Here is a 72,089-nt window from a genome sequence, read left to right on the forward strand (position 1 = left end):
ACTAATATTTGTTGACATACATAATGAAGTTACAGTGGCAGCAATTCAGTGCAGCACAGAAAGCTTGTGCGAGCTTCTTTGGCAGCACTGAGCAGGAGAGAGGTGTACAGTGAAGGCAGAGGGGGATCTGTCCGTTACCTGTCAAGGAAGCACCAGATTTGGAGAGTAGAGAGGATCTTCAATTGTTATGCCAGATGAGGAAAAGAAATATGCATAAGAAAAGCTGAATGCCACCCTGAAAGCTGCTCTCCATTTCTTCTGCCAAGTCTTGGCCTCTGCATAGGACCTGTGACATGTTTCACTTTGATATTTCCAATCCATTCTTTCTTTCTTTCCTTCCTTTTTTTTTTTTTTTTTTTTTTTTTTTTTTTTTTTTTTTACAGCTCTTTAGGCTATCCAAGTATTCCATACCATTTAAAGGCCCTTTCTTATCCTTTTCTTAGAATAGCAGCACCGCTAGCTGTGCATGTCCATACATAATCTCCAGTAACCTTTGCCAGCACAGAGCTGGAACACCTCCTGATTGTGTTGTCTTTTAAGTGAATTATTTTACAGTTTCTGGTTGTGGTACCTGAAACATTTGGTCATAAATATATTGGAAAGACAGATGTTCCTTACGGAGTGACTGCGTCAGTTTGAATTTGACAGGACAAGCCGATGTAAGCTATTTGCTCTTCTGAACTGGAAAAAAAAATAAATCCTCGGTAAGCTATCAAACATAGCACAGCATCTACACATCTGAACACAACAGCCTATAATTTCTCAGTGAATGCCAGATGTGGAACAGTGTAGGCAGTGCTAAAATCTACCTGTGACTTTCTAATGAAGCTCTCATTACTGCAGCCTCAAGTTTTTGATTAGCCAACAGTTTCTAAAATTTACTGTCATGTGAAGGGAATGTGATCTGGTGTAACACCATCTAATCAGATATTTCACAGGCTGATTTAGAAAGCCATGGTAGAAGATTTTGAAGTAAACTTGGTTTGGTGGCCTACTTGGAACATGGATTTTGAAATTAATGATGACAAAGCAAAAGCTGATATTTTGAAATACTTACTTTGTGGTCCATGTAGCACCAGCCACCATGTTTGCTATAACCCTTGTTCAGGTTTCAGGAGTAGGCTGGCCATGCTGCACTGGGCTGAGAGGAGTTTCTGGCACCCCTCCTGCTGCACAGTTGGCATTCCGTTCAGCTCTCTGCCACACAATGCAGTCACAGTCCCCTCATTGGACATTCCACCCAATTTAAGCCTGAACTGCACCTGCCCTTTGCCATAGGCACACTACTTTGGCTTGCAGAAAAATTACTTTGAGTCCTGTGGTAACAGAAGTGGGAATATGCACGGGAAAAAAAAAATCATGTTTCTTACACATAGAAAGCAAATGACCCCGGTACCTGTGAGGGATATCAGCAGGACAGTGTGATAAGCAGACGTCGCTATTTATTTGCAAAGCAGATTCATCAGGAAGCCAGGCTGCCCTCATGCTGCCCAGTAATATGCCTGAGCTTCACCTTCCTGATAACCCAGCAGTGAGAGAGAGATTTCAGCTTCATGCTCGCACGCTCCTTTTCAACCTCTGCTTCTTTGCAGCAATTGCCAAGAAAAGGACCTATCTGGTAGCACTTAGCAGGATTTCCTGTCAACTTTTCATATCCATTAGATACCAGAAGGAGACCAAAACCTGCCTGAGAGTCGTCACATGCAAAAGACTGGTCAGCCGTAAAGGACCTGCATCAGATTTTCACCAGTGACCCAGGACCAAAAACCCTTCAGCTATGTAGCACCCTCTCTGGGGCTTACAGAGGGTGGATGAAAGTCATTTTGCAGTTGTTTTTAGCAGTGGCCTAAGAACCTCCAGCAACTTCAGTGAGGGCAAGGCCAAGAGCAAGGGCTTCTGAGGACCCTACTTGAAATGCACACAAATTGAGTTGCATTCCCCTCACAGCACACAGGATTTATCATAGCTTCCCCACAAAGCTACTGTCATGTGCTTACAGGCTTTTTGGCTAGGTATGCAGCTGACCCAAATTGTTTATCGTTATTTTGAGATTAGGGGAAAAAATGCTGCTTAGACTATCCTATTAGCAAGCTAATCAAAAAAGAGCACAGACTATAAGCATGCTGGTGTTCAGCAAGGAGGAGCACTTTGCCATACCTAATGCCTCATTTTGGGGGGCAGGGTATATAAACACAGTACTACATCAATAGCAGGTGAATCAATTGATACAGAAATTAGATGTCATGTACAGCAACTTGGCCTCTATTGCTTTTCCAATATAGCTCATCTTATGCTCTCTTCATTACCATTAAATAATACTTGGGAAGTAGGGCTATTTTGCAGTCTCTCTATTTAAAAGGTGGACTTTTATTGCACAGATTTTATTAATTTTATTTTTTTGTTCTTGACGAGAGCCAAGAACATCTATCTGTGTTTGTTACATTAGGTAGTAAAACATTTAGGGAAACAAATGCAGAAGATACTGCTTTTTTATCAAAACTGATAGCACTGAAATCCTGAGACAACACTAGCAGGATGCTGACAGAGCTTCTCTGAATCCTTCAGCAGCTCTGCATCCAGACCAAGTGGCAATGACTGCGGATAATAACGAGGTGTTTCTGAAAGGTTCCTGATGGAACTGTCAATGCCTACGTGCCTCGTCTTTACTGAGGTAGCTGTTCCCCAATTTCAAATGGAGCATGTGTGCTCATGTGTGCCAAGGGACAGGGGGGACCTTTTCATCGCTTCCAGGCAGACAGGAAATGGTGTCCTTTTCTGTGAGATGAGGATAACAGCTGTAGTGAGCCCAGCCACTGTGCCTTGCCATTCTCTCCAGTATGTAGGCAGGTGTCCTGTAGGTGTGAGTTTTCTGCCCTAAACACACCTCTTTATCACATAGTTGGTCTTCTCTGGTACAGAGTAGGCCTAGACAGTCCAGATATGTCAGACATGCAACACATTGTCTGCTTTTTACCTCAGAAGCTCTGTTGCACAATTATATATAACATCCTCAGGATCCCTAAGTCAACCCAAGCGGATTTCTGTGATGGCCCATAAGGAGGCTGTGGCAGAAACACACGACTTTGGCACTGTGTGCAGAACCAGAGAGTGCTACAGCACAAAGTGCTGAGAGATTAGGATAATCTTGAAAAGAGTCTCATTGCTTCTAAGCAGCATTACTGAAAGCAAAGACGCACTCCCCCTGGGGACCTACAGACCCTGTGCAATGCTGCGGTGGAGGGAGAAAGGCTTGACACAGGCCGGGCACTGAACTCAGCTGACGTGACTCCAGGGCCACAATACGGACTTAGAGCATCACTTCTGGGGTACCTGGGCGAGCCAGAAGAGCTTGGAAAAGCATCCAGCTCTTCAGTTCCTCTGCCCAGTTGTTTTAGTGACTAAACGTGTTGTTTTTTTTTTTTTTTTTTTTTTTTTTTTTTTTTTTTTTCTTCCTCGTGTGTGTGAGTTTCAGGCAAGGATCTTTTCACTGCAGAACTGAAGAATGCTAAAAGAAGCAGCACAGCAAGCCAAACGCTGGACACTGTCTCTGCACATTTCTGTTCATCACCCACCCACATTTAGGTGAGGTCAAACTAGTCCAGTAGCAGCAGAAGGACCCCCAGTTGGCTCTGCAAACCGCTCACCATTTTCTTACCAAAGTAAGAACTAAAAGAAATGGATGCTTAATAATTCTCATTAACACAAATCACTAATTTTAATCATTAATTTCTTGAACGGATACCTTCTAGCTATGTAAAACTGACTGACACCACAATTCTCTGAAAATTTTCCTTCCTGGAAGAATTTGAGTAAGAACAGCTAGCAGGCATCAGCTGAAAGTCATTACACCCTCAAGATCTTTTATGTGGATTCACAGGAATAGGGTGCTCTGCCCTAATCTAAAGCACTATGACAATTATTAAAGCTGTGACAAGGCTCGCAGCATACCTGTGGAGGGATCTGACACTAGTCCAGCTATTGGGTCTCGTAGAACAGTGTAACTCTTTAAATCTTTGTAATCCCATTATGGAAATGACAAAGGGGGAAAAAAACCCTGCCTCTGCCGAAGTCAATGACAATTTGTAGTGACAGCTTTTCAGCAAAACCATCTTGTCTAGGCCTGGCAAGCAGAGAAGAACTATAGGGCAAGGATACATCCTCCAAAAAGGAGGCTACACAGACTGTGAAAGTACTGTACTGATTTTGCCACTTACAGGGAAATATGAGCAGTAACCAAAACATTTTCAAGGGCTAAAGATACATAAATACTCACAGCTGAAAGCCTCAGTGTAAGAGGCAATTTGTGAAACTTGCTGAAACACAAATCATGTAATTTGCACAGGATCTAATCATTTCCCCTTTTCACGTGGATTTATCCTACGGCTGCTAATTCACCTACAAGGCCATAGGAAGAACAGGGTAACGTGCTGTACAGTGCAGACCGAAAAGACATGGATAAAAGTGTACTTAAATGTATTAGATCTCATCTGAAACCTCTTGAATGCTTAACATATGCTTAAACCCATCTGTAAAACAATATTAATTTCTCCCTATTTTTCAGGGAAAGACTTATGAGCACACTGAACTATAAAAGACAGGGGAACCTGTGGATTGTATTCTAAGACTTTCAGACATAAAACCCATTAAAAAAATAAATAAAAGAAACAAACAAAAAACACCTCTCCTTTAAAAGAAATATAGCATCAGGTAAAGACAATAAACCAAACACTTGCTGAAAATACCAAGAACCATTTGTTCTGAATCTTTTGACTAACTTGCATGCACCAAAGTGAATCAGAAGGATGTCCCACCTGTGACAACAAAAGAGGACATTTTTGAACTGTATAAGCAGCTCAAATGAGTTTCAAAGCGGTGAGGGAAAAGCGTGCTTAAAATCTTATTAGAAAATGATGGGATTTGTGTGCCTACTGTACTTCAAAAGAGGAAAGCTCCTGTACTTCATTTCTTTACCAGTCATTTTATCTTACGCAATCTCTGAACCCTTTCTGATGCTCTGAGGGGTGGGCTGATCTCATTTAGCCATATTAGCTGTCAGAGCACTGACTGCTGGCAGCTCAGACTTTGCACACTCCCTCTGCATACTTGAAAATCTTCTCCCTTTCTCTCTTCCTAAAGCTGTAAAAATCATTTATTTCAGCTCAAGTTCATTATCTCCTTTCTCTTCAAAAGCTGCGCAGCCTAGTGAGATTCATTTCTCCCTCCCCACATCCACAAAAGATCATTGCCTTTTTGTTTTTATTTGATCCAGAGAAAATCTGCAAGTTCACACAAGCCAAGGGCTGCACCCTCAGCACCAGCTATATAAGTACATTATGCCTAATGCTATAGCTATGTGCCACACATACCCTATATGATGTCAAAAGTCAAAGGCAGACAGCTTTGTAACTCATCAAAAAATGGCATTGATCTTAATTAGGATTAGTATATTAAGCCATGACCTGGCCTGCTCTCTGATCTAATGAACGCATTGACGTTATCGTTCCTCAGACTGCTCTCTCACCATAGCGGCTCTTCTAAGAATATTGTCCTGACATCAGCAAGCAATTGTGCTTCTGCTATCTCAGCGCCAATTGCAGAAGCACCACTTTGAAATGAAAACAGCGAGAAGTAAATCTAAGACTGCTCTCCTAACTCTACGGGCACTGGTACCTACCTTACCTTAAGATGGTATTTGTCGACAGCAGACTTTTTGCAGACAGGTCTGGCATAGACAATGCTTAACAGACCTATGAGAAACTGTAATTTCTTATCGTTCTCAGCAATAATCTCCTGGTCAGTATCAGTGCTAAAGGGTATGCTTGTACATACAGTATCCACAAAAGAAATGTGGCAACAGTCATAAAGTTACCCAGAACAGAAGAGGAAACAATCTACCTTGTAACAAATGAAATTTCACCACAGTTCATTTCTCATAGATATTCCATTTCCTTAGCTTCAACATTAGAAAGACATCAGGATCAACAGCATCTATCACCTGTGGTAAGACACTTCCATAGGAATGACACCCTGGTAATGACACAGCTGTGTGTGGAATCTATTAGCACCGGCAGTACAGAAACAAAACCAAGGGGAATTAACCCTAAACTGGGAATGGCTCTATGCTTCCCATCGTAATATGAAGGTAATTTGTAACACAGGAAAACCAAATCACTGTGCTCTGCTAATGAACAGCTATACACGCACACCTATGCCAGTAGGGTCTGTCATGTCTAGGAGCGTATCACCCAGTAGTCTACTTTTCCACTGCCATTACTGACACGTAGTATCTGTCACCTTAATTATGCTTCACACATATACCTACTGCAAAGCCTAGTCTGAGACTTACAATTTGTTTCTTCACAGGCTACAGATGGAGACTGTACAAAGCATATTCTACAAAAAGATTGTGGCTGGTGTGCAGGGGAGAGAAAAAAATTACATTTTGCTTCCTGTTACAGTCTGTGTCAGGAGGAACTATCTGGAGGAAGGGATGACAGTAAAACTCACTGAAGTGCAATTAAGAATACCTTCCTTTGGAGATCCTTCTGGAATAGAGGCCAAGCTAGGCTGTACAAGGAAAATCAGTATGCAAGAAACCTGGAACATAAGAGACAGACTACAAACACTCCCGAGAAATGCAAAGGCTACTGCAGGACACCACCCCAAAAGTGCCCCGAAAAGTAATTGCAAGAGCACAACTTCCCTAGGGATCAAAAGTTCTGCAAACATCTAGCCAAGGAGATGGGGGAACTCTTGCAACCCAGAAACAAAATGAAAGCTGATAAGACTGAAAAACAGAGCTGGAGGAATTGGGTTATCCTTTCGTCCTAAGCAAGGACAAGGCAGACTAAGGGTAAATTTTATTTGCCCACAAGCCTTTTATTGAATCTTTCTCATTGAGCACATCTGAGTTTTCTCTGTTGAAGAATTCGCCTGTTGCCATGTATCACTTTGGTGTTCTAATAAAATGTAGTTTTAAATGCTGAGAACCCTTTTGGACATTCTCACTTCCAAGAAACAGTCGGGTAGCACCACCTCTGTGCTCTGGCTGTCCTGGGTCCTGTCAGAACTGGCATGGTCTGTTCTGAGCCCTGCACAAGCCGCGATGCAGTGAAGGAGACTCAGACTGAGACCATGGGGCTGGGGCTGTGCCTTGGCTCACTCCAAAGCACTCTCATTTTGAACACCTCAGCTCCCATGCTCTGGTACTAATGGAAATTTGCTTGAATGGCACTATGTTGCTTCAACCCTTTTGAAGCATAATCCAGCGCCCACTGAGATGAGATAATTCCCATTGATTTCAATGGACTGTGAATTACATCCTTTATTTCCTTTTTAAAGCTCTTTTTATGTTCTTCCTTTTCTTTATGTCAAGGCTTAAATCTGCATTTTCCCCCAAATCACAAATCCTGCTGCCCATGCACATCCCTCAATTGGATCATGCTTGTTCCAAAAGCAGCGCCTGCAGCCAGCCTCTCAGGACGCACAGCCAGCCTTCAGACCTCCTCCTGCACTGTCTGTGTCATTACTAAAAACTAACATTTCATATTTCAGCTGTAACATACCTAACCAGCTATTTATTATACGTACAGAATAACAAATGTAGCATTCTCTGACTTCTGGTCTACAGCGTGGGCTTTCCTAACAGTAGGACATTTTATTATTCTTTCCAAATGTGAACGCGCCAAAGCTTTTTTCGGATCCTCTCAAGCATGCTAATAGCAAGTGGGCTCAGGATTGAATTCTCAGGAAACATAAGCAGATGTCATGATCGGTAATGTGGGATCAATGCTTGACCCCTTGCCCTTGATTTGATTAAGTAGTATATAGCTGAACAAAAAGAACAGTTTGGTTAAAAAAAAAAATACACACACACACCAATAATACACGTAACAATAAAGGGGCATTTCTCTGTTCCAGGGCATGTTTGGTGGTTCTCATGCTCTGCACTGCCATACCCACGTTGCTTTGATTTCCAGGTTCCTGGGAACATAGGCCCAACAAAAAATGCAATTACATGTCCAGACTTCTGTTCTTTTATCACTAAGTAAAATGTGCACAGAATAAACAGTCTGAAAAAAATGCATCGAAACTGCAAAAATTGACCTTTCCTGAAGTTTGCTCAAAGCCACGCTCAAAGCCAGCACCAACCTCCGCCCATCCCACGTCCTTCTCAGTCTGCTGAGGGCATAGTTCAGTGGCTGCTGACTGGGGGCTCCACGTGGATGAACAGGAGGGAGGTCCGAGCCATTCAGTTCCTCCAGCAGTGCAGTGAGTTACAGAAGTGCTGGAAGTACTTCAGAGGCTGCTCCAACTTGGCCAGGGTTGATGCGGCCCCTTCCTTGCAGGCTGGCTGCTGACACGGGGCAGTTGCTGAGGCACAGACAGCAAAGCTCCCAACAGGCCTGAATGCTCTGGCCACGGAAACAGGCAGGGGAAAACGTGGAATTATGGCAAGTCATGCTCTTCCTTTAGCAAAACACAGCTTTTCACAGGGATCAGCATGGCCTCACAATGGGAAGTACAGCTCAATGTGTATTTTTCTGAGCGCCAGAGTTACCGCACTGTAAAACCTTAAGTTTGGCATATTTCCAACCCAAACCAAAGACTGACATACTTTGGCTCACCCAAACCAATAAATGAACTCAGGTTCAATCAAAATTTGGCTGAAAGCTGTTTTTCATTTTTATTTTTTAAACACAGGTACCACACCACTCCAGGTGTCAGTCCCTAATTGCAAGTGGCCTAATCACTTCAAATCACTCTATGGGCCTGAGCTGCCAAAGAAAACCCTTTCTGAGCAACACTCTCATCTTTCAGCACAAGTAGCATGTATTTGCAACATCCCAGGGTCCCTAAAGTCCACAATACTGTAAAAATCCAAAAATGTTAGCAAAGCTTACAGGCAAAGAAAAAACAGTTTTCAAAATGGAATGCATGACCCCAAATGAATTCAATGCCATTTAAAGAAAGAAAAGAAAACAAACCTATACTTCTATTTTTCAACTGCAATAAAAAGAACTAAGACTGTTACAAGACTTGCACTTAACCTCCAGAGTTACACAAATCTCATTGCATGTCTGCTCACCTACAGGAGAGCACGAGTTCAGAACTGCCACCATCATTTGCTTTCCTCCTGTCAAATTGATGCAAGCCTCTTTCATCTGCCTTTCAAGTGCCATCATCTGAGTGCATTGAATCAATTTCAACTAGTAAACTGCATTATGTGTTCAGACCCAGCCATACTCTGGTTTTGTTTTCTGCATTCTTCTAAACCCACACACCGTATTTAAGCAATAAGCTACAACAGGCAGCGGTAAATGAGTGATTACTGCACTCCTCAGGCGTTGTTATGCAGTATGAAGCTGGAGGCCAAGGTACTCTACCAATCCTGTAGAAATGTACAGCGGGATGTCTTCTACTGAAACAGAATTTATAATCATAAACATAGGAAGCAAGAGAAATTTGATAACGTCACTGTCAGCTAGTCTGAAATGCTATATAGAAATAACCCCAAAATACAAAATGACACAATTATGAGATTTGGATCATCATACAAAATTTGTCAGAACTTGAACCACTTTATTAATATATGGTGATGCAGTCACCCATTACCCCCATTGACAGAAAGATCACCAAACCATTCTGCGAAGGAGAAACAGGTCACAGGTGAGGGGAAAAAAAAAAAAAAAAAGAGACCATCTTCTAGAATAAGACATTGACCACCAGGATATATTAGACTCCTTCCTCCTTTAGACTTCTCCTCTACTCATCACAGTTCTCTATCAACAATAGACATACAAAACCATCAGTCTTCAGCCAGGATTCTGTCTGGCTTGTCGTCACCGGTGACAGCACTGCTGCTTTCAGAGAACCCCGGCCTCTTAGCACACAACTCAGGCCTCTTGGCAGGAAGCTGCTTGCAACAGCTTTAATGGTCTTCTGCATCACATGAAGTAGACTAACCAAAACAGTTCTTCCCATTTGCCTTCCAATTCTAAAGATGGCCCCCTTGTGCAACTTATATTATTAATGCAATGGAAGTCAAATTAATAAACGTTTTACAGTGTTAGCTAAGACTAGCCGAACCAGGATGACAGTTAAAGCATCCTACATACATATGAATAACTCACTAATCCGAGTACCTTCTAATCAAACAGAATTCAGTGAAAGAATGACTAATTTTCTCAGTTGATTGTCCAACCATTGTATTTGTAGCTATCGCTACTGACAGCCCTGTTCCAGGGTGAGAATCTTCTGCAGCGGTGCTGAAGGCACAGCCCCAACCTACAGGTGGTCCCACGAAGCCAGGATGCACCTGACGTACCATCAGGGCCCCTGGTCTACCTGATCTGGAGATGTGCCCAAACAATGCTGTTGATTGTTTTGGCAGCTCAGGAGAGAGAGATTCTGTTTAATTTAATGGAGCTCAACAACAAAGTGGACTTCACCCCAGTAAATAATTTTCAAAGTTGAGGCACATTTTATCATTGTTATTTCTTTTAATGGTCTTCTGGTGGAAGATAAAGATTCTGTATCTCTTCTTATACTAAGCTACCAATCTGTTTCCCAGCTTAGCTTTAGCTCCTGCCAATAAGTAAAGGTTGAACAGATGTTAATTTTCCTAAGTCCAAATTAGAACAGACAGTAATACAAGCACCTTGTCCTCATTCCCCTTCTCCCCCAAGATTACTAATAAAGAGTCAATTTTTTGGCTACTGATTGTACCATGTGCTCTAATTACTTATTTAAATGATGGCAAAAACATTAAACAAGTATTAAACAGTATTTCAATCAGTGCTCTTTGAAGAGGGAAAGACAAGCATTGGAGACATTTATTAATCACTAAATTAGTCTTAAAATTAGCATGACTTTTGAGAATTTTCATTTTGCAAAAACATCATCCTGGGTTAAAATAAAAGCTCAGAACAGCTTTCAGAGCAGAGAGCTCTGAACAGGTCAGTTTGCATCGCCTACAGCCCAGAGGACTTCTAAGGGGAATGCTAATGTGAGAAGCTTTGCCTATAATGAACCAACAAAACCACCGATCTGCCTGCCCCATGGGCTTACATGTAAGTACACATTCAAGCATCCAAAATAAACTGTTATATTTCTGTTTGAAAAGTTGTAGTGAAATACATGAGTGTCACACCGCTTGCCTACATCAAACACATGGATGTCACAGGATGAAAGGCTCAGCCCAAACAGCCACAGTAACGCAGCCCAGCTGCACAGGTGGGTGTTTGCAGGACCTTGCCAGGGGGACCTCCATCTCGTGCGCATACCGACTGCTTGGGTCTGCTCCTTCTGCAAGTTGCCCTCCACAGAGGACACACATAGATGTGTTATCATGTGCTAATAACCGTGCTGACAACCCATGAATTACTCCTGAAACTGTACTCATCAGAACACCAGCAAATGAAAACACCCTCCCTTTGCTTGGTGCCCTGCGGAGTCCTACCCTTACTGTCACTGCTGCTCCCCAAGTCACAGGGAGAAAGTCAGCTGCCAGTCAGCACAGGGCAAGGCTAGTGTGGGCGAGTTTCTGCCACGCACGTTCCCATGTGGAGTGCTGAGCCTGGCCCAGAGGGTTTTGGCTTTAACTTAATGCTAAATCCATATTAGAGAATGATTGATTTGTAACATCTTGAGATCTGGCACCTTTGCTTTAAATAATGTATACCTCAGGAGAATACAACATATGCAATAATATGTGCTTTCTAATCTTGTTATCAATTTCCAACACAACAAAGCACACACACTAAGGTGTGTTAGAAACTTCACAGCACATGTACTAATTACTAAACAGCGTCAGTCATTTGTCAGCTAGCAGGTTTTGTTTTCTTATGGGAAGGAAATCTCTGGAATACAGTGAAACACACGTGCTCCCTCCCATTGTTCTCAGCTGACAAAGGTAGATTTGGGTGATTGCTTTTTCCTGTTGCTTCTTAACATTGCAAATCAAACTGCAGTCAGAATAATGAGGTGTCACTGGTTGAAACCATAGCTGGTACTACATATTGTCAAAGATCGTTCACACTAATCAACTAATAATGTCATTGCTTCCCCCACCGTGCTAAATAAGATTCCCCTGGTTGTGCAACACAATTACTATTAATAACCGTAGAAACCTTAGTGTGTTTAAGGGGGCTGTTTCAGAGATTATCTGGAGACTTATTTTAGGATGAACTGGGGAAGACATATCTATCAGATAGAGATTATTCTTTAGTAATTAACCAGACACTGCTCCATGAGTGTAAAGTATTTCACAGCACCATGAAGTATTTTTCTTGTAATGATGCACTTGCATTAAAATGGTACTTTTTAAGCTCACAAGGAATAGCTTAAATGTTTAAAAACTTCAATAAATCACTACATTAACAGTTATTCTTTAGTCTCAGAAAGAAAACATATGAAATAATACTCAAGAAACAATCTGATTAAAAGATTAAGGATTAAAAGAAGGATAATGAATAGAAATTTATTTTATGACAAAAATGCATTGACTGCTCAAGAGAGACATACCTCATGACTATTAATACAGTTGTTTATAAACTATGCCAGCACAAATGCTGAAAATATTCTGTGCTCTCTAAGCCCGGAACTAAGTCACTTTGAAGGTTTTAGAAATTACTTGCTTATTGAGCTGAATTTCACCTAGATGCAGCAACATTTTTACACTGAGATGACAAGTGCGAAGACATAATTGTTGCGACACAAATGTTGCATGGCTTATTTTTGAAAACATTAATCAGAAGGAGAAAAAAAAAGAGCAAGATCTGAAAGAGTAAGGCAAAGTCTCAAGGTTAAATAAAGCTACCCAATATTATATGCATAAGAGAGATGGAAAATTCAAATCTCTGTTACAGACAAAAATATATCCCAATGATTTGACTGACAACTTTATTTCTGAGTTTTGAAATGCAGGATATCTAGGGGCACAATTTTGTCACCCTGTCAAATATATTTGAACTACTGTTACCACCAGATTCCTTTAAAAGACTGACGATAACAACAAAAAAAGGAAACTCACACAAGCCCAGTTCATTATAGTGTACCTCTGTCGCACCCTGATTTATTAGAATAAAACTGCATCACATGACATATATTTGAGAGGATATGGATGACACACTTCAATACAAATAAGACCCATAGCCAACCAAGAAGACATTGGCCCAGATCCTCCAACCAAATGATATTTGATGGGTCCCTTACCAAACTGCAGAGCACCATCATTGCACACGTTACGTTCAAAATTCAACCCTAAACACATGTTTTTCCTCAAAATAAAATGAACAAAATCCATGTACTTTATTCAATCGCATTTCTGTCCTGATACATGAAGGGGAAACAGCTATTTCAGACTGCATTGCAGAGTAACATGGAGAAAAACTCTTCAACACCTGATGAAGCCTATTCCTTTTCAGCAAAATAATTAAAAACTGTGCTTAACTTGAAGCACTTTGCTGAACACAGGGTTTTGCTGAATCAGGCCTTTCACAGATGCAAACTTTTTAACAGCACCAACTGCAATCCTCCAGACTTTTGCAGGCTTATCTGAACTGAAACTGCACTGAATGCCTTCCAAGTTTTGCCCATTACTATTTCCTAATGTTTTGTGTATTGTGCCTCTGACTCCTGGGATCCAGATTTGGAATGCATTTTGAATATTTTAAATCACAAATTTCCCCTTAAAGAAAACAGATGTATGCACATATTCACTTGAGTTCTTTGTAATTTGAAACAGTATCATTTTAAACCAATCTTATTAGATACAGATGAACAAGTTTGTTTTTATCCTGGAGAACTGCTGTTTCTATTATTCTTGTCCTTTGTTTCCAGAAATATTCTTGCATAGCATTTGTTTTCCTGAAGTGAGTAATTACTCTTACTCTGCCATCTTGAGACAGACCCCGAAAACAGGCCTATTGCTGCATCTAAATGAACCTTTTAAACATAAGGCACGCACCGTAAACAATAGACTCCTGAAGGCTGACACTCATTTATGTGTTCTCTGTTTAGATGCGACTACAGCTATCTAATTCCATGATCCCCAACATTTTATGGAATTGCTCCCTTTATTTTTCTTACTCATATTGCCTCCATTGCCAAATTCAGGATGAGCAAAGTCCTTACAAAATGTAGGATGGTTTGAGGTGCTTTGTGCAGTATCCAGCCAGGCCATTTTAACTATAATTTATTTCCACATCTGGAAGACTGGTTGGAAGCATTTTCAGACACTGATGTATTCTCCTTGCATTATCAGGAATCAAGTAAAACATTGGACTAGAATCAGTGATCACCACCAATGCACAGATGAATGCCTATAGCAAACTAAGCCTTCAAACTGCAGAACAATTCTTGCTCATTTTCTTTGGTATCTGTCTGCAGCTAACATCTGTTTCCAGTTATGGCACTAACAAAGGCTTCTCCTCTGACTATTATTAACAGACAAGCTCACAGTGCCACTGGGGTGTACTTCTGTGGAACGGCTGGCAAGGGAAGTCTGACAGGGTTGCTCACAGAAAAGGCAGTTTAAATCGCATCTGCCTGCTTACCCAGCCTGATACCTCTCACAGCTTCTCTTGTTGAATTGAAAGGAAGAGAAGTACACACACTATTGTAGAAAAGTTGGAAAACAGGATCTTCCCACAAAAAGAAAAACTTTATCCTGAGAAAAACAACGCCCCAAAATACTTATAGAACTCATCTATCACAGGATCAAGATTTTGGTTATTCAGACAGCTAGTTCCCAAGGATTTCAACAGTTTCTAAATCCTTGGAGACTTCTGAGACCCTGTGTCCCAGTACTGTCTCAACATCACTAGTCACACGTGCTGTCTGTCTCTTGATATCTAACCACTTGGATCTGCTTTCAGTTAGTTTATTAGCAACCTTCCCTAGAACGCCCTTCCTCAGTAGCTGGCAGTTTAAACACTGGCAAAACCACCAGATATTTTAGTTTCCAATAACTGGCTAATGCAACTAAAGATTTATCTTAGGAGAGACAGGATAACAACACTGCATTTTATTATTATTATTACTTAATCTCCCCATATTATTCAGAGCTAATTATCTACTTCACTGGTATTTTGGGAATGTGGTTTCTCTTATGATCCAAACTGAAAATGGTCTCAAAGCTGAGGAGAAGACAGAGCTCTACATATTCCCCAGGAAGCACGTGCTTCTTTCAGATGCACAGCAACTAACCCACCATGACATGGGATCAAACACAAAGCTTGTGGGAACAAGACTAGATCTGTCTCCTAGTTCTGCTTTAGCTCTGAGAAGATCTAATTCAGTCCTTTTCTTATTAGTGGTGTATACTGAGGAAATAACGCCAGTAACAAGTGTTACCATGATCATAGTAGTAAATTACCTGTGTTTTTGATTGAGAGCTGGGCCAAAGACACGTGCCTGTAAAAAGGCAGCAGGAATCTGCGATCTGAAAAGCACATAACATACCATTTGTTTCCTAATCTTTTGCCCTTTTTCTTAGGTTGATACAGTAAGTTGTCAGCAACACCAATAATGTAGTTTTGTCAACCAAATCGGCTGAATGACTTTTCCTTGTTGTCTGGTTTCCAACATCATTGCAATGCTTGAAAAAATGAATTCTAATGAGGTATCACAATGACAGGACATTAATAGAGGTCTACACCAACAGATTTAGAAAGTGGAGAAGCATGACAAACAGCATACCCTAAAGTTTAGAAAACAAGTGAACCGGGAGTTTTATTTTCATTCTTCAGAGAACATGCATTAGTTGGGCAGCAGATGACATTGGTGAAGTAAAATAAGCACATCTCTATGTACATGGCTGAGTTTTGAGATCATTTTCATGAAAGCACAGCACAGAAGTGTATTTGTATAACAAAACCTTGCAGAAACTAAAAGACATTTAAAGCAATGACATAGACTAATTCTGTGTAATAGTAGGAAAGTTAACAATGCACAAACAAGGCATCTGAGCGGAAGGAGATGCAATTTCCACACAAGGGAATAAAAAGGATGAGAAGAATGGGAAGTGGAAATAGGGTGGCATTAAGCAGAATCTATGTAATTAAAAATGCTAATAGCCTCTTGGAGGCTGTTTCCAAAACAAGCTATTTCCTTTAGACAATCAAAACATCATCAAGTTAACTATGTGCAAAGCCCGATCTCTCCTTATTGCAGAGAACAGATCAGAATGCTTTTGCCTCCGGGATGGGTGGTGGGTTGTTTGTCTCTGCTATTGGTATCACAGTCAATGGTAATCAATTTAGACTTTGACATTGTATCAAATAAATATCTCCCCAGGCTCTTCCTTATTCAGTTTGGTTCAGTGACAATTTTAGGGAAGACCCAATCTTAACTCGCATAAATTAATGTCACAGTTATATACTGGGACTCGATACGGACCTCTCTATACCAATGTAAAATTGATGCCACGTGTCATGGCTTTAATGTCAACATACACTTTTGTTGCTGAGTACAGACACTGGTGTTTGTTTTCTTTCTTTTTTTTTTTTTTAAATCTTATTTTACATGGGTTTTTGTTTCTTTTCTCATGGTGTACAAGTGAATTTTAATTTAGAATAGTCCTGTAGACCCATCAGTCTTTATCGAGGATAAAGCATGCACCAGCTGCAGCTACCATAAAAATACGTTAGGATGGGTCTTTCCATTAGATTAGATATTGGTGAAAATGATGCATCAATAGCACTGTAACCTCAAGGACCTGTTCTAAATCAGATGATGTACTGGGAAGGTGCCAGTATCATCTCTAAATCATATTGCTTCACTTGAACGGACAGCAATGCTGTCTAGAAGTAGAGCCTGAAACTAGATGATTTTGAACTCTAGCATTAAATCAAAGTACTTGGTTTATTTCAGTGATATCTCTTAGGATTATTCTATTCAGCAAAGCACTAACATACTAGGACTAGAAAAATTCAAAATAATTTTTGACTGTTACAGAGATGCCAAACAAAGCTGCACTGCAATTTTGAAAGATTCAAGTAAGTTAATACATGCACATTATACCCAGCACAGTAGAGGTCCGTATTTTAGTGAAAACGGTAAAATTTCTCTATTGTCATCTGATTAAAAAGAAAAAAAAGTGCATCTATTCTCATAATTTCATTCCACCCTCCCCCTCTTCCCTACTGTCACGTCCCAACATCTGTATAACCAATAGCCTTCACACATTCTACCCAAGACTTTGCCCAGTCTATCACTTATTGCTACCTGGGTTCCTCAGGCAGCTGAAGAGCTGCTTCCCTCCCCTCAGAGAAGTTCAATTGTTTTTGCTTTTCTCTCCCTGCTGTTTCCTTCTCAAATAGTTCCCAGGCGCGATTGCACATAGTTCCCCAAATGCATCAAAGTACAACTTTCTGCTCTTTCTTTTCCAATAACATTCGTAAGTGGGGAGCTTTGTTTACTCATGGATATTTTTGCTCCACTTTTTATGCTGCCTAGAAAACTGAAAGATATTATGTAGCCTGCAATACCTTACTGTGATAATCAGGTGGACTTTTTTACATATCTATTGGCATAATGTTAACATGGATAGTCTGGTTTAAATATAGTTGATTCTAAAATGTGATTAAAGGAGACGCCTGGTCTGAAAAAAAAAAAGTGTAATGCATTGAACTCTGAAAAGAAAACATATTTTCCTCAATGAACCTTAAAAAGTAATTATTCATTTAATCAAAGCAGAAAACGGATTAATGGCATTACAAGAACTCATGAGTCTTTGAGATTGAAGTAATGAAATATAAGCAGACCTTTTAAACTCATGGAAATTTGCAGTCATTCACTGCAAAATAAACAATATTATCTAATTTCAGCCCCTTGATTATAAGTTATCTCCATGAATACCTCAACATCCTTCTTTAGGCTGTTCTGTACCTAAATAATTCGAAAGTTCACTCCTCAGCTTTTGAACCACCAGAAAAGTTTTTATTAGGAAAACCTACCCTTGATGAACTTGCTCTCCCCCAGGACTGCACACATTTCCACAAAAATTTCTGTGGGGAAAATAAAGACTGGTGACTATTTTTGCTGGAAAATTGAGAAACATTTTTCATGACACTGACATGACACTAATTTCTTTCAAAATGAGTTTCATGGGAAACCTGGCTTTTGTCCTGATTCAAAATGCAGCATGTTCTGACATTTCCAGAGGCCTGCTGCTACCTAGAAAATGTGTGGCTTTTTGATTCAAGTCATTTTTCCTTAGACAATTAGCAGTAATTTTGGAGAACATGATAAATTTTAGGACCCCCATTTACAGACACAGATCTAGTATACTAGATACCATACAAATGCAGGACGTGAAGTAATCCCTTGCCATGTTTACGTTGCAGAATAACGAATCTCTATTTGACCATATGCTCTGACCTCTGATGGCAATTCTTTATCTGCCAAATTTGCTTTCAGAAACAAGCTTGTACATGGATTTGAATAGTGGTGGTGTTACTCAGAGAGAACCAAAGGCAGCCATAGTTCCGTAGAACACACAACAAAAAATAAAATAGGTAATGAGTTTGCTATAATAGGGACATAATAAAATAATAATCTCACCAAATACAGGATAAAACTGCTAGTAAGAGAGCTTTTAATCTTTATTTGATCTTGTTGGCTCTGATTCAAATTAGGAGCAATTTTGTGGATGTCAGTGGAGTTATTCAGGTATAAATCTGGTCTGAGAGCAGAATCTGGCTTACCATTCAAGCATATTTAATAGAGAGAGAGGGAAAAAATGTCAATAGCTGTTCACAGTGTTCTCATAATTGAATTAATATTGCAATTCACCATACTGAAAATGAAGCCTCTTCAGTTTTTGATACCGAACTAAAACACTGCTTCCTTTCAATACTTAATCTGTGTTATCACAGAAAGAAGCAGATTGCAGTTGATTCTTACAGCTGTAAGGATTCTCTCACAAATCTACAAATGCAGATCTAGTGCCTGATGTACCCCTGTTTGAGCAATCCAGACTGATGAAAAATTCCATATGCTTTGTAAATAAAGACTAGTCACACAAATGGGAGCTGAAGGACTATAGAAGTGATTTACAACTGCCAGAATCAAAGTCTTTGCCATATTCATAGAGCAGTACTCCTGTGACAGAATTTGCTTATGACATTTCCAAGGTTCAGCCAAAGTCCCTTCCATTAGAATCCTATTAAAAGATACTTAAGAATCATCTTTCATATCCCTTTTTGTTTCCATGCACCTATATTCCATACTCTGCTTTCAATTACTCCAATGCCAATCCAAAACTCACCTATCAGAATCTATGGAATAAACCTAGATTTAAAAGAACTGGGAACATTTTTGCCTGTTTGAATTTTAAAGTCTATCCCTTTTACTCCAAAGTTAGGGAAACAGGCCATGCATCACTTTAATATCTTCACTGTCCTATGTGGTTCCTTGTCCTATGTGGAACTTTGAACATAATTAAATCATCTTGACTGTTTTTAATGAGAAAAGAGGCCCATAATACTTTTTTTTTTTTTTCCTCTCAGAGACACAGACTCCATAATATAAATTTCATTAAAGCATTCCAAGAAATTGTAATCTATAGTGTACCCATAGTGCCTAGGAATGTACATGGGTAATGGGTTTTCAAAACTCATACATCACTTTGTGTGGACCATAATCCTTGCATGCATAAGCTTTGCTCTTCAGTCATGAGAACATCTCATTAAAGATCAGTCCCAACTCTCAAAAGTGGAATTTGAATGCATCCTCAGTAAGTTTGCAGATGACACCAAGTCAGGTGGGAGCGTGGTTTGCTTGAGGGTAGGAAGGTTCTATAGCGGGATCCGGAAAGGCTTGCTCAGTGGGCTGTATCCAGTTATATGGCATTCAACAAGGCTAAATGCCAGGTGCTGCACTTGGGCCATAACAACCATAATCATAAATATACAGCACTGTTGACTCTGATGGTTGGACCAGATGATCTTGAAGGTCTTTTCCAACCCTAATGATCCTATGATTTCAACATGGAATATGGTCTAACTTCCTTTCAATTCAGTGACAAAATGTATGAACAGGGTTAAAAATAGGGCCATAAGAAGTCTGAAGAATAATAGCATATATACATGTATATATTTAGTCTAAAAAAAAGAAAGAGGAGAAGCAAAAACTCCATACAGGTTTTTGTTTGTCTTAAGGAATACTTCTTAATGTTTTCCATCATGGTTGTGAATAACAAAGCCTCAGGACAGGAACAACAATTTGAAGACGAATTTGTAACCTTTACCAGTTAGTCACAGCATTGTTTTTATGTATAAATGGTGTCTTGCTTCTCCTTGGACAGCTCAGTCCTGCAAATTCTTATTCATTCAAGCAGATTTCCCCCAAATCCAATTGCATAAAGGATTGCAAGAAGAGGTGAAAGCCTTTAGAGATGAACTAAAGTTTTGACTGAAGCCACTGGTTTAGGGCTTAATCCTGCTAGGTTCAGAGCAATCTGGCTTCCAACCAGCAAAGCATTCAAGCATGTGACTGCTTAAACTTGATGGGACTACTCACGTGCTTAAAGATAAGCTTGAGTTTAAGTGCCTGGCTGTATAAGGCCAGCCTGCTCAGCCAGAATCAAATCTTTAGTCCGTTTGGTCATTGCAGTGCTATTTGCTATTCACATTTTGGGTTCACTGCCTGCAATCCAAAGTTTGATTTCCTCAGCTTTTGGGCTTTCTGTGAAGTACTTTTAGCTGATACTCTAATATCTGCCCAAGGCTCCATAAATCAAAAGCCAAATGCAAACCAAATAAATGGTGAAAATCCTGGAAATTGTGTATCCCATCATGGTTGCCCAGCTTTAACTCTTTTCTTCGCACTCTCTCAGCTCTATATTATCTTCTCTTTTCTGTTACAGTTTCTCCTCTGAAACTCAGAGACGTGATATTCACAGCCAAAGAAACTGCTGTCCAAGTTAGCGTGATAGCTGTAATTACAGCACTTCCATGATCCTTCAGACCTTTCATATAAATCCATTTAGCCACTTGCTAAAGTATATCTCACCAGGGGAAAAACAGGAAGAGTTAAAGAGGAAGGATTCACAGCAGTTGATGCCCTTTTACTATCCTTGATGACTAAAACCACTTCTAAATAACGTCAGCTACAAACGAGCTAGGTTGTTATTTAAAATATAATGTTCAGGTTTCTAGGATACTTAGTTTGTACAGGTTTACTGCCACATTGTCTGCTGGGAGTCCTTTATGTGAGTTTAGTGGCTTTCCCAGACGAAAGCAAGTATAAATAATACTATAAATGTATGTCAAGGCAGTCAATATTATGTTATAATGTTGCATTACTGAACACTGTGTTGTCCTTTAATTAAATGACAAAATGCTGGCAATCTTGTTGAGGGAAAAAAAGAGAAAATATCATTTTAGCTAAAAATTATACTTTGCATTAGCTCAGAAAAAAAATTTGTTCAAAGATTTTTGCAATCTAAAAATCACATTAAGCAAAGATACTGCAGGGATAGGTTGCATGTAATTCAATTTTTTCTTGCATACTAATGTTCATTGAACTTTTGCACTGAACAAACTAATATAGCTTTCTCTTGGAAGACAAAAAAAATAAAAATGTCTGTGATAACAGACACAAAAACAGTAAGTCAAGTAACAAAGCCCATTAGACAAAAACCCTGTTTCCATATTAACACATCTCTCCAAGTTCCTGTTATTTTCTGTGGAGAGATGCATGAATTATGGGAATCAAAATGTCTTCATGCAAGATGCAAACTTAATAATAATTAAGTGTTGTTTTGCTAGAATTTTGGAGTACTCACTTGTGTTTTGATCTCTGACTTAGTTAAAATTCAGAGATAGCTAAATGAAAAACAAAAACAACAGTTGCAGTTGTCAGCTAATACATAAAATATGTTTTTTGTGCAAAATACCTTGTATATATTGCTTGAAAATATCTTCTAAAAATTGATGAAGAACAGATTTTCTACTGTAACATTCAGATTCTTTGTAAAGTGACTCAAAATGGAAATCTCATCTCTCAGATGCTATTTTTCTAACATATTTTGGGCTACTCCTCCCCTAGCTCACACAAGGCGCCATTACTGAAGCAAATGGAATCATGTTCCCTTTAAGCTGCTGTTCACATCCAATGAACAGCTGTGAAGCTACCTTTCTCTATCTGCCACAAAGTCTCCTTTCAGAAGGATTCCTATGAAAAAACTACACTAGATATCTGAACAGCTTCCTACACTGCTGAGCAATATTGCCAAGCCGGTCCCTTATGCCTCCCCTCGCATTGTCCATCCATTATCACTCAAATTCTACTAGCTTAGGCAGTGTATTTGTTCTGTGTTTGTTTGGCACCTAAGACAAACCCTGAACAGTATCAAGTGTTTATGCTGATACACAGGAATAATTAAACAAAATTGTTGGAGTGCCAAATTTGGCTAAGAATATATGCATGCAAGCTAAAACAAGGTCTACCTGAACACTGGTGTGCAATGCACTCTGTGACAAATGCAGAACTCAGAAAAGGTAAAAATTGGCTGTAAGCAATCTCACAGATATGTGAGAAGTGTGATATGAATCCTACAGGAGAATTTATCGCTGAAAGAAAACTACCAGAATTTAGCAGTCATGAGTTACCGTTAAAGACTTTGAAGACCACTCAGAAATCAGTGCCAGACTTCTTAGGTACTTCAAAAAATGTACTAAAGACACTGCCCCCAGAAACTCTACACACTCATCACACAGATGGGTGGAAAGAGTAAACACACCATGCCAGAAACAATTTGCTTTGTGAGGATAAAGTGATCCTAACTTGACAACAGGTAGACAACATTTACAAATATACTTTATTCCTTCTAAATACCTGTCAAACACACAGTGGTCACAGTTCATAAATCCTCTAACTTATATTGCTTTTCCTCAGTAACACAGACAGGTGTTTTTTTTTTTTTTTTTTTTTTTTTGACAGAGCTTTAAAATGCTTTTAGCAGCAAGCAAAATCTGAGAAAAATTAAACAGATGTCAAAATAAATTTCCACTTAAGGAATTCCTTTCCAAGCATTATTTGCTTATAGCTTAACTTGAATAGCAACTGGGTTGCTGAGAAAAACTTATTTTTCGAGAAAAAAAAAACACACAACAACAACAAAATATAGATAACACGTTAGTGGTAGAGAAACCATAGTCAAAGAGACTGCTTTCTGTTCCACTGGAGCAGAGAAAAGGATACAGAGACATCGTATCTTAACAATTCAACCCAGTAAATACTTATAAAAAGGCAACTACAATTGGACCACGTTCAGCTTCATCAGTGCCAGAAAAAGAGTTTGTTTCAGGAGGCTTATGAATAGCTTGTATCCCAGCAACTATAGAATATGTAATATGAAAACCATGTAGTGGTTGAGATGCAGTTATTGGAAGAAACAAGAAACAACTAGGAGGACAAGAGCTTATTCAGTTGCATGATGCTGTAAATATATAGTGTTCAGTTTCAGTGTATAGAAAATAAAGGATTAGGCCCTAAACCACCATATATACATATATACATATATATATATATTTAATCAACCATGCTGAACCAAGTAAGTTGGGCTTTACTGTTTGGTTCTAAACAAGGGTGCTTTATCTGTCCAAATTCTTTGCTGCTGGGAGAGGAGTTGGGAGAAATACAAAGATCAGTTTAACCATCTTCTTTCAGGACTACATTGTGCCCAGAGACAACAAAAGCACAAACATCTCCTTCACTCCAACACAGCAGCCTTCTGGAAATGCCCATCCTTGAAAATTCATAGCAGTGTAGCAGAGAATATTTCAGCTACAAGACAACATGAACCATTGAAGAAGGAGATGCAGATTCCTCTATGTTACTGAAGTTCAAGGACAGTGTTCCGTCTTAACAACTAGTCTGATCAGTTATTTTAAGGACAACATTTGTTCCATGATGCTAGGGAATGGTTTGTGGCTACAGCAAGTTGGGACACTGGTAGACTCGAGTCTTCTGTAATATTAATTATGGTGACAGGAAATTAGACTTGATGACAAGATTGAAACTTCCAATCCTATGTCATATGCCTGGAAAGTCTGTGCTTCTCTTTCTGTTGTGCTGCCAAACATGAGACTCAGCAAGTAAAAAGAATGGAGTGATTTGGCCCCGATGGATGAATACTGGCTGTTCTTTTCCACAATGAAAAGGAAAAATAGCTGAAGGATCTATCACAGCCCGATCAATGGGTTTATTCAGGCTGTGCATGGATTATTAGGTGTTTCATAAATTCCCAGGCACTCTGGGGATACATATGCAAGAACCAAATCTAATTTTAATGTAAATATTCATAAGCAGAGTCAAATAGTGTCTGCATGCAAGTAAGATATTTATTTGTATCAGTATTTCCCTTTATGGAAGAAAGACTAAATTCACTTGTTGGCTAAATTCACAAACAATGAAAACAAAGCATCAAGGCATCCCTTCTTCTCAGGAAACAACAGGAAAAAAATCGCTCATAAGACATCTTGATGTACCTCATCTCCACCTGGGAAACATACCACAGCATATTGGAAATATGGGTGCTGACCTTAGCATGTGTATAGGACTCATGAGACATACTTAGGACTCAGAGCACATTTGGCTTCTCACCTCTGCACCATGGACTAGAATTCCATCAAAACACAAGGATTATTCACACTCATCATCAAGCTCACAGCTAGATAGCTCACACTTGTAACCAGGAATGGTGGTACCCTGTTGCAGGTGAGTTAGCATGCAGATTGCATATAATTAATTTTCAGTACTCTTTCCCTAATTGAGATGTAGCACAGTATGTTATTGTATGGTGAAATAAAGTGATCCCAGATACATTTCATTAGATGTAAATGGAACAAAACCTCATAGTAGTGATTTAGAGAAAATAAACACATTACTGAGCCTATACATATGCAACATTTTTCATCTGTGTTTACTTAAAAGATAAATGTTATTTTTATAAAAGAAAGAAGAAATTAGCTCACTGAGGGCTTAATTATCCTTTACTCTCCAATGGGAATCGATGCTATTGGCAGCTTGCAAGCATGTTCTCTTGACAAATCAAGTTGTTGGCTGAGGCGTGAAGTGTTAGATTATGATCGACTCAGCGTGACATTGTGATTCATGGCTACTATATTACAGAGGGAAAAAGGGGATTTATGCTTCATATCCACTTTGAATTCATAGTGAAATAAGTGAATCATTCTGTTCAACCTCAGGAGTTCATGTTCTACACCTGGGGGCTGAACAATGTTACAGGCTTGAACATTTTAGGGAACAAGTGTGATAAAATACCACTGTGAAATATTCTCTCTTTCTCCTCATGCTATATGTTTAAAGAATCACCTGGAGTAAAGATTTAATGAGTGCATTTCATTAAAATGAAGAAGGAAAAAGAAGGATGGTAAAGATGGATGGGAAAGGTGTATATTGGACAAATGGAAAAAATAAACACTTTCAGATGGGTAAGTGCAACTAAAAAAATAATTATGCACAGTCTCTCTGGAAGGCCTAAATTGCAGACCTAAATGATAGACAGAGTTTTTCTTCCCCTCCCCTCACCCCCAAATAGACATTAACGATAGAATGCAGTTGCATCACCATGTTTGAACAATGGAATAATATTAAGTATGCTTGTATTTGTCTTATTTCCTAATCCTCAGATCGACATCTGGAAGCAACCGCAGGCACAACTGGGGGTGGAGTAGCTGCTGTAGTGATAGAGGGCATGAGTACAAGTCTCCATAGACCCATGACACAAAACACACATTTCACTGGATGGTATTAATAGAGTCTACAACTCCCTCCCCTTTCCTTCTGGAAAGTTCACTGCAGCAACTCACCTGGATTTTTATTTATTTATTTTTAAAAAATATGTTCACAAACTGCATTCACAGTACCATAGATTGGAAGAAGATCCAGCCAAACCCTACAGTGCTAAAGTTTAAGATGCCCCATCTTTGAATTATAGTGTTTATACTGTTTCCTATATGTTTAGGAAATGCATGGCAATTTGAATTTCATCCTTGCAACACAGCTTGAATACGAAGGCAGAACTAAAGTGCATCTCCAAAATGTCAGCACCGAATTCCTAATTACAGTCTCATCTTTACAATGTGCAAAATCAAGGCATGGAAAGTGGCACAAAGAAATTAGAGAAAACCCAGACATCTGCTTTTTCTTTTTTTTCCTCCCTCCAGGGTAGGGGGTGGAAATGATTCCCTCTTTCCCTCTTTCCCTCTTTTCTAATTAAGTAAAAGTGCCTTTCTAGGTTTTAATCCCCCCAAAAAGAATTTTCTCCACCTCTTTGTTACTGTTTTGCAGAGAGGGGCCAATCATCTGAAGGACTTGGAGAAAGGCCAGCAAAGATAAGGCTGAAAAATCTCTCTCCAGTTTAGAGATAAGGGTTTTCTTCTGTATGTGTGTGATTTTCAAGAGACAGGTTTTTGTAGTTGCCTTAAATCTGATAGCACTGTTTAGAAATAGTAAGGAAAGGAGCTTATTGTTATTAACTCTTATTTGTTTGGCACTCTGAGTGATGAATATACTTTGTGGACAAGTAAAATGAGAAATCTTTGTTAGATGAAGTTCAGTATTTATAAGTTGTTAATGCAACAATGGTGTTTTTATTGGTTGCTCTTCTAAAGGAGTATTCTTCTATCTGTACGCAGCCATGCGACATCTGTTTCTAAATTCACTACTGACACACAATATGTGATAAAGTTCTGCTTAAATGTGTTGTTACTGTGGGCATCTCATTAAGATGGTCTCTGCCTCCTAACCTGACACAGGGATGCTAGTTAGATACATACCCATTCATAAACATGGAATCATCTTCTCTTATGAGAAGCAGGTTTTGTGATAAATTATCTTTCTATATTGCACCATATAAGGTCTCAAACTCCATCTGAAGAGGAAGACTGCCGGCTAGCTTCTTTATAAACCATCCTAAATTTGCCCAGGTCATTCAACTACTGCTTAGATGGCACTGGTACTTCAAAAGCTATTTTGTAAGGTCATCAGCACCTTTATGGCACAATTGTTGCAAACTATAATTACTTGGAAAAATTGTCCAATAAAAACTTGTGAAAAACTATATCACGAAATGCATCTAGGCTAGATCTTCAGCAGACATGCATCAGCTTAGATAGCCCAATGACTTTTAAGGTGCTGCAGAGATTGTTGTCAATTTAGAAACTTCATTTTCCATGTTTAAGCTGTGGTGCCGAACACGTAAGAGGCTACTGTGCTGGCCTCTGGCTGGCAGGCAATGTATAATGTGGAAAGCTCTCCAGCAAAGACAATAAGATCTGAAAACTATAGATGCACTAGTTGCCAAGTGGGACTACAGGATAATATGTTTATAACTGGTAGAGCTCTCTGCAGTAGTTAACCTAATACAGAGGCTGAGATCCTATTCCTCTGTCCAGTTACAGACGTAGGAATTTTATTAACAGCACAGGTATCTCCATAATTTCTAATACCAATTGCTAAGAGAAAAAGATATTTAGACTAACTTACTGGGCAAGATTTATAACATCTGAAGATTAATGTCTGAACCTAAATACCTCCAGAAGAATGGTGCTTGAACTCCATATTCATCATGTTAACTACCTCTTGAGTTAAAAAACACAGTTAAAATTTAAGCCTAAAGTGTCCATCTGTATTCACACTGCATGTCTGGACACATGACTGCACTAACAGCAGCAGTTTGCATTAGGCCTCTGACATAGTGAAGTACATCTTCAACACTGCAAAATACAAGTCAACTTAACTGGTGCAGTCACTTTTGCATCATTTTAAGAACATTTCCCAAAAGAGACAGCCTGCAGAAGTATTATTACTCTTTTTCTACTAAGTATATTATTGAGTAAAATTATGCACCCAATGTAGCAGCCACTACTAACCTCAAGACAAATAACCAGTGGAGATCTGTATGCCATGTATCAGGAGATGATCCCTGTCCCATACAACTTATAACACACAAAACCAGAAAGGCTAGCAAAGATTTAGTCCTACACCAACAGATATGAAACCAAGGCAAAGAGAAATCAAACACTTCCCAAAGTCACAAGGTTTTCTACAGGAGAGCCAAGAATCGAATCAACTTCTAGGGGCACATTTGTAGTATGTAACTCGGCACAGTGCCCAGGAACCTACATTACTTTTTACTAAACTGACTTTGACAGAGGAAGAACTATGTCAGCATGACATTGCACCTGAGCTAATTAGCCCAGATAGAGGAAAAAATATTCAGACTGCAAGATGGCAATATGAATTTAGGCATGTGAATGGGTCTTTCCATATAGAAGTTCAGTGTGCTATTCAGCTGTATGGAATAGGGTATAGCAGTTAAGACCTAAATCTTATCCTAGTTTCCTGAATACTGACTCAAAAAGTATGAAAAAATAACATTAAGTTGTCATGCAAATTGGCATCGGTATAGACATTCTAGGATGACATCAGATGATTCAATTTTAACAGTCAGCAAGGAACACTGGTTACTCAAGTAAGGAATATAAGCATTTGAAACAGAGACATAAAAATATCTATTTTAGCTACCTGGAGTTTAAGTTCTGGAAAGAGTTGTAAACGGTTTGTTTATATAAGTATATATATAATAATAATATACGTATGTATATTTAAAAATTAAAAGGGATTCCTCTAAGCTGTAGTTTTTATTTTGTTCATAGAGCAGTATGAACTGTGACTACGTATGTAGAGATTTAGATTTGCTTGTGAATGCATATAAATATACTTAAAGGATTAGCTTATTCATATTTCTTTCAGACCAGGCATAGAAGGTTTGCAGTTGTCCATCTTTAAAGCTTTAAAGTACACTATTACAACAAAATGTATTTCCTTAGACAGTCTAGTTCCTTAAAAGCAGAAAAATAAGACACCTTCTCTGTCTTTCTGACAGGTATATCAAAGCTGACAATTTCTTTCCTGGTCTTTTTGCCTCCTGAGCTGTTGTTTCAGTGAGCTGTATTATCCCTCTGAATTAACCCATTGTACCGTCCAGCTGCAAAGGTATCTGCCAGAGAAGCCGGTACAGTTTTTCTACAAAGAAAGCTAGCAGTTCACCTTAGCTGTGTTCATGATATTTCTGCATTTGCCTTCTCCCATTACAACAGCAACTATACTTTATTCTCCATGGACAGCCACAGAAACATGGCTGACTCTTCCATGTAAAAGCGTTCATGGAAACCACATGCGCAACTACAGCAAGCCAGAGGTCATGATGGAATAATTTTTACGTTTCAAATTTCTGCAGTCTGGGAAGAATATTAATGCTGGCTCATAACAGGTGTGTAGTACTACTAGCTGAAGGGGAAATACTGAATGCTCACAAAACCACTCCAAACTAAAAAGGACAAACAAACACCAACATCCCCCCAAACAAACTTCTCCACCATCCACAAAACTGGAGAAAGATACCAGAGATATAAAAACAACAACACATTCTCTCTTGAAGCATTAGAGTAACGAATGCAATTAATCCAAAGAAATCGTAGACAACGTATAAGCAGGTAGCACAGTAGAAAAATAACATTTTTCTAAACTCTCTGCTCCAGGTCATACAGGGAATGTCAGCTCTGCTCTGAGAAAGCTGCACACTGGAAGCAGTGACAAACAATGAAAGCAAAGGTGTCAGCATTTCCACCCTTCTTGGTTACATGTAAATGGAGAGTGCTGGGAGTGCTTCCAGTTTCACAAGAGTGCATCAGTATTACCCTGGGCCCCGCGGCTGTGATACTCCACTGTGCACCACGTCCTCCTTTCCTCCCAGGCAGGAAGCCTGGTTCAGACAGCTGGTAGAGCCAGAGCTGGGCTCCCGACCCAGATAGCTGGAGGAGCAAGGCTCTACTTTGGGCTCTGACCAGCTTACTTGGCTCAGATGGCATACAAATGCCTTAGGATAATGAGGATTTTGCCAGCTTCTTTCAGCTCTGAGACCAGGTTCAAGACTTTTTTCATACAGAAGTGTGGGGGTGCAGTAGGCATTGGTAGGAGAATGAGCACTGCTGGAACTGGCAAGTTATTTAGATCCAGAGCTCTGATCACAACCACATAAGAGGTAAAAACAATACACCATAACATGCAAATAGATCATTAGATACTGCTATTAATTTTGCTATTTCGTCTTTTGCAACACTAAATACATTAAGGAATTTTTGATAAATTTTCCAATTATATTTGTTCAGAAGCATCAGCAAAACAATCTGTGCTATTAACAAGATGTTTAGTGCAAATTAATCATTAAAGTGGACAGTCTTTGCCCTGAAATGAAATTTGTTTTGCAGACCGTTTTTATTAGCACAGTCAGTCTTTGGAAATTACGGTGTTTCTTGAAAGATCTTCATAACTGCTTCGATTTAACTTGTTATAAATATTGTAAGTAATTTGTTATGAAGGTAGTAACGCACAAAGAGTTCAACTGGGCTGTAGCTCATCAACCTGCCCTTGCACATCTCAATAGGAATATATTGAGAAGGAATCTCTAACTTCCAATTCTGGGATGGCAAGCAAGGCAAAGTCTAGCTGAGCTCTGATGTGTTCTGTGATATTGAGGAAGGATGTGGGAGTGGCCCTGGAGATAGCTATCATATCATAAGTTAAAGGAACCCCAAGATCACTGATAGTCTTAATGGAAATAGTCTTAATGGGAGAGCTGCCTACTAGCTCTTCTCTTTTCTACATTCAGCATTGAATAAGTGGAATAGAGCCTTTTTTTTTTTTTTTTTTTTTTTTCCAGAAAAACTCAGTTAAGTAAACCAAAACAAAGAAATATAACGCAGCAATTATGGCATCTCAGGAGTGGCAACTGTGAACAAATTCTGCATTGACATTTTACTCATCCATAGGTCTGCCCAACTATAGCATGCATGCAGGTTATTGTTTTATCAAGCAGTGCAAACACATGCTGTTGATGCTTCCAGTATTGCACATATGCTAGCTTCTCCCAGCAGAAACAGAAGTTCTTGCTTAACAGAAATACAGTTAGTCTAAACACAAAATTTGCAAGGGAATTACAAAATCAGAAGCAGCTATCAGATCCTTTTAGCATCACTGCATTGTCTGGAGCTAATTGCTACTTTCCACAATTATGTTTTTTTTCCCCTAGACGTTTGCCTAACCCTATTTCTTGTGATGATTGTTCAGATCATCGCCTTGTTTTTAATACAGCACAGCTATTCTCTGTGCACTGACATACTCAACTCACATTCCTTCCAGACTGACCCTTTCTTGCTTTTAGTTCATGCTCCGTGTTCCTGCATTTGACACAAGTTCATATAATCTTGTAAAATCTATCCTTTCAAGTCTCTTTGGAATTTTATATACGTCAAAAAGGTCACCATGTTCCCTCTGTGCTCCATGTATTTCAGTCTTGATTTATTTTTTCTTCCCCTAGAAAAACTTATCTTTAACAAAAATAGTCCCTAATTTCTTGCAACATTATGGTTATTATGTATTGCAACTTGCAACTCATTACTATGCATTTTCCCGATAGTCCTCAAAGCAGTTTATAGTTACTGCACTTCACATGTGGCCTTGTAAGTTGCTGGTATTGTGATATCAGTCTTCTACTTGGCAAATACCAATATAATGACACGGGTTCCTTTAAAACAAAACAACAAGAAAGAGGGTTGGTCTCTGATTCCTTTTAACAGCTATTGTCTTCGGGGTGACAGTGACTGTTTATTCTGGCCTCATATTTAACACGAAGTCCTAATAGGAACGGTGCAGTTCAGCCAAGATAAAATCCATCAGGAAGCTAGAATCACCTTATCTCATCATTCAGCTTGAGCACTACAGGACAGATTTGCCCTCAGCAGCTCAAATAACAGACCTTTAGCTATATTTGTAATAGGCCTCTCATTGTGGTCTCTCATATGCTGTCTTTCTTACCCTTATATTTATATAATCAAGTGTATTTATTTAACTTATGCTGCCATATGCCACCTTTCACCTGGAAACCACTGTAATTATGATTCTGTGAAAAAAAAATAAAAAAATTTCTAGGAGCCAGAGCAAAAGAAAACTTCTAGATATTCCTCTCCCGTATAGAGATAGTTCTCTGCAGATGCAATATCTAGTATTTAGATGTCTACATCCACATATATACACATTGGTGTTTTCATAGGGGATGAGATTTGTAAATGTTATTTTTTTAAAATGTGATTTTACAAAAAAAAACACAGAAAACTCTATATTATTGGAATTGTATTGTACTATAAACTCCAGTGCTATACTAGAAAATCTAAGCTCATTAAAACTCAGTAGGTTTTAATAGGAATTTCTATCTATCTAGAACCAAGGAATAACGAAGATATGGCAGTAATCTTCATGACGAATTAATGGTGTATGTGGGAAGAAGGTAAACAATGTACCACCTTTTATTTGGACAGCATATTGTGTACATTTTATTGCAGAACCATTCTGACCCAAATGGTTTCCCTTCACATACCAGAGGTTTTTAAAGGGCTGTGTTGGCTTGTTAACTGTAATTTGCATAGTTACAAGGCCCAGAAAAATACGTGACAGGATGTCTAACTTCAACTCATTCACCACACTACAGTAACTGCCACTTTATAAACATTTTCTTTAAGTTTAGACCCACAAATGTTTGCCCCCTCCCCTCCCCCCCCAATCTTTATCTTTAGGTAATTAAAGGAGAAGCAATAGTTACTTCTCAAGGAATTGAGTGATGAACATTCTGAACCCAGCTACCTTTTGTACTACTCCTTCCTACCTCTCAGCACAGCAGATGCACTAGGACTTGACCGCACTCGGTTGCCCTCTAGTGACTCAGTCTTAGGGCACTGGCTTTCAGAGCCATGACTGCACATGTATGTGAGTACCAGTAAATCAGGAGGTCATAGTGATGTTGTTGGTTTATCTTTTCCGACTCTCCTCTCCCCGACCTTTCCAAGTGTTCTAACCAAAACACACATCAGAAAAGAATAATTAGCAGGTCTTCAGATTTTGGTTTTACTGCTTTCAGTCTCCATCCTTGGCGTTACTTACGTGGTAGCTGAGTTTGCTGAGTGATCATATTTATTCATATCGCACTATCGACATGTCAGAATCATGCCTACTGGCAGGTGCTGTAGGATCATAATTTTCCACTTACTATAAATATATTGAGGAAAAAACACCATCAGAATGGTTGGCAACTGCCCTCTGAAGGACTCATGGCTATGTATGAAATAATATGACAATATATATCATACAATATATGTATGACATATATATATCTTGCCGAGGCGATCGGCTCTGGGGCAGACGCGTTCTGCAGCGGAGCGGGGGATCGGGACAGGCAGGGCTTTTTTTTTCCGGCATTGAGGCCACTCGAGGGATCCGCCAGGACCCGGCAGCCCTCGCGAGGGAGGCTGACGAGGCGTAGGCGGAGCCAGCAGCGCCTCCTCCCTGGCTGTTCAAAAGCAGCCCCTAGGGAGCGCGGCGAACAGGGCGGGCAAACAGGGCGGGCAAACAGGGCATGGCGCGGCAGTTCGCGCAGGCAGGGCGAGCAGGGAGGGCCCCTCGCCGGTCTTTTGCAGCGGTCTTTCCCTTCGGTACCTGTAACCTGCCTGCGAGGAACCTGGCCATGGTATCAACCAGGCAGAAAACCATGGCCTCCGCATCTCTTGCGGCCTCTCCAGCCGCAGTCACCAATGTGGCTACTCAGACGGAGGGCTCGGGGAAACACACCGCCGTCTAGGTCTTGGGCTGCAGGGTGTGCCCGAGTCTTCTGTCTGTATCCAACAGCAGCAGCGAGGGGTATGCCTGTGGGAGGTGTGCCCAGGTTGAAGAGCTGCTCAAACAGGTAGCGGAGCTTCGGGAGGAGGTGAGCAGGCTCAGGAGCATCAGGGAGTCAGAGAGGGAAATTGACTGGTGGAGGTGTACTCTGCCCTCTCTGAGACAGACTGACGAGCCTGCCATAGCACAAACGTCTCCTGCTACGCAGAAGACAAAAGTTCCCTCATCCCGCCAGGCAGCAGGAGGGGACCTAAGCCAAGGGGGGGAATGGAGGCAGGTTCCTGTTCGGGGGCATAGGCGAGCCCTGTCCCTGCCCACCTCACCTTCCCATCTACCCTTATATAACAGGTACAAAGCTCTAGAACGTGACAACCAGAACAATGAAGCAGGCAAAACCCGTCCCGGTTGGTGAGGATGCCTAAGGCAAGGTCCCCTACCCCCCACATTGCTACATCAGCTCTCAAAAAAGAAAGAAGGGTTATTGTCATGGGGGACTCCCTTTTGAAAGGGACAGAGGGCCCAATATGCCGACCAGACCCTACCCACAGGGAAGTCTGTTGTCTCCCCGGGGCTCGGGTGAGAGACTTCGCTAGGAAAGTCAAGCGCCTGGTATGGCCCACCGACTACTACCTGCTACTGGTCTTTCAGGCTGGTAATGACGAGGTAGCAACGAGAAGTCTGAGAGCAATCAAAAGGGACTTTAAGGCTTTGGGGAAACTACTTAAAGGATCAGGGACACAGGTTGTGTTTGCCTCTGTCCTTCCGATAGGAGGGATCGAAGCTGACAAGCAGACTCATCACATTAACATGTGGCTTCGGGACTGGTGCAACCGACAGAACTTCGGGTTTTTTGATCATGGGAAGGCCTACGTGACCCTGGGCCTGCTGGCACCAGATGGGATGCACCTCTCTCAGAGAGGGGTGAGGATTTTTGCTCAGGAGTTAGCAGGGCTGATAGATAGGGCTTTAAACTAGAGTCGAAGGGGGAAGGGGATAGAACCAGGCATGGCAGTGACGAGCTAAGGGATGGTGTGCTAGAATCAGAGGGACTGTGTCCTAGTGAGGCCCTTTGGTCGGATACACAAGGTGCTGCATGTAGGGAGGTGCATTTGAAGTGCTTCTACACAAACGCACGCAGTATGAGGAATAAAATGGAGGAGCTGGAAGTCTTGGCCCAGTCCCACAGCTACGACATCATCGGCATAAGCGAAACCTGGTGGGATGAGTCCTGTGGCTGGTGTGCTGCAATAGATGGTTACAGGCTCTTCAGGAGGGACAGGCAGGGTAGGCGAGGTGGGGGGGTGGCGATGTATGTGAAGAATGGGCTGGACTGTGTGGAACTTCAAGTTGGCGATGGCAAAGTTGAGAGCCTCTGGGTAAGGATTAAGGGACGAACAAATAAAGGGGATGTCCTTGTGGGAGTCTATTACAGACCACCTGGCCAGGATGACAACGCTGATGAATTATTCTTTGCAGAACTAAGAGATGCCTCAAGATCGGCTCCCCTTGTCCTTATGGGGGATTTTAACTTGCCAGACGTCAACTGGGATCACCACACGGCTGACACAAGCAAGTCCAGGAGGTTCATAAAGCACCTAGATAACTTCTTGGTGCACGTGCTAAGGGAGCCAACTAGGAAAGGCGCCCTCCTAGATCTGTTGCTGGAGAACAGAGAGGGTCTTGTGGGAGACGTGGCAATTGGCGGCCATCTCGGTCATAGTGACCATGAAGTGGTTGAGTTTAGAATTTATGGTGACAGAAGGAAAGCTGCCACCAAAACTTCAGCCCTGGATGTGGGGAAAGCAGACTTCAGGCTGCTCAGGGAACTAGTCAGCAAGGTCCCCTGGGAAACTGCTTTTGGAGGTATTGGTGTCCATCAGTGCTGGTCCATCTTTAAGCACTGTCTCCTAAAAGCTCAAGATCAGGCGATTCCAAAATATCGGAAGGCATGCAGGTGGGGCAGAAGGCCGACCTGGCTGACCAGGGATCTTCTACTGGAGCTTAGGCGAAAAAAGAAAGTGTACGGCTGCTGGAAGGAGGGTCAGGCGACGATGAAGGAATATAGGGATGCTGTTCATGTTTGTAGGGAGAAAATTCGTGTGGCCAAAGCCCAACTAGAGTTGAAGCTGGCCATGTCTGTGGGAGACAATAAAAAAGGTTTTTTTAGATATGTGAACAGAAAAAGGAGAACCAAAGAAAACATAGGTCCACTACTAGATGGGGAAGGTCTCCTCACAGACAATGACATAGGCAAAGCAGAGACATTTAATGCCTTCTTTGTCTCTGTCTTCAACACTGATGATGGGCTTCGGGACCCAGGGTACCCTGAGCTGGAGGACCATGACGGTGGGAATGACAAACTCCCAACCGACCCTGAACGTGTGCGGGATTTGCTGCTCCACCTGGATCCATACAAGTCCATGGGTGCGGATGGGATCCATGCCAGGGTGCTTAAAGAGCTGGCTGATGTCATTGCGGGACCTCTCTCAATTATTTTTCAACGATCTTGGGAATCTGATGAGGTCCCATTGGACTGGAAGCTGGCAAATGTTGTGCCAATTTTCAAGAAGGGTAAGAAAGAAGACCCTAGCAATTACAGGCCTGTCAGTCTCACATCAGTGCCTGGTAAAATTATGGAGAAGATGATTCTTGAAGTTATTGAGGCGCACCTGGGGGACAATGCCGTCATTGGTCCCAGCCAACATGGGTTCATGAGGGGTAGGTCCTGCCTAACAAATTTGATTTCCTCTTATGATAAGATCACCCATCTAGTTGACCAAGGGAAACCAGCTGATGTGATCTTTTTGGACTTCAGCAAAGCTGGTGACACGGTTTCCCATAGGATCCTACTAGACAAAATGTCCAGCATACAACTTAACAAAACCATCATACAGTGGGTGAGCAATTGGCTGACGGGCAGGGCTCAAAGGGTTGTGGTTAATGGGGCCACATCTGGCTGGCAGATGGTCACTAGTGGGGTCCCTCAAGGCTCCATTTTAGGGCCAGTCCTCTTCAATGTCTTTATAAATGATTTGGATGTAGGACTAGAAGGTGTTCTGAGCAAATTTGCCGACGACACCAAACTTGGAGGAGTTGTGGACTCGGATGAGGGTGGAAAGGCCTTGCAGAGAGATCTGGACAGATTGGAGAGCTGGGCGATCACCAACCACATGAAGTTGAACAAAAGCAAGTGCCGGGTCCTGCACCTGGGACAGGGCAACCCTGGCTATACGTACAGACTGGGTGATGAGATGCTGGAGAGCAGCCCTGCAGAGAGGGATCTGGGGGCTGTGGTTGACAGCAAGTTGAATATGAGCCAGCAGTGTGCCCTGGCAGCCAGGAGGGCCAACCATATCCAGGGACGCATCAAGCACGGCATCACTAGTTGGTCGAGGGAAGTGATTGTCCCGCTCTACTCTGCGCTGGTGCGGCCTCACCTCGAGTACTGTGTGCAGTTCTGGGCACCACAGTACAAGAAGGACATTAAACTGTTGGAGAGTGTCCAGAGGAGGGCAACAAAGATGGTGAAGGGACTAGAGGGAAAGACATATGAGGAGCGGCTGAGGGCACTGGGCCTGTTCAGCCTGGAGAAGAGGAGGCTGAGGGGGGACCTCATCACAGTCTACAACTTCCTCACGAGAGGGAGTGGAGAGGCAGGTGACCTATTCACTGTTATCACCAGTGACAGGACCCGAGGGAACGGTGTGAAGCTGAGGCAGGGGAAGTTTAGGCTGGACATCAGGAAGAGGTTCTTCACCGAGAGGGTGGTCGCACACTGGAACAGGCTCCCCAGTGAGGTAGTCACTGCACCAAGCCTGTCTGAATTTAAGAAGAGATTGGACCGTGCACTTAGTCACATGGTCTAAACTTTTGGGCAGACCTGTGCGGTGCCAGGAGTTGGACTTGATGATCCTTATGGGTCCCTTCCAACTCGGGATATTCTATGCTTCTATGATATAGAGCAGCTCTCAGTAAGAGAGGAACCAGCTTTGCAACACCTGTCAGATCCTCAGGAATTAAGAGCCCACAGCAATCAAGCTCTGAACCTCACTAGGGTCTCTAGACAGTGTTTTAGGAGTGATCATTATCGATTAACGATAATAGCCAGAAGGAAAAGGAAAAACTGCAGAAGAGAATCAATTCACAGATTGCTGTGTCATCCACGCTGCACAAATCATTTGTAGCCATATTGGACCTCACCATGAGCATATGTGAGCATTTTTCAAACGTCACAATAAGTTGCCATCTTAAGAATTAGTATTAAACACCTTGTACCATATGGAGGCACATGAGAGAGAGCCCGTACAGATTTTAGCTAGATACTGAATGATTTGCTAGAGAGGGCTGTGCCGTAAACATCTTTAGTGGCTGCAGGTAATAGATATTCATGCGGTTAAAACCCATATCTTTCTCCACAAACCCAGCTTAATTAGGTTTGCTACAATTTTCTATGATAATTTAGTTCTGCCTTTGTCTTTTGGCTGGCAGACTGTCCCTGGAAACCTCTTTCAGAAATTCCCATTGACTGCAATGATTCTCAGTTAGGGCAAAACTGATCACTGCTGGCTTCCCTGCTGTTGAACTCAATCAAGAAGCCATACATAACTCTGCAAATATAAAAAAAAATATCAGTAGGGTCAGAAAATCTGAAAACTGGCTGTTTGACACCAAAAACATAATGATAATGTAACTAGTTCTGCCAGGACTTGCACAGCATAACAAATTAATCCTTCCCCATCCATTGAGTCACCTTGCCAACTTTTTTCAATTAGTTTCCTCCTTATAAATCAACAGTGAAAAATCACTTCCCAGCTAGAAGGTATTCAGTCAAACACCAATACACCATCAGCAGCAACTGGACAAAAAGGAGGAAAATGGCAACAAACTTTTTTTTCTTTCCTTTTCTCCTCACCAGATATGAAACTTTTGCTCTCTCCCTAGGACCTATTATATTTCCATTTTTCCTTCTCCTGTATATGGGATGGGTGAAATGCATTTCTTTCCTCATTTTTTTCTCTCCTGTGTTCATGAAATGATGTGATCTCTCCCCTCTGTCCTTCAGAACTGTCTCAAACTCATATTTTATATAGAACCTTCTTATGCCTCGGTCAACAGGGCTGAGTTTTGATTCAGCCAGATTGAGTTTCAGTCACAAGGACTGCTATTCTCGCACTACCCTTCCTTATGTGTAATTCACACTAAATTGGAACTCCAGGGTGATTTAAGCTGGGTGAAATTCCTTGTAAAACTATCAGGTTGCTTATGTGTGATGCACAGCCCTACCCTGTTCATTCGGCTGTTATTCAGGTCTGGGTTCAATGCTGCTCAAGCCTTTTGCCAACGCAGAGACTGCAGAGCCTTCAATAAAAGAAATAAGCAGTAAGAATAGCATTCTCAGGTTCCCCTGTGAATTTGTACCCTGCCTGTTCCTGCTGCCTCAGTTCCCTCTTCCCTGGCAGTTTTCCACTGTGCTTTCTGTAGCAACCCCAGCCAAAGGGCAGAGCGCTCTGTGGCTCCTCTTGAGACACGCAAATGCCAGGCGGTCACTGCCTGGTTGCTGCCACGAAGAAGCTGCAGTGTCTGAAGGCTGCCGGCCTCTCCTGGAGGGGACATTCACTTGAATCCCCTCCTCCTATTTTGCTGCTGATTTTCAGGACCTATAGAAGAACGTAATGACCCCTGAGACTTTGATGCTACCTTCAGAGTTGGTTAAAACTGACCGGAAAATTCAAAAGTTATCAGGGACAGATGGGCACCAGGCACACTAAAGTAATTTCTATTCAGGTTACGCAGTACCTCAATTCAGATCATGTTCTGAACAATTTATTTACAGTCTTGCTGTTTGGCTGCTGTAGCTCACATTAAACCTGTCTTCTGTGTATTTGTTTCACCAGCGTACATTTACCTCGACTTACTGAATAGCACTGTTCTGCTTTAGTTTCAGGAGATTAGATACTCCATAACATTAGGGCAACAAAGTACTTCCACACAAAGCAAAAACATCACCTCTATTTTCAAAAGAATGCATCTTTTCAGTACCAAAACACTGACTGAAGAAAAGGAATTACCTTATATAATCACAAGTTAGTACTGCCTTAGCTTATATTTGAGGAAAACACTAAGATACATCCAAAAAATAAAAATAATAATAAAAAAAATCAATAAACCTAATGAATAGGAAGAGCAAAATACAACTTAGAGATCAGGAAATGCTTAAAGAAAGATATGCAACACAGCTGTTGCAGAGTGACTCTAAATTCCATTTCAGCATCTCAAGCTAAATAATGTCAAAGGGAAAAATGGCATGCTAATTATTTTTTCATTCTGTCTACACGGGTTCTATGTAACATTCTAACAACAACTGGAAGGACCATGGACTAAATTGCACACATTTTCTTCATTTAAATGTTACCTGATGAATAGGAGTATTATAGGGATTACGTCTCTTAATGACAAAGCTAATCTCCTGTGTAATAGCTGATGGTGATCACCGCTTGTGTTATTCAAAGTAAAAATGAATTTTTCTGTGTGCTCAATTTCAAAGGATTTCATTTGACTAAAAGAAAGGGAAGGAAATATAAAGGAGGAGATGAGCATGAACTCTGGATTGAAAAGGAGGATAAACTGATTATTTCCATGTTTTGTGCAATCCAAACTTGTTAGAAAAACATGAAGCATCTTATATTAACTGATTGATTTGAGAGGAATATAAAAATGCTCGAGTTTCACATTGTGCAGATGGACAAGTGCAAAGCTTTCAGTAATGATAGCTCATGGAAATAAAATAAAAATATCACAAATTCAGACACCAAGTCAAGACTGCTGAATTGCCATTGTTAGGAGCTGAAAATACCACAGGATTTATTTTTCTTTTGAAAAAATACCATTTTCTGTCCACAGCAAGCTATGTTCAGAGGAATAGCATATTATGTAAAGAGTTATGATTCATACCTCCCCCCTCTCTCCACTGGTATCACTCTTTTCTGTGGGTAATGTACATCACATCTGATTTATCTTTAGCTGAGAACAGTGCTGCATATCTGTAGCCTTTAGAGGCCTGGAAAGAAGTGTCCGAGGGACTCCTTGTCTTGGGAAAGTGCATGCAAGCCAGGAAAACAATGCAGACCTGGAGCCGCGCCCGTTTTCTCTGAGGACATCATCAGTTATAGATGCAGAAGTCTTTAACACAGAGTAAAGAAATACAGTAAATAAATAAAAACAATTAAATACAGCTGTCTGCATTTTGGCCAATTTCTTTCCTGACTTAGGATAAAAGCTCCTTGGAGTCCTTACGATAAAAACTCCTTGCAAACTGAGACCTTGCAAGGGAGGGGACGGGAGAGCGAAAACAAGAGTAAGTGCAAGCACACTAAGTGGGATTTTATAAAATATCACATCTCTCAGTCTTAAAACGTCTAAAATGAAAATCTGTTGCAGGGACATCATAAAAATAAAGCTGATAATGTGCTCCCCTAGGAAGAAGGCGCACATGCTGCTCCCTGGTACCCAGAAGCCATTATTTCCACTGAGAATAAAAACAACTTCCACAGTAAGATGCATCTCCAGCTTCCAGAGCTGATTTAGAGCTATTGGGGAACTTTCAAAATTGGGAAGGCTTAGCGTGTAATTAGTGCATGGGAAATGCCCCTACTGAAACCTTCCTTTGTTTGATCATTTACCTCCTCACCCAGGAGTACTCGCATCTGCTCCCCCAGCCCTGCAGTGCCCTGTTCAGTCACGCTGTTATCAAAGCACAGCAATCAATCGTGTCTCACTACAAGTGACCATCAATAAGCATCAGGGAACAACTCACTGTTACACAGATATAAATACATATTCCAGTTCACTTTTTTCTTTGGACACCATCATCTAAAAACCGCAAAAAAAAAAAATAAGCCCGATGGCCCAATAAAATTCCTCAGCAGATACCAAAACTGTAAAATTTCTATGAACTTACTTGTATGCAATAAAAATCAACAACAACAACAAAAAGTAATTAAATTCAAGTGTGATACACAAACACACATATTCCTGTGTTAAAAAGACATTGGGGGACTAACCTATAAACTGAAAATTCTTCCTAAAACTCGAAATGGATTTTCAGGTGTTGTAATCAAGCTTTAGGGTCAACATGGTATTGCAATTAATTGGCTAATCATCCTTTAGTGAATACCATGCCTTATTTTGTTTCTCCCGTACCGCATTAAATAATCAGCTGTACTAAAAATGGTGAGAGGAAAAGAAGTTTAAATTCAGAGCCCAGCCTTCCTGGAGATGGGGCAAAACCTCACACAATCACAAAGCCCAGTTAACACAGCGCCTAGGGACCACTGTGAAAAGACAAATAACCCCTTGTAGGGCTGCAGCCCAACCTGATTCCTAGGATGCATCTGTCTTTCCTCTCACTTGCACTTTGACCGTCAGAACTTTTCTTACAAGAAGGCTAGGATCTGCAGTGGGGAAGAGTACTGCTCTCGCTTTACCTCCTTCCCACGTTGTTCATCCTCAGTATTCAAGGACAGGGAGGAGATGTGCTTTGCTGTGCTAACAATAACCTTATTTTCAAAAAGAAGGTAGAACTAGACATCTATAAAAATGCCAATAAAACTAACCAGGAATCCTTTCCAAGATATTTTAAAAGAAGAAAAATTAAAAATTGCAAACATGCTCACCATAACATGATTACACTTCAGTACAAGACAGTATTACTAGCACAGCACTTTTTGGTGGTTTATGAGAATTTTCTACAATCTGAAGTTCTTTAAAATTAAATTGCACTTCAAAGTTTCATTTACACACTGTAAAAATGATATAGTTAAGTTTTCAACAGGGAATGAATTATTCATTAAAGAAGATAATGGTGTTAAACTCATCCAAGGGGCTATAACATTAGCATAAAGAATGCCTTATGTCACATTAATTTTAAAAACAGAAAACATACAACACAAAAGATATTGAACCATGGATTTGTTTTTTGGTTACATTAAACAAAAAGCAGTTATTCTTACAGCAACCTTTTCATAGCATTTTAATCATACTGGTAGGTATTTTACAAGCCATTTGATCTTAATTATTAATTGCATCAGGGTAGGCTGGGTAGAACATGCTTCTATTCTAATTTTATTATCTTTGCTTTTGATTTTTTGCAAAGATTCAAGAGAGAGAAATGCTTAAAAATGAAAAAAGACTTTTTTTTTCCTTTACTTCTCAGTGAAGTGGAAAATACAGGTGTAAGAATACACTACCCCTCACTTTTATTTATTTATTTAAGACCACTTACAGTAAGTTTAGCAAGATAGGGGATTCCAAAAGTTCTGGGGAGGTGGAATAACTGAAATAGAAATATTGTCTCCAAAAATAGTTAGCTTAAATAAATACAGCAACCTTTATGCCTATATATATCAGTAAGGAGTCACTGAGATATCAAATCAGTATTTGTAAGAGAGTTGCTCTTGAATTCAGTCTCCAGTTAATTCTATTTACTGATAGAGCACAATTCTTAGTCAGCTTCCCTGACATATATTCTGTAAAACGGACTCATTTCAGTTATTTTTTAGTCTTTTTAAACGTATTATCAAATTATTTGGGTAAATATACTTAAGGCTGATAATGAGAGAACTGTGTTTTCTCTGAAACCAACCATCTTGGCTTACTCATTCCTGCTAGTGTGCAAAATGGCTACTTAATCAGTTTTCCAACAGAATTTAATGAACAGCTTTTACATCTGCTTTGGAGTTAAAACTAGTTTTAGAGGTCTTTTACTTGTTTCTTGTAACTTGTTTTACAATTCATTTAAGGTCAAACCAAAGGCAGGTTTTTCTGTCAGGGAAACAAATTGTTTCACTAGAAAGATTAGGGCAATGACTGTAGCAGTCATAGGGGTTCTACTTACATTTACTTATTTGCATTTGTTTATTACTTACATTTACTTTGCTTTACCTATTCAACAGTTATATCAATCTCTGCAGATTTAGGAAAAAGCTGAGATAATGCTGCTTCTGCACAGTTAATGAGACAAACTCATAAAAAGGCTACCAATGAATAACCATGTAAAATACTGGCTTTATCCTAAGGAATGAGGGATTTGGATGGCATTTTTCCTGAAGGCAGGCTATTGCAAAGTCTGATTCAGTCTTGCAGTTCATCTCACAGTCAGGAATGAATATTTCCTCCCAAATCCTTTGTAGGGATGGTCTAGTTGCACTCGCTCTTGGAGCGCAAAGTGACTGGTCTAGCTGAGCTCCTTTCCAAGTTGAGTTCCTAAGGTTTGCCTCACCCTTTAAGTCCTTCTCAGAAGGTTGGGAAGGTTGTCCCTTCATTCCCAGGTTCCAACTGTAATGTTTACATAGTTGCTCCCTTGCAAGCCACAGGGTACAGGGCAATAAAACCCAGTATCCTTCCAGCAATGAAGAAAAATTGGTGCCATGGAAGAATGTCTTCTGTACTCACTGTGGCATAAGCCCAGGGCCTATGGAAATGACACTGGCAATGAAACCAGGAGTAACCACAAAGTAGTGCTTCATTCTGTCCATCTGGAACCTGGGGGCAAAATTCCTTCCTTGCCACAAAACCACTCTGTAAAGCTCCTTATTTATTTTAGACACATTCCAGATCCTGCAGCTCTAAGAGCAACCTCAAAAACACGAATTGCATGTAAACTCATTCAGCTTACTCCTCCACAGCCTGCAAACTGCTTGAAATGATAGCCCTGGGAAGCAGAAAATAGTCCATTTGTCTCTAATGTTTGTTAACTGAAACCCTGAGGTCCCCTGCCCACAAGGTTAACGCGTTCAGTGCTGATTATATTGAGGAAACATTTGGCCTGTGTGCTTACCCCTACAGTCTATGACAGCTCGGGACCCCCGATACCAACATCCCCACCCTGCGCATACACTAATCCTCTCTCCCCTTAGCCATTTTTCAGATGTAGTAATTAATTGCAAATGACTGAGACACACTGGCATCAAAAATGAGGAAGGATAAAACCATTTCTATTTAGCAGCTCACAAAACAGCACAGCAGCCACTGTGCCAGCTGCAGTATACTTTTCCTCATTTAATTAAGAACTTCATCCATTTACAGAAATCTGCTATACAATTTCAAAGGCAGCATCAAACAATGAAATCTAAGTCTGCTTATCTCTTGGGGAGTACAGACCTTCCCCACAGTAAATAATGAACGCTCCAGTACCTCCAAATGCACCCCAGGTGTTTCTGCCCAGCCTTCAGTTACTGCTATTCCTCCTAAGTAATTACTACTCAGAGACATCTTCAATCAGGTATTTTAGCAGTAGTAAGGGCGTTATGTGAATCCTAATTCCACAGAGACTTCCATGGGTTGGAACAGACATTAGATCAGGCACTAAATATACACATTTGGGACTGTGTTATGACATAAAAAACTGTTTCATGTTGGATGGAAGGTAAGACACAAATAACATATGATGGGAGAATTTAATATTTCTTTTCCTGGAAGTTCAATATGTTGAGAGAAAGTAATAATAAAAGTGTGTGATATCAGAGTCAGGCAAATAGCAATCTGAGTAATACAGATGCTAGCTGAAATTATGAAGAGATAGCAATAATGGATAGAACACTGACAGTAGATAATACTTCTGTGTTTCTAGATACATACCAATGACAGCCAGTTTTCAGAGGCAGGGACTCTGATAATTCCCTACCTTATTGACTTCTGTTCTATTATACAAAATTATGGCTGTTTAGACACAATTCTCATATCTGATGGATAGCGATGCTATGGAATAAGAGTCACTCACTCCTCTGCTATGGAATGACTGTACAGATTTATAATCTGAAATTTATCTCAGTTTAAACAACTATCTCACACACACAGGGCTGCAGGATCATGAACAAAGTACTTTAGACTTCTACTCAAGTTTTGGGGCCTAAATTTCTGAAACCATGGTAACTTTGGGCATAAATAGCTGTGTGGGTGCAATTTATTTCATTTAGATCACTTTTGCACATCCAAAGACTATGACCTTTAGGCTACTGATTCTCAAAGGCAAATGAAACAGTGACTATACTCTGTGTAGTAGCTCACAATATAGAGCTTAGGTAGCAATAGGTAACAGCTAGAAAGCGTTATAGGCTAAGGTAAGATAAACATCTTTTAAATACTTTCAGATCAGATTTACTTTAAGCTACCCAAACCTCTCTTGGCTGAAAATCTGGTTGCTCTGTGAAAATTCCTGACCATAGCAGAACCCAGAATACCTGGAGAATAACCTGTCTCATCGTACTGTATAACAACGAGAAAGAAAAGCAAAAAAAATCATAAGACCATACAAAACTACATGGAGATGGCATATACATATAACTTGAATCTGCATGGACACACGGTTTCTTCTTCTTTCCTTCCCAACATTCAATAGTTTCTGATTTCATTTTCAACTCCTAGCAGCCGATTATCAGTGTAACAGGTAGAATGAAAAAGAGAGAAAGGAGGTAGGTCAGTTTAATTAACACAGAAGCAGCAGAGGTTTATTTTGGTACTCCAGTCTCTCCAGAAGAGTCAATGCTCTCACTATCAGGCCCTATTAAAAATTCATTTACTTCATATTCCCTCATAATACTTTCCTTAAGGAAAGGAATGAAACACAGTGCGTATTTTGTGAATGATTTATAAAGTGGCACTACAGATCTACGGCCTGAATCACAGGTTCCTGTGGAACTGCAGCACTATTCTCCTATATGGACCTTAAAGGAGTTAAAAACATTTTTTCCTCTTATTATTTGACACCAAGGGAGGGCCCTTTTACTTTTCTCAGGTACCTCCAGACCTCAGAACTTTAAGCATCAGAACCTTTCTCCCTCCAGCCCTGAGGAGGGATCCCCAATTTGACTATCTACCTTTGACTGGGAAGCAATGGGTTCAGAGAGAGGTAAGGTAGACCTCTGATGTCTCACAAATAGATCTTCTTAATGCACTTTGATATCAAAATTCTCCATCCACACAGATAGCTAGTTTATTTTGAGGCTAACCAAATCATCCTGATGAAACAGAAAAAGCAGTGAGAAGTAAGGAGGTGGCACATGACAGAAGAAAAACATGCATTTTCCTAAAGAAATGTCACTAAATGCTCTTCTGTCCAGGCATATACAGTTCAAAATGGGTTTTCTGTTTCAGGGGCATATTGGGCTCACCTTGCTGAAATCCTGGTCCCAAGCCATATAAATAGATAAATGAATAAAGCTTATGCTTTGTGAAGTCAATGGCAAAGCCCAGTAATATTTGTCCTTGTACACTCACTTTTTTTACCCTGCATATACCAATTTTTCATTTTATACGTTCTTTAAAAGCATGCTGCCATGATTCTTCCAAGCATCAGAATATACTATAAAACATATTAAATATAAAATATGGCTGGAGGAAAACAAACATTTATCAGCAATATCTGATCTTATGTGATAGGTAAGGAGGCAGCAGACATATTTGATACACTGCTCTGTCTGAAGCAATAAAAAGCGATATCGAATAGCTGGTGCCAGTTTGCATTCTGGGGATGCATCCCCAGAATCAGCATCCTAAACACGAACTTATTTCTACAGTCTTTGCAAATCACTTTTTGTTCTCAAGATGCACATGCCAATTTCAGTCAAAATGTTTTCTTGCTGGCCATGGATTTACTAAAAAAAAACAAAAACAAAAATAACTACTGATACATGCTTCCTTTGTGGTGTTTGTTCTTAAAGTCAAAGGGACAAAGAATGCTACCATATAAACTGTAGATAAACATTGCAAGAATCAATTCCACATCATACAAATAATACAATTACTTTCAAAATTGTAAAAATGTAAAAACGTAGGTGATTTGCCGGTATCTAGAAGAACTTGGTAAAGTGAGGTGCCAATGGCTCTTCCTAGTGGGTTTCACAGAAGTTTCAGAAATATGGTGCTTTTGGTCACAAGGTACAAAAATGACAAGAGTAACAAAAGCACACCTCTTAACAGCTTACACTTTGATAGTGCATCTCTAAGTGCCGCCTCCTTGAGCCATGTCATTTCACAGATGACCTTTCCTTATGAGACCAGGGAGCTGCACAAAGCTCAGCCCCTTAAGGGCCACTGGAGATTAGCAGGTATGAAGGTGAACAGTCCGCAAGCTGCCTCCTCCTCCCCTTTATTAAGGATAAATAATTTTTCCTGGGAACTTGCTTAAGTGAAAAATACGTATCAGAGAGAGAACAATCACAAAAGTGATTTATTGCTACTGGGAATTACTGAGCTGATTGAATTCAGTCTTCCCTACCTTCTATTTTTATATATAAGTTTTCATTCTTGAAGGCAAGAGAGGGTAGAGAGAAACAGGTGTTGACAGAAAAAGTGAACAGAGATTGAATAGAGTGTGGCCAACAGCTCAGCCACTGTGCAGGAGAAGTAATCAAAAATATGCACACACACACCCCTCTACTACCAATCAGGAATGAAAGAGATTGCATATTATGTATGTTATGTATGAAAGAATGGAGAAGTTGCTTTCATTTAGTTATAACTTCTGAAAGGCTCAACATATTCTACCACAGTTTTTCTTTCTACTATATTTGCATATTTGCTCTTCATCTTATCTGAAGTTAGTACTTCTATACAATTGCCCTCTGAAAAGTCTCTTTCAAAACCTAAAGAAAATTAAGTTAATTTGTGAATGATCTCCTTAGTTATGTTTCTGTTCTTAACGTTCCAGCCCATCTATGCATTTGTCCTTCAAACATGCACTGCCATAGTAAAAATCTGCATCCTGGATTCCTGCACAAATCAGGCAGCGCTATGCAGACAAGGATTAGATTCAGTCAGGATCAGGACAGTTGACTGTGCGTTTCCTGGATGACAGTCTGCTCCTGAATCCTGAAACGCCCCCTTCACCTGAGGTGCATTATAAATACAAATAATATTTATACCGCCCACAGTTTCACGAAGATGTACCCTAGTTAGGAGCAATCATCCCAGTTTAACACATCATCTGTCACAGCACACCACTGTGCTACCTTCGGCGCTGAAAAAAAAACAGAACTGTAATAACCTAGTGCTTCACACTTGTTCAATTATTCTGATTCTGGTTCTAGAGCTAGCACAAATAAGTCTGCGGTCTCTTAACAGTTTAATCCTAGAAGAATCTGATCCTCTGGAAGACTCTGATATAGGAACTCATGTCTTCATTCCACAAACAGTCCTAGCCCATGTCAGTTTGTTTTTTAAAATAATTCCCAGTTTTAGCCCACAATCTTGATAGAATATATAACTGAGGCATTTACGGACTTTTTCATACCTCTTCTCTTCATAAGAACCCTGTCACAGACAACTACCTTGGAAACTTTAACTCTGCATATTTAAGGAAGTGTTATTAACAGAAGTTGTGCGTTAAGAGATATGTAAATCATAGGATTAGAGTACTGTTATAGGAACAAAGTCTTTGATTAACTAATATTTATGACTACATTCTAAACTGAAGTTACCTAGAAATAAAACATTCTTGGCAATGACAATGTTATTGTTAACGTTAGAATTATAAATGTAGGGAAACTACAGGGCTAAAAGGGTCAAGCACTTCATTACTGGATACAGTCTTAGTGTTCCTTGTACATTATGGTACAAGGAATGATCTTCATTTGGGGCCTTCTTCTAACAAATAATGTCCCAGGTAGAGACCTTTAGAAAACTTAATATACTCCTATGATGCCACAAAAGGCAGCCCAGCCACCATGTTTTTTTATTAATTTTATTTAATTGTTATTAATTGGACTAAACAGGCTGAATTCTACTTGTTTCTGACAGCACATGGCAGTTACACTGATGTCTCTCTCCTCTTATGGCATCTAGTGATAATAGAGTTTCTTGTTCATTTTTAAAGACACTTAAACACAGAAGATTTGAGAGAATCTCTGACAAATTTTGTGTTTTACTCCTTCACTGAGCTTGTAAATATTTACTTATAAAAGATAAGCATGCTATCTGTGCATCATAAATTTACTGAAGCTGAAACCGAGGAGTAGGTTTAGACTACAGGTTTGTTTGGGATATCCCAGTGGCCTCAATTTCATGCGGAAATATATTAATGCAAATCTGAGGGAATGTAGTAACTTCAGAGAAGTTAATATTCATGCGAGCACAACTGAAAACAAAATGTGTTTTTGGAATTCAAGCAACTCAACCTGAAATCAACAAGTTGCATGTATGCTGTGACAGAATAATGTTTATAATTTCCTTTTGAATAGCATTAACGAATTAGGCAAAATGCTGAAACATTCTGGCATATTTTTCTACAGAACTCCACAGAATATCTTGTTGACCTAGTTTTCTCTGAAGCACTTTAAGATTGATTTGATACAACATTCCTATTAAAAATTAGAGCAACAGGTAGAGACTCTATACGTATATGATGTATACATATTTAGGTCATTTATGGCAGGTGGCAACTTTGTAATGCTACAATTCCTGGACAGTTTGTCAAAAGAAATCTTTTGAAGATTTCTTTTTTCATCATCACCACTGATGTGACCAAAACCAAGCTTTCACGCAGTGTTTTCCTTACTCTTTCATGCTCCTTAAAGGAAAGGAATGTGATACACCTGGCCTCTGTGCAGCTGATGCATCCCCCTCCCCATATTGTTTATTTACACCAGCTATGTCAGAAACACGTATTGTGCCCTCTCAAAGAAGTGGCATGAAAACCACAGACCTTACTGCCCCACACCTGGGGCAGGGTGGCAGAACCAGGTGAATTAGAGCATATATAACTCTTACATAGCACTGCACACACCTGAATTACTTGATTGACTAACTATTGAAATATTTCTGTAATTCTGTTTCTAGCTATATGATGCCAGTCCTGGTATGAAGAATTAAACAGAGAAACTCACTAGATGAACACAGTGGGTTTTGGTCTCTGCTGCCATTTCGGTTAGTTTTGTTATACTGTAAATTCTTGCAGTCTCTTCCTCTCCCCACCCCCCAATATAATAAACTGCAGTATAACTTGGCTTACCTCTTCTCTCAGCTTTACAGAAACAACCACGAAATCAGTATGACGACATCAAAACAGAGGAAAAGAAATTATATCCATTTGCTTTGGCCTCCCATCTACTAAGAACAAACACACATTTCCAATATCATCAGCAAATCCCGATGTTTCATAAACACATTCTCCAATCCTATTTCTGTTCTGCCAGCAGCGAAAAGGTTAAGAATGAGATCATGTCAGCTTAGCTGACTACTCAAGGTTTTGCCAATTTGGATCACAACCTTAACATTATTATTTAAATGTGGCTTTTGTATTTCATTGCATACAAAGCAATTATATTTGCATTTAAGATGCACCATAATTGTAAGAGTATGACATTGTTCTGATGATAATGTTCATTGATAATTCATAATGCAGTTCGCTCATGCCATGAATCATGACTCTCTTATCACCTTTCTCACATTTTACTTGCTATTAGATGGCTTTATTTGCAGACTGATGCCTTAAACTCACATCTTGAATCTCTAGATGGTATAAAATGCCTCTTATCTCTTAATGTACGTCACTGTATACTTGACAATAGCTCACTTTTTGGTAAAGTCCTCATTTAGTTCTCGTAACAATAATGGTTCTTGCAACGTGTATGTTTTGGTGATGCAAGCTTATGCCAAAGGCAGCCAGTTATCTTACTCAATTCTACATATTTCAGACATGTTTGTATAAACCCAGAGTACGACGAAACAAAGAATTTCTGCATTATTATATACTTCAAAAGTCTGGTATTGTTTTTCTCTTGAATTGGGTATAATACTCAAATATTTATATTTTTTTCCCTGGGGTAGAAGGTTTTTGGGAGCAAAGAAACAACAACAAATTAACACTGTATCAAAATGCTGATAGATCTTGTGTGGATTAGAACTGAGTGGTATGTCCTTTCAAACTACAGTTACGTTACATTTTCTAGTGTTCTGCAGTAATGACTGGGGTTCAGATGATCCTTAGCTCCATAATGTGTAAATGGACGAGTCAGCTCTCAGCTCTCTCAACTTTTTTTTTTTTTTTTTTCCAGTTTATTTCTTCCATGCTTGGGCTCCATGCTAGTGTGCTCAGGAGCATTTGTATGTGAATCCCCAGCATGGTCAAGCTCAATCGGGTGCTCAGTAGCATGCTAACAGGGCTGTGTACGCGTGCCCCCTTAGTCACCCAGGATGCACTGAGAATTAGCTGAAGGGCAGACTTTGGTAGATCATGGAGGAGGTGAACTGGGAAGCAACACAAGTATCCCAGAATGGAGTAACACGCACCAGAGTCATTGTTAGGTGCCATGTGCATGTGAATTGTAATGCTAATTAGAACTAAAATAAGACAGCAAACAGAAGCGTGCTCTTAGCGAAGGACTCTATTTTAGGGCAAAATTATTATCCCCTCCTCCCCCCCCCCAAAAAAAAATAATTATATTTTGCAGCAAGTCTTTTTCTGTCCAAAAATAAATTTTGACCAACTCTACATACAATGTTTAGCTATGCTATGCATTACAAACATTGGTAGGTTTAAGCCTTCCATTAATTAATTAACTTCAGCTGCCCAAAGAAACTTTGTTAAAGTTGCCATATTGTCCAAAAGATAAAAAAGCAGCCTAGCTTTAATGAAACGAAAGCCTAAATTCTACCATCAAGAAGGAAACAATTTACAATAGCCATTCCATGAAGATAAATATATTGAAATTATCACCTATAAGAGATTCCCTCAACTATTTTTACTTTTACTCATATAAATGTTCTCAGACTTTGATGAGCATATGGTTTTAAATTAGGAGTAAGCTGTGCTTTCGTGGGCACGCTGTTTGCTAGTAATACTTCCCCATGTTAATAGGGCCAAGTATAACTAAGCAAACCCTTTTCTCTATTTTTAGTTGCATTTCTGAAAAATCAGTCTTGGTGCACTCCAGCAATTACATGATTTCCTCATATCATGCAATTTACTTGCAATTGACTTGCAGGATTGGCTTTTTAAAGAGTCTATATTATAAAGCTTTTGAAATATTCAGTAGTGCAGTGCTTGGATTTTTATTTTTTGCCCTTAAATGACTAGTTGACACTGGGACCACACTTATCCTGCACTGGCTACAAGAAGGATGGTAGACAAAAAAAAAAGTTCTGAAGCTATTCATACAACTTACTGATTTACACAGCGAGGTTTTGATTAGGGTCTATAAAACTTGAAATTCTTTTTTTGGGGAGCTTGTACTTGTTTTCATATGAGTTTGGGGGGGGGGGGGGGGGGGGGAAATGGTCAGACAGCACCACGGGGATACATTTCACAAAGGGAATATTGTTGCAAAGCCCTCAGTTGTGGAAACGTATAAGCAACACTTCCACATGAACACAGAATCTGTTACAAATCTCTAAGTTCTCTGTAAGCGTTCTGCAGTTTCAATTAGAGGTCTGTAGAATGGCCCTGCAGAATGTCTGCGACCCTGGGCTTACTGCTGATTATAAGTCAAATGCATCTGCAAAAAAAAATCCCTATCATACAGCCTGAAAAATGCATTATTTTCTTTTCTATCACTGTCAATCCCAGATATGCAGATACTACTCAGGAAAGGTCTTGTGAATGTAAACTGTTTTTTCCCTCCTTCCAAGACTGATAGGCTAGCAGCTAAGAGATACTGCTTGATGTTCATATTATTCTTATAATATCCACTTTTAGAACAGAATATTCCAAGTTGGAAGGGACCCACAAGGATCATCCAGCTCCTGGCTCCACACAAGATGACCTAAAAATTAAAATACATGTCTAGAAGAAGAAATGTTTCTGGGAACAGCCATATAAGTGAGCCAATGCTTTGGTGCATGTGTGATATCTAAGCTAATAGATAAGTTTGGAAGGCAACCTTGTTGTAGCAAAAGGATGACACTATGCAGTGCTGTGGACATCTAGGTAGCTGCTCAGTGTTAATAAAGTTTGTCTCTATTTACAACAACTTTTGATGAAAGTATTAAGATAAGTACCTACAAGATTTCATGCAAGTATTATGTAATTAAAATTCACGTTAATGTTCCAACAGAGCTGTCAACAAAACAGAAAAGCTGAGTGGGTAGAAAGCTCTGTAAAAGTTGGTTTGTAGGATAACTAAGTATTTACATAATGACTTGTTTTCCGCCATAAGCACTGGAGTCTGGATGGGCTTTTATGCTACTGGGTTTTTTGCCCCATAGCATCCTATTTATTTTTATTTTCTATGACACTGAGGCTACGTGTGTTGTTTTTATAAAAAACTGGAAGATGACGAGAGTCCCTGTAGCATTATATACATTACACAGACCCCAGAGACTCCAGTTAAATCCAAGCTGTGAGTATCTCAGTATCGGGTCGAGACACAGAGGCAATCCCATTACTGAAGGGTTTAAAAAAAAAAAAAAAAAAAAGCAGCTTTCACATCACAACATGGGAAGAGAATAAGAAATGATGCAATCTGCAAAAGTTCTCATTCTGGGTTCATGGCAGACCTCACATTCACTGGTTTCTGGTGTAGCCCTACAGCAACTAGATCCTGCTGTCTCTCAAGCTGCAAGCTGCACAGATAAACAGTGCCAAGCCAGGTCTCTTGTTCAGCTTTATTCCCTCTGAACTAGCCAGTCCTGTAACAGGTAAATGCCTCCAAGAACAACTGAGTCTGTTTGCTCTTTATGGTAGGTGCTCATCACTTTTCCTAATCCAAACTTCACCATTTGAATAAGCAATTCCAGAAAGATATAATAAATAAACAATGAGCCCTAAATAACATTAATGCAATCACATTGAAACAAATATATTTCATAAGATTTTTGATTTTCCAGGGTTAGTTGGGGGTGCAGAGTAAGGTATCCCACTTAGAATTAAGTCTAAGAAGGAAGAAAAGGTTTTTCTCTGGAGAAATTCAGTGGCAACAGGACCTGCTGTTCAGTAGGAAGTGCTGTAACTATTTGCGTTTATTTTTCAAACAATAATAGTGTGAAGAACATGGTAGCTGAGGAATTATGTTTGTATTATAGTTTCTTTTCTCCAACCATAAGACTCACTGAATTGTACCATGGAGGCTTAATTTTTCACTCTGATTTTCTTTTCCATGGTTTGCAAATAGTCTATTTATAATTACTTTCAATTAACTCAGCCTTAGCCAATCAACAGACCATAAACTGAACTTAAACTGTTATGAGCTGTGCTTGGTGATGAAAATTTATCCTTACATTAAGCGTTAGTTCATTAGAAAATCTGAGCCCAGGGAATTACAGAAGCTAAGTACAAGTTTTAAATCCATAGCAACATAGATCTAAAATGTTCAAAGTTCTTCATTGCAATTATCAGTTTAACTGCAAGGCCACAGATGATAGCTGTTCTCCATTGGTCCTATTAGGATCCCTGGGATATTTTTCATGAAAAATAAACAATGGAATGTGGTGAAAATGGAGTGAGAACAGACACTGTGAGCATAGAGTTGACCATAAGACAAACGTGCGGCTTAGCATTAGCTGTATTCCTCAGTAGGCTTTAGGAATGGGTCTTCTTCCAAATCTATAATGCCCCCAGAAGCTTACATTAATATTCAAGTATATACCAAAATACTAGAATCACAGAATGACTTGGGTTGGAAGGGACCTCTAAGTCCAACCCCCTGCCATGAGCAGGGACACCTCCCACTACACCAGGTTGCCTAAAGAACATCTAACCTGGCCTTGAACACTTCCAGGGATGGGGCATCCACTGCTTCTCTGGGCAACCTGTTCCAGTACCTCAGCACCCTCATATGAAGTAATTTCCTCCACATGTTTAATCTAAATCTACTTTCTTTTAGTTTAAAACCATTACCCCCTGTCCTACTTCTACACTCCCTTAGTCTCAACTGTTAGTTTGTAGAAAGCTCTAAGGTTTTAATCTGAATTCCAGGAAGCCAAAGCTTTTGCATGTCTTGAGTCAAGCCGATGACCAAAACTGTAAGAGGAAGTCAGCATTTTAAAATACTTATCAAAGAAAATACGGGAGATAAAGGACTTACCTTACAAACGTGATAAGTGGGATACAAAAGGAATACTGGCTCCCTGTGATGAGAAGGATATTGAAAAATGAAGCAATATTAGAGAGGAACAGTATTGCAACATACTGGGTCAATAGTATTTAATGATGGAAATTTAGAATATATTTAAAAATAACTAACAGCCTATTCTGCCAGAACTGTGGCAATAGAAGGCCATTTATTCAAAGTGGATATGACCATCTGGAATCACAAGACAAACAGCACAACATCGTTGCCCAGAGCTGGCCACCTGTTGGGTTTTCCAAGTCCCTTTTGTATCCCTTTAGGATTTCACTACTAACGCCACCGCCTTTGGTGAACCCAGATCATTATCATCACATTTACTAGTAGCAGCATCATTCTCCTCTGCTCAGAATTCAAGGCTGAAAATACCACCTCCTGGTACAATAGGGCTTCATATACAGTGAAAATAAAAAATTAATGTGTTCAATGAATAGTACACCAGAGCGCGCACACAAAAAAGTAACAAATTAAAAATAAATCTCTCTTCACCAATGATTTATCTGCTCTAAAGTTTGAGGAACAGCCCTCTCTGTATTAACAGCACTGACACACTGGAAAGTGGGTAGTAACTTTGCAAAGTTTTTCTTTTATGTCTTGCTTCTGTAGAGATCAATAATAATTCTCTAGTTTCCCTCTCCTGGATGTCCCTCCCCCTTCACAGGCACCTTGCCTTCCCCATGGAATATCTGGGAGCCACTTTCTTCACTGGCAGCTGCAAGTTGTGGATGCAGGCTTACTTGCCCCCTTCTTGGTGGTGTTCTTACCTTACCTATAGGCCCTTCTCCAAACAATTCTCATGTGTTCAGCATAACTAGTACCAATGACTTAAGATGTTCTATTTCAGTGAAGCTAGTCAAACAATTGAGCTAGGGACTTTAACTTCAAAACCTGGATAATCATTTGATTGTTAGTGCTTCCATGAGCCAAACTTCAGTGAAAGTTCCTTAAATAAAGTGGCAGCAACAATTAATTATTCTGTGGACTCTTCTATTTAAAATACATGCTGTATATTTGATAGAATGATCAAATGTTGTATCTAGAAAAGTAAACATAAGTACATTCTTGTTTATACTATCCATTGTTAAATATATTTGCAGAAGCAATTTCTCCCTCAAATGATCTATGGTTGGCAAAAATGTAATATGAATATCACAAAACACGGATAAAATTGTCATTTATTATTTTCTATAGTAAATCAAATTATCCCCCATTTGAAGGCCATAACAATAATTTGAGTTCTTATTACCTGATACAAGGATAATATAGAACAAAAGAGACAAAAGAACAGGACTACAGTGCAATTTCTGAAGAGTAGGATAATCCTTCGCAGTGCTAATATTTTTTTTGGTGGTGATATTAATGTAATGCTACCACACAATGAACATTTCCTTTACACTCAGAGCCCCTGATTTTTACTTAGTGATATCAGTGACAACAATGAACTAAATGGGAAGGTATTAGACATGAATGCAAAGTAAAATCACAATCAAATTGTGCAGTGACTGAATTATACAACTAAAAGGGTTAAATCATATGTAGAAATATTTCACAGAGCTGACATATTTCAAGATGTATATTTACCATAGAGATTTTCACGTTCTTCAGCAACCTCAGACAGATTAGTTAATCTAATCTTTCTTTTGGGAAATTTATTTTGTTCTCATTTGCAAACACTAGTTTAAAAGACACCCAGTGAGACTGAAATACAGGTAAACTAGCGCTAAAACTTCTGTAACTTTACTAGGCCAGGAGTGATCCTGCAATTTCTAGTGGATTAGAACTTTCTGAAGCCCAGTAGTGGTCACCACAGTATGTCCTTATGAAAAGGAAACTTAAAGCAGAATTAGCAGCAGGTACTGTAACAGTAACAGTTTCACCAGGATAAGCCACAGCACAAAGAAAAGCTGAAGCTCCATTAACAACAACCCATGCCTAATTTTCTCCCTTTAGAAACAGTGGTATGTATTGCCTAAATACCAGAATTACCTCAGCTTATTACACCAAACCAGTTGTTCGCAACGTTAGGTCCTAAGGTGACAGTGCTGAAGGACACATGAACTTGCACCTAATAGTGTAGGGCTTAGCCACATGGTTACCACTGAACATAGTGGAAACCTGCGGGCAAAATCCTCACGCAACAGGATTTGTGAATGTAAATTCCAGGTAAAGCATTTTAAATTCCAGAGAAGTCTAATAAATTATAGAGTAAACACCAGTAAAGTCATTCAGACCCTCAACAAACTCCTACACAAAATCAGGAAAGATATGGACCTGAAATGCCTTTGCTGTTCAGACCAGCTGTGTATAGTCTTGGAACAACCTTGCCTTGTAAGCTAAAGCAACCAATGGAAAACAAAAACCCTATGCACACACAAACAGAAAAACAACAAAAAAACCCACAGCAACCCTCCCCTTCACACTTGCTCCTCAACATTCCCTCCCCAGCCATATTTTCCTAAAACCAAAGAGGCATATACTTAGGGTCACTTCAAAATGGGGTTCATTGAAAATAAAAAAGTGCTTCACTGAATAGAAAAATAGTGTGCATATAAAATGCCTTGATGAAATTGGTTCCCTACTTCTAAAAAGCCTTTGCAATTTCAATCTAGCTTCAAAACTTTAGAAGTTGGATTTTAAAGGCCAGCAATTACAAGTTCGTCTTCATGTTAGATCACTCTTTAAGTAGTTAACAACACAAAAATTACCTCTCATTACTTCATAGAAAATGTTCATTTTTTACTTTTGATCACAATGTTTAAACACTCCAGTTCAGACACAGCTGCAGAAACTAAAGTGCTACCAAAAATGTATTATCAGATGTCTTGCATGTTCCTGGCAATGCTTTGTGCTTGAAACAATAGCTCTGTTCAAACCATTATGACAAGATACTGTAAAAATAATAAAAAGATTTACTTGTTCTGTAGCACATTCTCTCTTCTTAACACCTGCCCTTTTCCTTTGTTGTAGGTTTGACCTAAAGCAATTGAAAAATGAATGGTAAGTTTGTATCTTCAGAACAAGAAATCAAGGTTTCAAGTGAGTTTCAGCTAGTTCAGTGAAGTAGCTTTTAAGACAGTAATGATACATTGACAGTAAAATGGTATAACAACTGACTCAATATCTCTACTGTTGTATAAACCCACATATGTATATGTATGCATACATATATATATATATGTATACCAGTACATACACACACTGTGCCAAACAGAGAAGACTATGGAAGATGCTCTTAGAAAGGCCAGTCTGCTTGCCTGGCTGAGAACATACAGCAATCGATCCACCAGCACAGCTCTCAGATCTAGGACCCTTGTCTGAGAAGTGCTCAGTACATGTGTTGTCAGTAAGTGACTGCAGTCAGTACTTTTCAGATGGAATTTCTGAATGTGACAGGGTGATCTTGTATTAAAAAGGGGTCTTAAAAGTTACTAAAGTATATAAAAAATCATTAACTCTCAAATATTTTATCAGCTCAGACCGACACTTAGTTTTCTCCTAACTTCATATCCTCTATGGATTAAATCCATTTTATGTAAATTAAGAGAAAGCAATTTGTGTGTGTGTGTGTGTGTGTGTGTGTGTGTGTGTGGAGAGCGAATATTCCAGAAGAAACCGTTGGGAAGCTTCAATAGATGAACTTGCTTTCATTTCTGGTGCTCATCCACTGTAAATGTGAGAATAGGAGATACACCCCTACAGATCATGAATGAGCAGTTCTATGAATGACTCTGCAGCATTTGTGGTGAGAGCTGGAGGTACAAAATACTTGCCAGGAGAATCCTGCCTTTGAGTAGAACTGACAAAGGGAGACATAATGAACCCAGTAACTGAGGGCAGGGTAAGCTCTGATCTTTCTAAGGAAGCAGACATTTCTTCACCTACACAAAAAAAAAATTTGGCATAAGAGTTGTTGTTTTCTTGCTTTTCAGAGTGATTTTCCAAAAAAAACAATCAAGAGAATCAAGAGGATTTTATGCTGACTGCTCGGTGAATGTAACGAGTCCTTTCCCTGCACTCAGCTTTCCATCACTTTTAAGCAAACTGGGAAACTCTGTGCTGTACTTATGGTAGTGCTCAGGACTGAGACTGTGTATGGCTTCCTCTGTTTTGTCATGAAGAAGAAGAAAAAAAAAAAAGACAGACTTTTCCCATTCTGCAGGGTACATGATATTTCCTGTATATGGCACCAATGAATCTTTACCACAGCATATAACTGAATGATTATGTTGTTTGCTAAGTCCTAAGTGTGAATTCATTCCATTTCTAGGAGGCTTCTGTCTGCATATAGAAGGCAGCTGGCCATACTGTAATGCATGCAATACACAGTAATCTCTGAAAGTTTCCTGTCCGTATTTTCTCATATTAGTCCTTTTTTTGTTAAAAGGGACATAATCTTCCTATTTTCTTGATATAACTTTCTTTACTTCTTACAGAAAAATCATCACACATTACTGAAAACAAAGTATCAGGAAAAGCATCCCCCCCCCCCCCTTCTGTTTATATTATGCACACACAGTCTTGCATTTTCATTACTGCTTTTCCCATTTCAGTTCACTCGGCTGGATCCCCATGTTTCTTATGGGGCCCTTCCCTTAATAAGGGAGGTTATAATGACAGTGTATAGAATTTCTCTTTGTTAATGAAAAATATAAACAGATAATTCCTAGTTGGGCTGAAAGTCTGAGTTTACCCATGCGACTCTCCTTCACTTTCACATGGTGTATCAATGGCTGCTATCCCCAACTAGTATCAGCCAGACACTTGCAAGGAACACTAAAAATGATCACCATGTCCTGGTCTGTTTTCAGCAACTTACGAAAAATAACAAACCAGACAGCTAATCTTGGTAGATTCAGCTTTCAGAAATGATGTCAGTACAGAACTTCATACTGTGTTAAACTAGAAAAGGAAGATGCATTAAACCAACACATAAAGGATTACTTGTTCATAAATCCTTAATTTCTGACTGACTGGTTCACAGAACCCCGGCCTGAGAATAACATAGTAGTTACAATGAGGTCAACAGGAAATATCACTAAAAGGCAAAATCTGAAGACCAGAACAGCCAGGTAGTAAATAGATTGAAGGTGTCCAGTTAGAACTGCTCTGTGGACAAGAATGACCTTAACATATTAGGTGCCATACGGCAACCAGCATGCCCAAATGGGCAAGGTGACCACATCCTTTTTCAGCATAATCTTCTGAAAGTTGAAGTATTGTAAAGTGACAGCTGACAGATAAGGGTGCCAGAACCCTTCCCAACCAAGAGCAACTTTCAGCTGCTATCATCTGCTATTGTTCGATAAGCTGGAAGTCAGCTGAAAAAGTAATTATTTGTGTCAACAGCTATGCTCGAGTCAAAGGAAGATGTTTGTTTTCATTTAGTCATTGACAGAACACAGAGTTTCTTAATATTTGTCTTCTACTTTGATAAGTTTACCAACATCTGAAGAGTAACATGCCATCCAAACACATACCACACCCAACATATTACTCACACCGAAGTCAGATTTGCAACAAACGTTAGAGATTTTTTTTTTCCTCTGAATTTCTTATTTTTTTGATTTATTTTCCTCATAAACTTTTATTTTGGCTAAAGGTATTGCTGATCCAAATGTGTCTTTCCTCATCTTGAGAATTCCTGGTAAAGATCCTGCATCAGTCCAAAATCTTTTGCATCCATTGACGGCACAGCCAAATAAGGTGGTATAAATGGCCATAAACTGTCATAGTACCTTCTGGTGTTTCTCACATACACCTTTCCATTTCTAGCCAGCATTCCCCTTTCATGGTGCATGCAAGAAACCACAGTGCCTGAGTGCTGGCCTGATCTCACTTCTGCCATGGGAGAACTCATTTCCAGCCTGGCGTTTTTTCTATTTCCTGTGTATACCACCGCAAAGGTACCAAAGTGAGGATACAAGACAGATCTACAGAATTGCAAGTCAAAGTTTACACAGGCATTAGCTTACTCAAACCTCGCCAATTATGGCACTAGTTTTACACCAAAGCTGTGTTTAGTCCAGTTCTCTGAACACGAGAATGTTATTTCAAGGAGAGCTCTACGCAAAACTTGGACTGACCTTGGCCTATCAGTTTTGGCTGTAGCATGTCTCGAGCTGAAACAAGAGCTTATCTCTAGCATTAAATAAGGAACAAATGATTTTTTTTCACCCCTCTTAATTATTTATAGACCATTGTCCTTCTCCCTTTTAAGTGTCATATGGATGTTCTATCATTGCAGTCAATGTTACTAGAACTGTTATATTGTCTCACAGCAAAGCAAGAGCCTGGGGACAGCAGAGTTTATTGTGTGCTTTTTTGATCTCTGTGTACAATATACCTTCTCCCCCTGTTTGCCAAAAAAAATTAAAAAAGGGAGAGAGTGTTGCTTATAACAGGAAAAAAAAGACCTCTTTCTTGGAAATAAAGAAAATAAACACAGGGTAATGACCCCATACCAAAAGAAGTGGAAGAAAATGGTAAAAGCCTTTTGTATTACTATAGTTTATGAGACAGCAAAAGAGGAGAGTTACAAGATTAGAAACCTAAATCACATGAGAAATGTGTTACAACCATACTAGTCTCTACTTTCATTACAGTCATGGAGCTCTGTAGTAACTTCACATTGACCTGTATTTACAGAGACATAATGATTTAGTCTGTAGGAAAGCCAAGAAATCATTACAATGGGGCAAGCATCAGAAATTAATGAAGTACATGTATAAACCTGGCAGATGAAATCGATGCTTAACCATAATTTGGTGAGGGCTTAGGGACATATTAAGGAAGATCTGGGGAGCAACTCATCAGCAGGCAAGTGTTCAAGCATATGGTGACTTTGCATCGAAACAGGCACCAAAACGCCTAATGGCATGCTAAGAGCAATAGGAACGTTTTGCCAACTTACTTATGTACTGTCTTCTCAGAAAAATACAGCATAAGAACATTTTTAGGGGCTGCACCAGACCTGGTTGTACAAGGACAGAAAACGGGATGTGGGAAGTCTGAACAGTCAAACTTGTGGCAATCATTTAATCCTATTCAGCAGTTATGCTGACAGAGATGACACTAGATGAAGATAGATCTGAAGATGTAACTGATGGTAGTAGATGGGTTAAGAAATTTCCACTCTCAAGTATGCTGTTCTGTTTCTTGCCAGTTTTCTTCCTCTCCTTTTCCCAGTTTCTCACTGTAAATAGGAACAGAACATACAAAAGGAGGAAAGTCAATCGGGTTGGGTCGATTTCTGACCCAAACCATGCTCCTATGCACGTAGCATATCCTGGGCAGCCTAGCGCCTTGTTCCCTCACACAGCCATCACACCCTTGCTCAGCCACGAGGTATCTTTTCAGAAAAGTAATGTGTTTCCACAACTTCTAGCAGTGTGGTCTAAATCCTGTCTTTGCCCTTCAAAGCTCAGCCTGTCCCTAATACTGTCTACCTTGTATAAAGGCATTAAACATAACCCCAAATCATGATGCTTTACACTGCTGTGTCAGTAAAGACAGGGTAGAAGACCCTTTTGGTGAGCCTGTTCTACTCTCACACTTCCCCACCAGGCACGCACAAACTAAAGGCTGCACCTGGCAGCAGGTGCTCCCCCAGGTGCCTCTGAGGCAGCTGCCTGAGAGCTGCACTGATCCTCAGCTGCCCCCGGCACCTCCACGGTACTCCCCAGGCTGAGCTCCAGTTGCTCAGAAGAGTACCAGGAGGCTGGCTTGAAGCTGCAACATGCTTAGAGAGGAGAGTACTTTTGGAAATATCATTGAGCATTTGGGAAAATAGTAACAAGTGCTCATTGGGGCTAACAGTGGATCTTCCTCTATTCAACAATGGAAGAAAAATAGATCCAATTTAGCACTGCTTAAGGTTGTATAAAATTCTGTCTGTTATCTTTCTAGTACTCCTCTCCACATGCACAAGGAAGTTATTTCTTAAATGAAGACACCATAGCTGACCATCCAAAAAATGAAAATGCATCAAGCATAGCACCTTTTGGACGAGCCTGTATCCTAAAATCTTATGACATCCTCAAAGAAAAAGAAACAAAGAAATTAAATAACAAGAGTTAACGAGCAGTTTTATTTTCTTTCAGCAAAGGTCGTCAATCTCACTGCAGCAAATTAATCCCAATTAGTAATGATATTTTGTCTTGATATATCATGACACTTTTGATTTATTGTGTTTCCAGGATGCAGGCAGCAAATGTTAATGATTCAGTTTGCTGGGAATTTATACTCCTGCTCATTTCCCATTTGGTGATCAGTTGCAGCTCGTCAAGACTTGGCTGCTTCAACTAATGAACTGACGGCCTCGCAGGAATAATGGTGTGTTCTGCAAGCCTCATTTTTTTTCATGCCATCTGCAAAAATGCAGGTTCCTCTCTGAAAAAAATTTCCTGGCAGCCAGAAAGGAGTGATTATGATCATATAAATGTCACTTGTAATTTGTATTTTACTTGTTTAATAGTATTACTGCTAAATGAAGGTTTCTGTAGAGAACAAAACTAATTATAGTAAATTCAGCATTTTTAGGAGAAATTCAAGAAGGGAAGCATACCTAGTTGTATTCATTTCTAAAAAAAAAAAATCTAATAGAAATGATGTATTTTTACATGATGATTTATCTGCCCAGTTGGTCTACTTTGAATTAGAACTACACAGAATGTTTCTCCAGAGGCTTATGCAGGCAGTAAACATCCCTTTTCTCACACACAATAAATGCAAAACCCATTCAAGTCTACAGCAAATGTTGTACCAGAGATGTGGGGAAGTGTTCAGTACTTATAGCAATAATTTTTATGACCGATTATTCTGTGAAATGGTTTATCTAATTGATGATTGCTGGAAAGTTTGATAAACACTTTGCAAAACCTATTAAAAGAAAGGTCACTGATTTTCATGCAGACTTCATATCACGCTATGCTTGCATTTAAGCAATGCTTAAATCAGCAGTAATGATGAAGTCTAGGCACCCACATTCCTGAAAATCTAGCTTCAGTAAAAGGAAAACCTCCAACTACATGACATGACAAAAAGTTCAGATTTTTGACTACTGTAGAAGAACTCAGTGGAGTTCTAATAGATTGCACCAGAAGAAAATCTGCTCTGAGCTCTGGAAATAGGCTGTGCTTTTTCTTTAAGTCTTGATTGTTTATTTGTGTGTTCTATAGATTTCACCTCAAAGTATAATAGAATTAAGAGTCACTTTCCCAGCTATATTGAAGCTATTTCTATTTCATGAATAAGTAAAGAAACTACCTTCAAAATTTCAAAATTGACTTCCTTACATATTAGCAGAACTAGATGGAAACTTTGCATGGAAGTGAATGAAAAAAATGAATACATTTTTAAAGCTCATAAAATGAGGAATGTGAAAAATATTTGATAAGCTTTCCAGCCCCCCCACCCCCCATTTTTTCCTTTTTCCGAAACTAATACAGCATTGTTGCACTGCTATAAACATCTAATTACAAAGCACCAATCTGCACAGTCTGTATCTTAAAGCTGATTAAATAGCTTAAACACCAGTTTAGCTGCATTAGGCTAAGCAACAGTCAGTTAGGGTTGCATAGTGTTCTTTTGGCCACACCGTGATCCCTTGATGAAGGCAGTCTGGGATTTAAGGAAAGAAATACACTCGCCCAAGAGGATACGATCCATTCCATAAAGAAGGTGCTAGCAAAGGAAGGAAATATCAGAAGTGTAACACTTTCTAGAAAGGTACCAACAAAGTTCTACCCTGCTGCACTGACATCAAGACAGTAACAAAGTTATAAATAACAACTTACAGTAATTTAAGCCAAGAAGCAGTCTGAGCTACTGGGATCCCCCAAGCAGATGGCCTGACACATTCAAAATTTGCATTCTTCAGAGAATACGCAGAGCTTCAGGCAAATAGTATCTACAATTATAGTGTTGCTGGGAAATTATTATTCTACTTTGCAGAGAATTTATGGGCTGAACAGAAAATATCTGATTAAGATGCACTTCATATGCCTCAGAACAGTGGTTCCCAACCTTTTCATGTAATGCTATATCTGGCAAAATCCTGGATAACAATGAGATGCCCTCCAATCAGCTGCATTCACCCTACTGAAGGTTGAGCTGCTGCAAGTCCTGCTCTCGTAACCAGGGCAAACCCTGCTGGGAGCCTCCTCCCTTCTTTCCCCCAGCAGAACTTCAGCCAAAGCCAAACAGCTGCAAACAGTACTTTTTACATTAAGGCATCCTATCTAGGTTATTCTAAACAAAAGTGTTCATCCTCATCACAGGGGTTGAAAAAGTTGTACTAGTACATGTACCTTACGTGGAGGAAAAAAACAACCCCTACAATTCAGAAATATTTCCTTTGAAATTGCTGTTACAAGGCCAGTCCTTCGATCTGTATGAGCAGAAATCTTGAGAAAGGAGACCATACTATGGATGCAGACACACTATACGTAGTATGCTTATGTAGTCAGTGTTAAAATCTCTGCAAAGGGACCATCGGATGGCAGTAGTTAACACATTTTGAAAATCTTATTTTTTCCATGTGCCAAAAACCAGGCTGGAGCTAGTAATATCCACCATCAATTATAGGACATTCTCTTTCAGGGCTTAACACAAGCCTTATAAGAAATTTAGATGGTTGTTTATTGCTCCTCATACCCCTCACTATTTTTTTTAAATAATAGGAAAAAAAGTAGAGGAATATTTTTTTCTATTAGTATTCTAGGTTTCCATGTTTAGAAGCTAAACAAATAAAATAACCTGAAAAACAAATAAAAATAACTTTACATAACCTCAGAGGCTCCAACTCTAAGTATAACAGTTTAAAAATACAAGCACAATATAGAGTTTTGTACATACTGTATCTATAAAAGATCATTCATGAAAGAAACATATATAAGTAGGCCTTTGATAAAACTTTTTTCTTGGATTGCCAGTTTAAGGAAATTAAAAACAAAATGAAAGAAATCTAGAATACAATATAAACTATATCAGTTTAAAAAAGCGTATGGTATTTACTATTTAGACATCTATCCCACCCCTCAATCCAACGAGACCAATTAGCTATTTTAAACTTGCAAAGAAATATAGGATAAAGTGGTATCTGTGTAAGTCCTGACCTAGCTTCGAAAATAAGATGCTGCCAATAACCCTTTTTGCTCTCTGCCTTTGAAGAGAAAATTCAATTCAATTTTTAATGTAAAATGTTTAAAATGTCTTAATGGAAATAAAAACTTAGGAGTGTGAAATACCTTTTAAAACAATTTCAATTAAATATCATTGTCCTTCCTTCAAGGCATTACCTTTAATTGATTTAATCTTAATTTGTTTCTTCCTGGCACAGTAATTGCCATTGATTCCAATTAATATTCAGCTGGCCTTTCTCTGTAAAGAATTACTGGCCTATTTATTTCTCTCTGATAAGACTTTCCTTTGCTGTGGCCCTTATTTGTGGTTCTGGGACCCTATATTGTAAGTGCAGGCACACTCGTGTTACAGGCCTGAGTTAGCTCAGCCATGGCAACACCTAATGCCTGGACCCTGGTGTAGCGAGATGGCGTGCCTAGCCTCGCTGTGCACCAAATCTATGGGGTTCTTACACAGCAGCTTTTACTTCATAAAGCCCAGACCACTACAGAGCTCAGCCTGAGAGCAGATAATAAGATTTGAAGGGAGGAGTTAGTCATAATATTAATTCTTGCTGTCCCTACACAGAGAAATACTGGCCTTGGAGAGGTTTGGGTGTCCAATTGGCACTCTAAGCCCTGTATCCTCTTGCCATGTTGGCATATAAAACAGCCTGTTTAAAAGCATTAAGTAGCAGTGAGGGAAAGAGATGGTCCTGCACATTTTCCACTCATTCGCACTGTTGTTCAAGCATTTGCCAGGACGCGGGACACCTAGTTTCAACCTGAAGGGACTCACGACCGTGTCCCTCCAAGTGGATAGGCCATGCTTTGGCTTTTGCCTATCAGCATTCTTTTCACTTTCTCAGCTCTTCATACTCCATCCTGGCCAGATGTCAGAAGGCCTGTAAAAAACAATGGAGTGTACTCTCCTCACCCACCCAGTTTCTTCCCCCCATGGAACAGTACTTTCGCAAGTCATGTACAGGAAGATACCCCTACAACTCTTCCTAGACCTTCAGAGGGTGCCAAGACTCACAGGCCTGCTGCTCAGTGGAAACACTGCTTCTGCCTCCTCAACACTGGTTTAAAATTTTGGCTTTCACTGCACACATGCATGCTGAATTGATATTTTATTTAGAATTAGCCACAAATTATTACACTTTTGAAACTTGGTTGACTGGAGCATACCATCTCCAGCTGTTTCCATTTCTCTTACTGACCACAAAAGCTTGTTTATCAATAACATTTCAACATTTTTGTCCCCTATTGAACTCTTACTTATACTCCGACACCAGACTTCCTATTCAATCTGGCAGGCAGCTCTCATGCCTTGGCTATTAATTCAGGACTTATGCCACTACTATTATGGTTTCAAGACTTTCATCAGTTTCCCCATTTCAATAAAACTGAGTCAACCCTCTAGTTTTAGGTCACTCGATTGCTTTTTTGACCAAACTGCAATATAGAATTTTTATTTTCTTAATCACATTTGTTTGCACTAAGAAGCATTGATTTTCAACACTGAATTACATAGAAAAATTCATAAGTATGCTGCATTAATTAGCTGCACTCTAATGTGTAGACTTTTCATATAAGGTTACCCTGCAAAGCTCTTCCAAATGGCTGTTTAGAGCAAAGACATAAGCACTCCCTTGTTAGTGCAAATTACCGCTGCACTTACTAATGCCCTTCACATTTGTTCTGCCAAAGATGGGCAGAATCCACTTGTCCTCAACGCAGAGGAAGCAGAGGAGCTGAGATTATGTTAAAGGAAAAAAAACTGGTGGTGAGCGGAAAGCTGAGATGAGCTCTCATATCAATAAGGCCCCATATAGAGAAGGCTGATTTGTCACCTAGTATAAATCAGGAAAATTCCAACGGCCTCAAGAGAGCCACGTGTGAGAATCTGACCAAAAAACCTATATCCAGTAATCTAAGGGCTTTGTAAATGAAAGATTATAATTTTGGTAGTCAGAACACAGGTCTGCACCTCAATTATTACTTCACAGGGGTCTTGTAGCACCAGTAAAAGCATGAAATAGAAGCAGAATAAGGAAAGCAGCTGACCAAAACATTTTGGGCCTTTGCCCTGAAAGAACAGTGACACCATTTCTGAGAAACAGTTTAAACTTGCAATAGTCTCTCAGGTTTCTAAGCTAAGATACTGGGGGAATGGTGCGAGGGCAGCCTCAGCTCAGCCAGGGTGCAACAAAGAACATGCAACTCTGAGAACAGCTGCAGCGCCAGCTCAGCTTGAACTTGAGATCTCTGTCAAGAACAAAGCTATTAAGGAGAGATGCGCATCAGGTGAGATTCACAGCATGCACTCCCAAGTAAAGTTGATAGTGACAGTGCCATCATCGTCTCCCTGATCTTAACGACAGAGAGACTGCTAATGAGGGGGGTGAGAGAGAGAGAGAGAGAGACTATTATCCCCATCAGGGCAAACAATTATGGTGGCATGTATGGTGGGTATAATTTACCAGTACAGGAATGCTCTGCTAATGACCTGATACGATGTCAGTGACTGAGTTTGTCCACCTGGGGATGCTCCAGAGAGTTAATCCCATTAAAACTGATTTAACAACTTTTTTCTTTTTAATATACACTGGTGTGGATTTTCATTCAGACGTGAAACAGCATCAATTCAGATTTGCCTAATTAATTTCCACAATGAAATTAAGCCAGTTTAACTGACATTAAACTGGAGGAGCTGAAATTCAACTAATGCAATCATAATCACATATTAACTCTGATTCATCTCCCCAAACCCTTGGTTTGACCTTCTGGGTCTCCATGAAGTCCTTGCCCTCTGCTCCAGTTAGCAGCACAGCCTGGCAGATAGCATCAGCATGACGAGGATGCAGCACCATTGGCAGGGACATGAAGAGCTCCTGCTGCTGGTGTTGCAGCCAAGTTGCATGGTATCAAACCACATGCCTCCAAGCATGGCAGTTCTCATGCCAACATGCAGGGGGTGATGCTGCCTTCATATTAATGGGAAGACTGAGGTCAAATCCCATTCCTCCATCTCTGGATAAGATAGGAAGATGGACAACTTCCTTTGACGGGTCCCATAGTGGAGAGATGTGTGGCCTGGGTACCATCTGGGCAGAGATTTTGCTGCCCTACCTGCTCACTTGCAAGAACATTTCCAGCTCCTTGAGTCTGGCACATGAGGACAGGGAGAGCTGGAGCATTTCAAGAGTTGTGGATGAATTACTGGCCAGGATAAAGCGGCTTCAACCCTGCTGCTGACCAGTGGAGCATATGCTTGGAGCATATCCTGTTCACCAGTTCCTCTGAAATCCCCATGCTGCTAAGTGGTATGATCTTTGTCATGGCCACAAATGGCACCAAAATTCATCTTCACATGTTCCATACATTTTAATCGACTGTGAAAGAAGAAAAAATTAGCACCATAAATGAAAAAGTACCTCTTTCTTATACTCCAGCTGATTCCAGCTTATTAAGATACCTTATACAACTTCTAGCATATGTATTATATACAGAATGATAATAATGGTCACAGATAGCTAACTTTGCTTTGAATACAGGAAGACAAAGTTCCAGCATCATTATCAGCACCTAGAATATATGTCATAACCCAGGACTAGTAGAGCAGAACTTCGTTGTGCTAGGATCTAAACTAATAAATAGTTTCTTTACCCAAACAAATTTCAGCTTAAATCCTTATTTAAGTGGATGAGGTAATATTTCTAAAATAAACTTTAAAAATAAAATTAGGTTCTTGGTGCAACTTATAGTTTTGCCCAGATAAATCATGCATCTAACTTGGAGAACTGCTGCTGCAAATCTCACTAAACGTCTAAAAATAGGTATCTCAATACCTTCATAAATCTGTCTTCTACTCATTACTATCACTTTCTTGCTAGTAAAAACACTGATGGAAAATGGTAAATGCACTTATAATACTGTTTTGTAAATCCAGCCGGTAAAGAATCTTGCACAAATATGGAATTGGCTAAAGTAGCATTTTAACATTTATCTCAATTGCCACTGATGCCTGGAGATAGCTTGCAAAGTATAAGCAATAGTGTATCTTCCTCTGATGGTCCCAAAGCACAATAGGATTACGGGTCTGTATGTGTGAAAACCAAGAGTGAAGTTCGTTATCTGTGCTTCGAGCCACAAAACTTCAGCCACAGAAGCAAACTGGAACACTGATATGAATTGGTGGTAATGGTTAGATAGGCAGATCATTTCACCTGTCTTTGAACCCCAACTGCAATGCATTCTAAGAGATTTTAGCAAAAGCTGCTATAGAAAAGCAAAGCATTATTTTATCTTATCCAAACTAAATCACTTCTCTTGCTATGAAGTCCCTGGTTAGGGTAAGCAATACTTGTCTCCACTGTTACATACTAGGACTTTGTGAAAGTAAAATTCACAGCTTCTGTCACCCAGTACACAAATTTCCCTTTCATCTTGAAGTTTCTTAAACCCCCTTTCTCGAAGCAGTCATACTACAGATTCATTTTACCTGCCTTTTCTTTCTGAGCAACAATTCTCACTCCTTCCTCAGGGCAAGCCATTGCATCTTCATTTCTGCAGCTGTTCTGCTACACAGCTTTGTCAGTGTGCCACCCTCATCTACATGGATATCACTATATCCTTACTGCTGTGACTGTGTGGAACCCATCTACTGTCAGATTTGCAAATAACAATCGCTTTGCATATTACGTAGGACACAGCATCAGAAAATGGCAAGTACCACAAGTGAAGGAAGGAACTGTACTTCTCAACCTTTTAGAATTTCTGCAGCAAGAAGCAATGTCCAGGCTATCAGCATCACTCACATCTACAGAAACTGAAGAGGTCTGACCATATTTCATAGCTATATCATAGCTATTATTTCAGCTCAGAAATTCAGGTTGAGTGACCGAATCCAACAGGAGGAATTCTAGTCAGATGACAGGTTCATATAGCTAGAAAACGCACCTACAGCTTGGCAGTTCACTTGTCAACCACAGAAAGACAGATCAGTAAGAAGATTCACTGCCTGTTGAGATGAACACATGAAAACATCCCCAGGGATGCTTCAGGTACCAAGAGTCATTAGGGACAGGAAAAAAAGTCCTTTCTCAGCCATGGTCTCTCATGCTCTTTTCTATCCAATGTCTAC

At 39.7% G+C, this 72,089-nt stretch overlaps 1 long non-coding RNA gene across 1 annotated transcript; it reads right to left on the reverse strand.

Annotated features, from left to right (window-relative positions):
- Window positions 1–7,280: 7,280 nt before the first annotated feature.
- LOC121076305 lies at window positions 7,281–58,786 on the reverse strand. Its single transcript, XR_005823453.1, has 3 exons — window positions 58,734–58,786; window positions 17,961–18,011; window positions 7,281–8,414 (listed from the first exon to the last, which is right to left on the reverse strand). It is a non-coding gene; the product is annotated as an uncharacterized LOC121076305 (long non-coding RNA).
- Window positions 58,787–72,089: the final 13,303 nt, after the last annotated feature.

The sequence above is a fragment of the Cygnus olor genome, chromosome 11 (assembly GCF_009769625.2).
Source record: "Cygnus olor isolate bCygOlo1 chromosome 11, bCygOlo1.pri.v2, whole genome shotgun sequence".
Taxonomy (NCBI): domain Eukaryota; kingdom Metazoa; phylum Chordata; class Aves; order Anseriformes; family Anatidae; genus Cygnus; species Cygnus olor.